This window comes from Tasmannia lanceolata, unplaced genomic scaffold (genome assembly GCF_043159265.1).
Source record: "Tasmannia lanceolata isolate RefF3 unplaced genomic scaffold, GAP_Taslan_0.1 ptg000011l, whole genome shotgun sequence".
Taxonomy (NCBI): domain Eukaryota; kingdom Viridiplantae; phylum Streptophyta; class Magnoliopsida; order Canellales; family Winteraceae; genus Tasmannia; species Tasmannia lanceolata.
In genome coordinates this window covers 18,328,984-18,401,072 of record NW_027518688.1, presented here as the reverse complement: position 1 = coordinate 18,401,072, position 72,089 = coordinate 18,328,984, and the positions used below count along the sequence as shown (strand labels likewise).

The following is a 72,089-nucleotide window of genomic DNA, read 5'->3' as shown; positions in this document are numbered from 1 at the left end:
GGGCTTTGATTTGCTGGTCAACAAGCATCTCGAGAACCCTGGCACATATATTCTAAGTGACCCATAAAGTGAAATCAAGGGTGGTGATGCTTTAGCAGTGGTATTATTGTTTATTTTTTCTTAGTAAACTGAAGATTAGTTGAAGCTTGTTTTCCTGTTTCTTTTTTTTGAGAGTGTAGAGTTACTAGAGTTGAAGATGTACTGTTTTCTTTTTCTTTTTAAATATGCTCTCTTCTTTCTTTCTTCTTCTTGTCTTGTTTGGTTTCATCACCTTGTATATATCTATGAGAAATTAGTAAGTTGATGGATCAGACAATTGTTGAGGGAGATTCGTTAAATGTGATTCGTTGGCTGAAAGGTGGGGTGGCTCCTCCGTGGAGATTTCTTTCTATTTTTTATGAGATTGAGGACTTAACTGCGGGGTCCGCTATCGGCTTTCAGCATGTTAGAAGATCGGCAAATGATTAGGCGGATGCGCTAGCTAAGCGTGGTGTTTCTGGTGGTTCTATTATGTGGTTCGACCACCTTCCTCCCTGAGATTAGGCGGATGCGCTAGCTAAGCCTCTATTATGTGGTTCGACCACCTTCCTCCCTGAGAAGGGGTTTTCTCTGTATTTTGTTTTTTCTTCGTTCCTGTTTCTTTCTTGCTTCCTTTTGTAGATATGGGTGGTCCATCTCGGCCTCCTTAATTTGCTTTGATATATAAGTATTGTCATTTCAACAAAAAAATCACCTTGTATATCTATGAGAAATTAGTCAGTTATCGTTGCTTACTTGTTTGGCTTCATCACATTACACATCTATAAATCTATAATATAAGAAATTAGTTATTTATTGTTGCTTGATTGAAGATTTTTTTTTTCTCTTCTGCTCGTGAATCCATCCTACCTTTTTTTCTCTTCTGCTCGTGAATCCATTCTTTTGAAGCTGGGAGGGGATTCATTCATTCATTCATCTAATACGTCATTCGTGATCTGTTTCATGTCCATATGACAGCCCACAAAATGGACAGTCCAGATCCTTTGAAGACACTTGTGCAATGGTGGTGAGAGATTTACAATGCTTATATCAAATTTCTGCAATGATCTTTTTTTTTTCCGGTGGAAGTCTATAATTAGAGAGGGTTTTACCTCAGTCTGCGAAAAGAGAATAAAATACATGACTTTTAGTGAGATAAAAGTATCAGCCCTTCACAAAAGAATGAACGGCTGGTTTGTGGGAGTTACACTTAGCTGCAACTGTGGTAAAACATCCTCATATAATTATACCACGAATGCTAATTTGAAGGGTACATTTTAAAAAACCCAGCTGCAAATGTGCCCCATTGCATAACATCACTCATCTGCCCTTCCGTTCAGAATTCCTCTAATTATATTACTTAGCAAAATGGGCCTGTTTTTTAATACATATTTAATATAGGGAAATGATAAATGCGCCCCTTTTCATCACATGGGACACCCGGCCGCAGTGTACGTGGCAATCAAATCCGTTGAATCCTTCTGACGTGAAGTACATCAGCCCCTCTGCAGTCATTGATGCACTGCTGCTGGGTGTCCCAACTGATTTAAAAGGGGCGCATTTATCATTTCCCTTAATATAAGAAAAGATGGGCAGGTTTGAATCCGCTAAGATCTCCATATAATTACATCTCCTTTTAATTTTGTAATTGATGTTGGGGCTGCCACAATGATCGTGAATTTTTTAGATAGGTGATTGTGATTTACCAGCTGGGGTCCATCCAGGCAGGCGGTGTGGCCGCACACCAAACTAATGACTCAAAATTCGTGGTAATCAATTTGTCTCTTAGGATTTGATTTCAGCCGATTGAGAAGAAGAAACGAACTCAGTTCTTAATTAGACACTTTATACCTTTTTGGAGAAACAAAAAATTTTAAATTACCAAAATGCAGGCCTAAATGGAGGGATGCAGGAGTGCAAATGGCAACAATAAAACAAATAGCTATTTGGTCAAATACAACAGAGGCATTAACAAGCACTAATGCATTTATATAGAATAGAAAAGTAAAAGAAAATGCTCAGCAGTAAAGATGATTAGATTTCTACTGATGAAGTACATCCCCTTATGATTTGCAAGAGATGGCTCATCCTTGCTGATCCTAGGCATTGGTGCTCAAATCTGACTAAGTGAACAGACGGCTATGATGTTGTAAGTCCCTCCCTTCATCTGGTACTGACAGTAAGAAGTTTAGCTTGACCTGTGAGCATAGTCACAGACAAATGGTTAAGGACCAACCGGAGTTAGAACTCCGGGAGAACCCTCCGGTGCTCAAGTCAGCTTGAGATCAACTGAATGAGAACTTAGCACCAGAAGCCAGTGTGTTACCTCTGGATATATTATAGATTTGTCTTGCTTTTATCAATTGTTCTTTCTATGAATTGAAGAGAGACTTGAACAGAGAGAATGGTGCAAAAGATAGAAGCACCTCCTTCCATTCCCTGGTTTCTTCATGCTAATCTATACGTAACCACTTCAATGTATATCTGTTTTGGAATTGTATTTATGGTATTTTTTAAGGCTTTCGAAGTTGGATATCTTAGCTTGTCTTTCCTGCCAATACAAGTGTCAGGCATTATCATTTGGACCGGGGAGTGTCTATGTTGGTTCTGATACAAGAACAAAGTAGCCGTCATGGAATCAGTCACCAGCTAGAGAACAATGCAGACACAGTAAAATATTACAATTGGCTTTATCTCATTGGAAATTGTTAAAGTAAGATGAGTTGCAAGTGTAGAGTTCAAGGAAGAAGCAAGAGAGAAACTAAACTTTTTAAAATTTCATCTCATGTTGCATGCAAGGGCCATTGCCGATGCCGATGATTCTGTGCTTGATCCGATCCCGAGCATCCTCTTGCCCAAAAATCAAGATCCCTATCTTTTCCAAAATACTAAAAAAAATTACAGATCAAAAATCGTTTCTGACACGCTCTATGTCAATTATTTAATGCAGGAGCATTCCCTAGGCATTTTACGTCAGCCTCCATGTCTCCCTAGTGTATGTTTTATTTTCGTTTTACTAGTATTAGTCATGTCGTGCCATGTTTGTATTTTTCTTATTTTCATTTGTCTTTAGTGGTCATTTTCTTACTAGGGGCTGTTAAGTCATTTCATATTGTAATCTCTAGTATATAAAGCCCTATGATCTCTCATCTTAAGCACTTCTTGATGATTTAGGATTTGAAAAGAAATTTTCTCTTGTATCTTTTGTCTTTTTAGAAGTTGGAATTGCAATATATTGATTGTAGCTTTTTTTTCCCAATGTCTCCTATCTTTTGATCCCTTGTTGCATGCTAGTGTATTGCCGACTATGCACTTAATCCAATCCTGAGTATCCCCACACCCAAAGTAAGATCAAGACCCCCATCTTTTCCAAAATACAAAAAAATGTACAGATAAATTATTGTTTTTGCGTCAAAAAATAATTAGGAAATATTTTTCCTACTTACCAAGCATGCTCTAAAAAGGTTCATTGCTTTCTATTTTTCTAACACTTCAGAGAATACCCCATGTGGCCTATAGTTTGCAACTTTCGATCAATTTTAATTGAACCCACTTATGGAATATAGATTCACTTTCTATATTACCTCAAATAATTGGAAAATGGTAAAGAAAAAGACAATCGTTTGGCCCCACTTGTGACTTGTGATCTGATCCGTTGATCAGACCCGAAGAAAATTCCAACCAAATAATCATTGAGACCACCATAAGGCGACGCGAATGGTCCTGGTCCTATGCTGAATGGAATCCATAAGATGAAGGCCAACAAAAATAAATGGTTACTCTTTTCTGGGCGCTAGGAACGCTAAGCAAGGCCAGATGGATCAAAGGCTATGATCATCCTATCAAGGTGGGGTCGATGGAAATGCGTGGGACATGTAGTCACATCATATCAACGGGGATCTGACCACATCCTTGTGGCACATGTGGGCCCAAAAATGGTTGTTGGGAAAGATCTTAAACATCACTATGTATTTTTAAAATTTTACTTAGTTTTTAATCGAATTTTACTGGATTTCTTGGCCCGATAATCAAGATGAAATCACTGCCGTGGGGGGGAAAAAAACATCCTAATTTCTTCAACTATTTGTTTTCTAATAGAAGTCTTTTTAGTTAAAGATATGCATTATCTAGTTACCTTGTTCTTATCAAATATCCTTTCTTGGATGAGAGAGGAAGAGGAAAGAGAGAGGAAGAGGGAGAGATATACTGCAAAGGAAAGAATCCTAGTTAGATACATATATATGTGTGTGTTAAAGATTTTTCTTGTTTTTATCGATTATTCTGTCTGAATGCATAGATTTCAAGAGAGAGATTTGAATAGAGAGATGGTAGAAAAGATGGGAGCTTCTCCTACCATTCCCTTGTTTTTTCATGCTAGTACATGTTTAACCTCATTCATCTATATATGTTTTGGAATTGGGTTCCTTGTATTTCAAAAGGATTCCAATCATAGACATCTTAGCCATACTATGAGCATATGTTTCCTCATATATGGGGTGTTGGGCATCATTGTCTTGATGAAGGAGTGTATCCCTTGGTTCCCATACAAGAACAAAATAGATGACATGGAATCAGTCCCATTTATAGAGCCTAAGAATGCTGTTGAAACTATAAAGTCTTACCATTGGCTCTATCTCTTTGGAAATTTGTTTTATCCCGTAGGGGCTTTTCTTTTGACGCGAAAATCGTCCTCTCTTTGGAATGTTGGTGGGATTTTTGTGCTTTTGGGTATGATAAGCTCTAACTGCTGTCTTTTGTTGTTCCTGAAGCATCATCCGGAAATTATAAGGATTAGTTAAGCTTCTTTTTTTTTCTTTTTATGTTATGTTAGTGAAGAGATGAAGATGTGACAGGTTTTTCTTAAATTTTTACCTCCTCTCTTCTTTTCTATCTTTCTTCATCTTGTCTTTATTTGTTTGGTTTCATCATCTTGCATTTCTATGAGAAATTAGTTATTTATTGCCTGCTTGATTGAAGATTTCTTTTTTAAGTTCTAGAATCTATCCTACCTTTTTCTCATGCTTGGAAAATAAGAAAGAAAATGATGGAGGCATTTCAGCTTTAATCTTTTGTAGTTCAAAGAAAATAAAGGATCCCATCTCTAATCTGTGCAATCCGAGGTCCTTTAGTTGGTCCCACAACTTGTGGCCCTGTTTGGAATGCAGGAATTTATTTTTTTTTGACAGAAATTATTTTCTCGGGAAAATTATTTCTTACCTCAATCTTGAGGGAAATAATACAATTACGGTTAATTTAGTGAAGGACCCTCTATGTAAAAATTGAATAGGGGGTGCTCAAGTTATCTTTTCTGTGTGCAAAAAATGTAGGCAAATTTAGAAATATTTTCCCTTTCCAAACTTTTCTAGAAAACTCCTGCAATCCAAACAGGATCTAAGATGTAACACTGCCCTGTCTGCCTTTTAGTTGACTCACCTACAATTGTTTGATACTTTCCTTTATTCCTTGAAGTGGGTTGCCTTTAATTTCCTTACAAATTGCCTTCGAGCCCTCCTAATGTTGACAATCAGTAGAAGAGGTTTCCTTCTCTATCGAAGGAAATTGTTTTTCCGGCTTTAGCAGGTTTCCTTTTCCTCCTTGCAAATTGCTAGGACTAGCATTCGTGGGTGCTTTCCATGTCCTTTCCTTTTTTGTGCAAATTAAGTAAGAAGCCTAGTTAGTTTGAGATATATATTATAGACTTGGGGAGCTGATATTCTCCCCCCCCCCCCCCCCCCCCCCATGGTTCACTGCTCGAGGATAAATTCACCCCCTTTAAACAAAAATAATCATCCATATGACGGCCCTATGGGTGCAATGGCGGGAAGATACCGACTATATAACAATGCTTATATTAAATTTCTGCAATGAATTTTTTTTTTTTTTTGGTGGGAGCTTATAATTAGAGAGAGTTTCATCTCAAGTCGCGAAAAGAGAATTAAAAAACATCCTGGTTTTTAGTAAGATTAATCTCAGCCCTTTGTAAAAGCTTTGTTCACACATCCTGATCCCTTGGATCTATAACCAATCAAATCCATGAAAGCATAAACCAAAAGCAATTGTGCCATGGAGCAAAATCTACCCGTAGGGCTATCCTAACAGTCCAATTTGAGGCGAAAAATATAAAAAACAACTGTGCATATCCATCAAGTAAACCTCTAAAAATTGAAGGGTTGGAATATTCCAATGGAGATAGATCTTGCCCAAAAATGGTTTGGATCATCAAGTGAAGCTAAACCGTTGATTTTTGTACTCCCTCATCTTATGCATGAGATGCCTGTTTTAGAATATTACTGTGCCACCTTGTAGGACCCATCAATACCTTTTACTATTGATGATAAAAGCAAGTTTCCGTGGGGTCATTCTATACTTGAACAATGAATAAAGACAAGTTTTGAGTCCTGAAGGAGGGCATAGGGGTCATGTATGTAAAATCAAGACAGTGTTGTAGTTAAGAGGCAACTCACATGGTCTTGTTCACACCCTGGAGACATCTCATGCTTAGATAAATGACTACAAAAATCAATAGTTTGGATTTCTTGCCAAAACGTTAGGATGCTTGATAGATCAAGGGCCAAGGATCATCAGATCAAGGTATTCTTAAACACATTTGGCCAAAATTATGGTCGGATCAATGGATTTGACTATATAAGCCGGAAATAAAGGGTGCCCACTTCGTGTTTCATAAGAAGTAGCTTTAAAGTGAATTTAGCATTTTTCTGTCGGGATATGATATATTCGCCCCCCTATTTTACTTGGGACAGCCCTATCTAGTGTAAAAGAGCAGTCATAAATACAATAGAGGGGGCTGTCCCAATTGAAAAAAGGAGGGTGAATATATCACCTCCCTTTTCTTTATTGAAATACTACCTAAATTCAAAGTATCCTTACAAAGTAAAACTCATCACACACTTAGTGCGTGTTTGGCGTACCGTTTAAAACACTGTTTGGCTTTTGAAACATCGTTTTAGGGCCAAACAGCCGTTTGGAAGTGTTTGGGTGCGCAGCCACCGTTTGAAACACCGTTTGAAACACCGTTTGAAATACCGTTTTGAACCCTCAAAACGGCGTTTTACAAATGGAGGCGGGGAGGTCCGTTTGCAAAACGCCGTTTTGAACGGAGTTTTTGGGCTATAGGTTTTTACGTTTTTGCCGGCACAAAAACCCATTTTTACACTCTTTTTTTTTTTGCCCTCTCTCTCTCTCTCTCTCTCTCTCTCTCTCTCTCTCATTTAAATTACTCATTGTGCCATTTTAAAAATAAAAAAAATTTGTGAACAATAGTATAACTATTTATGGCAATAATGTTTAATTTTAATTGTGTTTGTATGAGATCATAATGACATTTTAATATTGAGCCTAATGAGAGAGTAGTTGAGTTACACTGAGGCCAACCAAACAATGCCCTTTTTGATCATTTTACCACTAAAACTCCTTTTTAGGGCATTTGCAACCAAACACACAATACCTGCGTTTGCCGTTTAAAACACCGTTTTGATCTGGCCAACCAAACATGAAAACTAGGGCTGCAACTCGGGTCAGGCGGGTCGGGTTTTGGAGAACCCAACCCTACCCAAGAAATATCTCGAGTCAGATTCTTTTTCGGAAAACCCACGATTCCCAAACCCGGCCCTACCCATGATAAATCTTGGGTCGGGTTTTTTCACGTTGACGCAATTATTTAAGGAAAATTCTTGTTTTGCAAGGCAACTCAACTCATAGAAGCAGAAATTACACTCACATTACACTTGAATCAAACAATGTTGTAATCAAACAATGTTGTAATTACAATCAAACAATGCTAAATCAAACACTTGAATCAACTCAACTCAACTCATAGAAGCAGAAATTACACTCACATATAATAACAGTGGATGCGTGGGTTTTCACTTTTAACTTTTAACTAACAATAGAAAAAAATGTACACACTATAACTTATGTAACTCGGGTCGGGTCGGGCCCCTTCAAACCTGGCTCGACCCGAGATTCATGCGGGCTTTTGAATGCTCAACCCTGCTTGACTCGAAACCCATGAAACCTAAACCCAACCTAGGCTATTTTCGGGTCGGGTCGATGCGGGTCGGGTAAAAACCGGCTCGAGTTGCAGCCCTAATGAAAACGCCGTTTTGAAACAAAATGCCGTTTTGCAAAACCACGTTTCAAACGCTATTTCAAACGGCACGCCGAACACAATAGACAAGATAGGAATTTAAAATAGAGAAAGAATAGAATCCCCTTCTTCGTGTGAATCCTATTTTATCTACGATTCCATAAAACTTAGGGCACTCATATCTCAACTGAGGCTTTTAACCCAAAACTCTTCTACTTTTTTATTCTAATATAGATCTCCACAATAGTCATTTTCCAAAAAGGCCCTCAGTTTGTACCGAGTTATTTCCAAAATCTTAGGAACTTGATTCTTATTAGCCCCTCATTATGGCAATGTAATTAAGATTAATTAAGGAATTAATCTTATCATGTAATTAAGAGGTTGAGTAGGTGGATAGTCATTGTCAAGATCAATCCTAAGGATCAAGATGGGGGCAATCGAGACCACTAATCTTGGTGGATGGGATACAAAAATCAATGATTTAACTTTTCGTGGTAATATCCTAAATGAGGCTTAATGGATGGGGGGCTAGAATCATCCAATCAAGGTACTCTATGAACGTGGGGTCGATGGCAATTGTTCTGACTTGTAGTATAACAGGTCAGATGAACAGATGTGACCACATTCTTGTGGCACATGTGGGGCCCAAAAATGGCTGTTAGGAAAGACAATAAACATCAGTATATATTTTTAGGGAAATGTTATTGTTATCAGCACTGGCTGATCATGACCCATAACTTCTTGTAGTTGTTTTTTTTGGACTTTTTGAGCCGTCTATTTCACACCCTATTACAATAGTGGTTAGGATCGTAACATAGAGTCGATTTTTGAGACATGGCTCATCGACAATGGAGATCAACAGATGAATGGTTTGGAGTTTTGTATCATTGAAAAAGGGCATGAAGACATTATAAATAAGAAGAATCCTAAGAAGATGTTAAAGTATAAAAGATTAAATACTGCCCTTCTCCAACAGCTTAAGCTTTTGGAGAAGTCGGTAAGTTTCTAAGATGGAATCAGAGCAAATGGTTGGGTTCAAACCTCCTTGATAGCAAAAATCCACATGTAATGGCCAACCGAAAGAAAGGGGGCCACACATTAGAGGGAGTGTTAAAGTATAAAAGATTAATAACGCCTTTCTCCAAAAGCTTAGTTCTACATGGTATCAGAGCCAAAGGTCTCGAGCTCAAACCTCCCCGATGTCAAAAAAAATCCACATGCAATGGTCGGCCCAAGGTGGGACCACATGTGCCACGTGTTTGCGAAGTGGGCCACTCGTGAGGGGGAAACATGGTATCATACCATGTTGACTTACCAACTTCTCCAAAAGCTTAAGCTATTGGAGAAAGGCGTTATTTATCTTTTATACTTTAACACTCCCCCTCACGTTTGGCCTACTTGGCAAACACGTGGCACATGTGGTCCCACTTTGGGCCGACCATCGCATGTGGATTTTTTGCTATCCGGGAGGTTTGATCTCGAGACCTTTGGCTCTGATACTATATTAGCTTACCAACTTCTCTAAAAGCTTAAGCATTTGGAGAAGTTCGTAAGTTTTGTTCCTATAGAACACTAACTGAGCCCCAATTATTTGTCGTTTCTGTGATCATATTCATTGATCCAAATGACAACCATATAGGCGACAAAATGACATTGAGATTACCTTGATCGGATGATCGTAGGCCCTTGATCTATCAAGCCTTGTTTAGGTTTGTGCCAAGTGAAGCTAAACCGTTGATTTTTGTACTCCTTTATCTTATGCATGAGATGCCTGTATGAGATGGGACCAAGACCATGCGGGTCCCCATTATTGTTCTTGAATATTATCAGTCTTGATCTCACATACATGCCCCTTTGCCACCTTGTAGGACCCATCAATACCTTTTACTATTGATGGTAAACGCAAGCTTCGGTATGGCCATTCTATGCTTAAACAATCAACAAAGACAAGTTTTGAGTCCTAAAGGGAGCAAAGGGGTCATGTATGTAAAATCAAGACAGTCTTGTACAATGTTACGAGGCAACTCACATGGTCTTGTTCACACCCTGAAGAGGCATCTCATGGTTAGATAAATGATTACAAAAATTAATAGTTTGGCTTTTCTTGCCAAAACTTTAGGATGCTTGATAGATCAGGGGCCAAGGATAATCAAATCAACGTATTCTTAAACACATTTGGCCAAAATTATGGTGGGATCAATGGATTTGATTATATAAACCGGAAATAAAGGGGGCCACTTAGTGTTTCATAAGAAGTAGCTTAAAATTGAATTTAGCATTTTTCTGTCGGGACTTGATATATTCGGCCCGTTTTTTACTCGGGACAGCCCCCTCTAGTGTAAAAGAGCAGTCATAAATACACTAAGAGGGGCTATCCCAATTAAACAAAGGAGGGCGAATATATCACTTCCCTTTTATTTAATAAAATACTACCTAAAATTCGAAGTATCCTTAGTAAGACTCATCGCATAGTAAATAGACAAGATGAGGAATTTAAAATAGAGAAAGATTAGAATCCCCTTCTTTGTGTGAATTCTATTTTATGTACGATTCCATAAAACTTACGGCCCTAATATCTCAACCGACGCTTTTAACCCAAAACTCTTCTACTTTTTTGTTCTAATATAGGAGAATTTATGTGATGGGTAGCCGTGAAAACACCTGAAGTCTACAAAAGTAGTTACGGCCCACTCCATATGATGATCCAAACCGTTCATCTGTTTGGGCACAACGTAAATAGGTTGTGCCCCAAAAATCATATCCATAGGATGATCCTAACCCTCCGATCTGAATTGATCTGAATATGGAGTGCCCCAAAAATCATTTATGGAATCTTCTACAGATCAGAGGGTTAGGATCATCCTATGGAAATGATTTTTGGGGCACAACCTATTTACGTTGTGCGCAAACAGATGAACGGTTTGGATCATTATACGGAGTGGGCCGTACCTGCTTTTTTGGACTTCACATGTTTTCACGGCCACCCATCATATAAATTCTCCTAATTTAGATCTACACAATTGTCATTTTTCAAAAGGGTTTTTGGCTAAAGGGCACTCGTTAAGGAGCATTTAAAGCACCTTCTTCATGTACCCACGCTTTTATCCTCAAAACACATTTATTATTAGAGAACCGTTTCCCACAATTTCATTTATCTAGGGAAACATTAAATGCTGGAAATACAATTTCAACATAAGAGGTATGTGCATTAGGGGAGGGTCTTGTTTTTACAAAGTTACCCCATTACGAGAAAATAACAAGAATACCCCTATCTCATAAAAGATAATAGCCAGAGTATCTTAACTCATTTCCCATGAGATTGAAATATTTTATTATTTTATATGAGATAAGTTTATTTTTGTCATTTTTATGAGATAGTGTATCTTGTTCATACAATCGATGATCCTACCCTTCCAATCTATGCATTTTTTTACATTGTGGTTTCCATTTTAAACTTCCTCAAATCAAAGGGTTAAGATCATTCTATGGAGAAGATTTTATGGGCCCACACTATCTACATTAGGGCTCAACAAATGAATGGTTGGATCACCCAAACAATGTCGGCACTAGTATTTTTTTCATTTGTTGGGGGTGTGCCTAGAAAATATTTTTCATAAGATGATCCTAACCCCCCGATCTATCTAGTTTTTTCTATATTGCGGTGTCCATTTTAAACCTCCCAAATCAAAGGGTATCATTCTACGGAGAAGATTTTATTAGAGAATAAAATTAGATCTGAATTAGAGAATAAAATTAGATCTGAATAGTTTTTACGGGCCCACAGTATCTATATCAGGGCCCAACAAAATGAATGGTTTGATCACCAAAAAAATGCGGCCACCAGTATTTTTTTCGGGTTGCATGTACATGCAAAGCCGTCCACCATATAAATCCTCTTGCATTAGATAGGGTCTTTTTTATTATTTTCTATGAGATATAAGTATATTGATATTTTTTATGAGTGAGTGGTACTTTGATAATTTTCTATGAGATAGGGTCTTTTTATTTTCCATGATATATGAGTATTTTTTTTTATATTCGAAGAGATAGGTGTATTTAACACTTTCTATGAGATATAAGTATTTTTGTCACTTTTCATGAGATATAAGTAGGGGTATTTTGCTTATCTTTTATGAGATAGGGGTATTCTTGTTATTTTGTCATGGTGGGGGTATTTTTGTAAAAACCAAACCCTCGCCCACTGAAGCCTCTTTTGTTGAAATTGTAATTGTGGAAATAAAGTCTCGATTGCAATCGTTGCTCGAGTAATAAATGTGTTTGAGGATATAAGCGTGGGGGTGCATGAAAATAGGTGCTTTAAATGCTCCTTAGGGCACTCGTTAGCAAAACCCTTTCCAAAAAGGCCCTTAGTTTGTACCTAGTTATTACGTAAATACTAGGAACTTGATTCTTATTAGCTCCTAATTATGGCAATGTAATTAAGATTAATTAAGTAATTACTCTTATCATTTAATTAAGAGATTGTCTAGGTGGATAGTCATTGTCAAGACTCAAGATCAATCGATTCAATCCTAAGGATCAAGACGGGGGGGGGGGGGGGGGGGGGGGGGGGGGCATGTGCCTGATTGAGACCACTAATTTTGGCGAATGTAAGGTGACCTAGATGGTTCGCGTCCCACGACAAACATACAACCCATTCATAAGTTAAAGGAATACAAAAATCAATCCTTTAACTTCTCATGGTAAAATCCTAAATGAGGCTTGATGTGGGGGGCGTGGGCGCGGCCTAGAATCATCCAATCAAGTTGTGGTCAATGTAAATTGTTCTCGATGAGCACATTGGTGATTGTTTTTTTTTTTAACATTATTCGTTAATCAAAGAGCAGTCTATCAAAGTTGAAATCCGTTTTGGAGTAAAAAAAAAGAAAAAAATGAGAAGAAATACACAATGCCACGGCACAACAAGACAGAGAAGAGAGCTCAAATCCCCGTCAAACGCCAGAAACACTTTGAATATGACCAAACCATCAGGCATTTTTACTTCCATCTTTATTTTTTGGATGAAGTTCCATTCTAGAAGTGTTTTCCTTATCAAATATAGGGGGCCATTGCCCGTCAAGGTGGTGGCCAACCGTGAAGTCCTGTCAAGGTGGTACGTGAGCTCACGTACCACCCTTGATATTTGATCCAACGGCCGTTGGATCAAATATCAAGCGTCATTGTATAAAAACTCATGGTTAGCATATTTGAGAACTCAGTACAAGACTTATTATTTTTAAATAAATGACTGGATCCATTTCATCAAAGTTAACACCCTCTGTTGGCTAATAAATGCAAATCATTTCCCACATTACTTTTTTTGACTCCCACCACCAACCTAAGATAGATGAGGACCATTCGATCCCTACATCTTCCGGCAATTGGAGTTCCATGGTAGGACCCACCAAGTGGAGGGTCCCATTTGACTAAAGTGATGGCCACCCACCATCCTTATTGTATTAATTAATTGTGTTAGAGGAATGACTTTCAAAAAGAGGTCTCTCTCGAGACCAAAATGTCCTTTCATAGTGCTTATATTTTTCAACAAATGCCATAGACCTATATGTGATCCCAATTTTGAATCAACTCTTTCTGCCCGGCCAATGACATCAGACCAGAGATCATGAGCTATCATTGTGAAAATACACTCCTTAAGTAAGGGCATTTTAGTCATTTTCATTATATGCAACAAATGTCCTCTCCTACCCATTGAGCTCTATTTTGTTCTTTTGCTCCATGGCCACTATTCAAGACCCCACTTTTCAATGAAAACTCATTCCCTTTAATTCAATGAGCTCCTACACTGCAGAGTTGCGTTTGGATTGCTGGAATCGGGAATTGTTATTATTAACATGATTTTCGGAGAATTCTGATTTCTCGAATGAGAAAAAAATTTAAAAAAATCGAATAAAACATCCATTCCGACATTGGTAGAATCATAAGATCACCTCGTGGGACATGAATCAGATTCCACCATTTTACTACCTCTCGGATTCCACCATTCCTCCCTAGGTCAATTCCATCCTCTCGATTCCATTCATTCTTTTTTTATTTTTTTCAAACCAAAACCGAAATTGGACAAATTGGAATCAGAACCCGATTCCTAGCAATCTAAACACACCATTTATATTAATTAATAATTACTACTAAAAACCACTCTTAGGCTTGTTCCTAATAAACACTAGTTGGTCCCTATACACACACCATTTAACTTTGACCTATCAAACCTTCGTAAAAAGAATCTAAACCGTTGATTTTGTCATTCTTCTTTATCCTATGCATGAGATGTCCATTTGACTCATCAACGGTCTCGATTACTCTATAATAGTCGTTAGTCATCTTTCTAAGCTGGGATATTGAGGGCAGTTGAGTCATTTAAAAATAGAAACCCTCGTGGAAAAAGCGTAAAAAGACCAGCACATTTTTACTCACAAAATTAAGAAAGAAAGAACTTTGAGTCCTTACAGAAAAACAAAACTCAGAAACACAACACAACACAACAATCAGATCCTTAGATTTTATTTCCAAATTTATACATTACTCACCCCCAAATATCTCTTCATTCAACCCCCTTCCGATTTCTCTCCTCATCTTCCTATCATCTCCGATTCTCTTAGATTTTTCTTATCACTCTCTTCTCTCAATCGATTATTACTATTAATACCTAAACATCAACCCTAATTTTTTCCATGGCTACTGTTTCCGATTCTTCTTCCCGTCTCTCCTCGCCATGGTCTCATATCGTCCGACGTGGCGAATCGGATGCCGTAAATTCTCCACCTTCTTCATCGACTCCTTCGCCGGAGAGCACTGTGTCGGATTCTCCGGCAGATAATTCCGGCAATGCCGGGAAAAAGCCGGTTTGGAACAAACTTTCTAATGGTAGTGTTGAGGTCGGACCCGTCATGGGAGCGGATTCGGACTCTTGGCCCGCTTTATCAGAGTCCGCTAAGGCCTCTCCTAAATCATCTTCTGATTCTTTGAAAAATCAAAATCTCCCTGATGGATCATTGCAGGTATAAGAACTTTATTAATACTATAATTCTCTTTCTGTATTTTCTAGGTTTTTTTTTGTTACAATTGATTTGTATGATTTTGTTTCAATAGGGGCCTTTGATTGCATCATCACCAGTTAATAACAACAACAACAACATCATGGACAATACCCACAATAATAACCCCCAAAACAATCATAATGGAAACCCTAATTCAATTCCAAATCATACATACCCCGCCAGATCGAAATCCTTTAAGCGCGGGGGTGGTGGGCCTTCTTCCAATGCTAATTTCATGGTGGAAACACTTAATAATACTTCTGATAAACCCACAACAGCGGGGGGGCCAGTTTCGTCTCCAAAAGATCATCCTCATAAGAACAATAATTGGGAGACTGGATCAAAGGGGGTGTTTGTCTCGCAAGGCCATGTTGGGAATGATCATCCACGCAATAGTTATAAGAGAGGCAATGGAGGGTTTCATCCTCGTGGAGATGGTAATGGACCTTACCATAATAATTATTATGGGAACAGGCGTGATCACGACTCACGTACAAATTTTGAGTGGAATCATCATCGAAATTTTAGCAGTAGAGATCTCCACATGCAGCCGCCGAGAGGTTTTTCTAGGCCTTTTATTAGACCACCACCTAATTCCGCTCCATTTATCAATCCACCTGTTCGGCCGTTCGGGAATCCAATGGGTTTCCCTGGTAAGTCACATTGCCTCATGAAATTTAATTGGCTGTTTGGATGCATTGATTTTATTAACATTGTTTGTAAAATCCTGGATTTTACTAGCTAAAACCTAGATTTTTAAAGCTAAAATCCTGATTTTTCCAGAATGAGTGGTAACCCAACTTATTTACGCATTCAAAATCTAGGTTTTAGCTTAAAAAATCTTAAAATCTAGGCTTTAGATTAAAAAATCTAGGTTTTAGCTTATAAAATCATGGATTTTACAATATCGGATTATAAGATCCTTGGATACATTGATTTTATAAGCATTGATTGTAAAATCGTGGATTTTTACAAGCTAAAACCTAGATTTTTTAAGCTAAAATCCTGATTTTACCAAACTGAATGGTAACACCTTCTTTACGCATTCAAAATCCAGGTTTTAGCTTAAAAAATCTTAAAATCTAGGTTTTAGCTTATAAAATCAAGGATTTTACAATATCGGATTATAAAATCCATGTATCCAAACGGCCAGTAATGGTTTATTATTTTGGTTTCATGCTGACAATTTCTATCTGTTTTAGAAATGTCCTCTCCACTATATTACTTTCCAGCTCCACCTCCTGAGACCCATCAAGGGGTGCCATTCGTTACTCATACGCCCCCCTCAGCAATGTTCTTCCCTACACTGGATCCTCAGTTGCGTCCTAAGTTAGTAAAACAGATAGATTATTATTTCAGGTACATCAACATGGTCAATGTTATTCTGCTTTGTCTTCTTTTCTGTGTGAGTGACTTTATATCTTATCCTCTCTTTTTGTTTGTTGTAGTTCTGAAAATTTATGTAAGGACCCTTTCTTGCGGCGGAACATGGATGAACAGGGCTGGGTTCCTATTTCCTTAATTGCAGGCTTCAAGAAAGTGAGCTTTCTGGCATTAGAATTTTAGTTTCCTATTGATAGAAAATCTTTATTCGCTGCTAATTCATTCTTCTGAACATTGTTAGGCTTCTATGATTTGCATCTATTCCTGGACATTTATAGAGATTGGCACTGTTATAAACATAAAATATATAATCTCCTTATATGTTGTATCACTTGTATGCATTATGCTCAGTCAATTTTTAAATAAATTTTGAATGGTTTGAGCTGTAAGGAAGGCCAAACCTCTTTTTTTTTTTGAAAGTCTTATCCACATATTATTGGGAAATCTGCAGGTAGTGCTTGTGTCTATAAGTTGTAATTATGGTGAAGACGATACAGAACTTTAAGTGGCATGACTATTAACTTTAAATATGTTGTAGAGTGGCAATTGCATTTTTCTTTTCTTTTGTTCTTAATCTTTCATTTCCTAGTAGGCTCATCCTTGATTTCATTTATACGTTAATAGTTAGCTACTTCAGACCTGGATATTTTGTGCAAGACATGATGGTTATAGAAGTCATATGAAAGTGCTCATTCTTCATATGATGATCAAATACCATGTATAATCTAGTGATATGTTTTATTTTAATGATAAAAAATTATTTGAAAAATGTAGTACAAGCCACGACTGAGATAGCCACTACAAGTGACCAGAATAAAATAGTGCTAAAAATTACAAAAGAGACGCAAACGTCAAGGGGGAAGAAAAAAAAACTTCAAACTAGACCTTTCCAACCCCATACAGTCCAAACGGTCCGCGTCCCCATTAGCCAATCTCTTGACATGTGGAAAGCCAACTTGGATCCCCTCCAGTCGATTGTGGATCTCCTCAATAAGATCCACGAACTACCAATGAAAAGAGCTTCTCTCATTCAGCCACCTAATGACGTTTAAGGAGTCCCCTTCCACAATTAGCTTGCTTAAATCACCTCTCGGTTAAATTGTTACCCTAAAGCATTGCTCTTACTTCCATTTCATTAGAGCCCTTAATCCCAATTGACACAGAGAATAACCACCTGGTAACTCCATCCTCATCTCTTAGGAGACCCCCAAATGCATCTGGGCTGGGGTTTCCAATAAACAATAAACGATCAGTCAACATTTAGTTTTAGTTTCCCTCGGTTTGGCGGGGTCCATGAGTAGTTGTCGTGTCTCCTCCATCACTATTGCTTAGCTACAAATCTCCATCCAGCAGTGCCAAAATGCTTGAGAAGAACTTAAAACATGCCTGGAGGTTTACCCAAGAAAATGACTAGTGAGAAACCATGAATATAAAAGTAGGACCTTTGACAAAGCTTTTAAAAATATGAGCGCTCCTTTCCTTCCATATAACCCATACACTAGCCAGCATCACCAGTCTCCAAATAATCCTACCTCTCCGAGACCGTGACACAAAAACCAGCTCTAGTAATTCCGGGAACCAAGATGAGAACACCCAAGCCACATCGTATCTTCTCAATATACGACACCAAATGTCTCTGGAAACCCTGCAATGAAGGAATATATGATCTACTACTTTCCCCGCCTCCGCTCAGAGGGCACAATGGTCCACGATTAAGTTCTTACGGTTCGGCAAGTGATCGACCGTTTGAATCTTATCCTGGCACGCTGTCCATCCGAAGGTGTAGACTCTAGGTAGTGGTGCACTGCTCCAACCCCTAGCATTCTATATACTGTCAATAACTTTTGCCCCGAGTTGATGCTTTTCCTCCCTGAATCTCAACAGTTATTTTCCAAGTAGAGCTTTGCCATTAAGTCTTAGGATTCTGATACCTAATCCTCCTGATGGGCTTGCACCCCTCCTCCCAACTTACAAGGTGAAACTTTCTTTTCTCAACAGAGTTGCCCAAAGAAAATTTCTCTGAATTTGCTCATTACTCTTAATCACCGCAATCAGACATCTGAAGAGACAAAAGAAGTAAATCAAGATGTTTGCTAGGGGCAAGATAACCTAGTGATATATTGTGAAGTTGCATTTTAAATTTGTATTTTTTTACCAAGTGCAAATTTTTTATTGGAAGTGGCAACCATTTACTAAGAGAGGACCCTGTAACAGACTAGGCTCCAGAAATTAAACATCTGATGCATGGACTTCATCAGAAAAAATCCCAATGTTGCCAATTTATCAACCTATCAATTTTTGCTCCATGAATGTGAGAGAATTTCCTTTTAACACACATTAAGAATATGCTCCGTCCGTATGAGTTGCAGACGACATAAACATGAATGGTGGAAGTCCTTATTAAGTCACCAAGCAGTTAACGTCAAAAAAAGAAAAGAAAAAGTCACCAAGCAGTGAGTGAGGAATCTCCGTTAATCCATAGCTTGGAAGGACAGTGCTGTCATAGAAACTTAGTGATAGGGACCTTCCACGACAAGAAAGCAGCCAAGTGAAGCCGTGATGATTCATAGTCAAGTGGAGCCCACATGGCATTCCCACCCCTACAATTGGCCTCAATGTGAAGCCACAAGAGAAAGGAGGGTTACAATTGTCATTGTGACAAGTTTGACTTTGTTAAAAGTGTCAATTTTCCCCTTCTCTTGTGTTTTGTTAGATGATGATGATCATTATGACAAGTTTAGAGTTACCATTCATACATTTTACCATTCGAAAAAAAGAAGATGAGAGAGGCATTTGAGTTGGGTACATTTTCCTTAAGAGTCCATCTTAATTATTTTTGAATAAAAGAAAGTTTCCTAATTGGGTTAGACTTGGTTTAGGAAGTCAAGTCTACTTAGGATTAGTTTCTATTTCAGTTTAGCACTGTTATTAATTAATTGAAGGGTCCTTAGTTTCTATTTCAATTCTAGAGTCCTAATTAGAAGTCTAGGGAAAGTTGAATACTCAAAGTTGGCTTGGAGTTTTGTTTCCAAATTAGGAAGGAAACTCCCTTGGGAGATTTTTTTTTTTGAATGGTATCCATGTGGGAGATTTATATATGTAGGTTGACGGTCTTTCTCTTTACATGGAATATAAATACAATTGTAAACTTGCAAGTGTGCACTTGGATGTGATATCCCCATTGGATCCTTATGTGACACCTTGATAAAACCTAATAGTGTGATGCTCTAGGATACCTCAGTGTGATGTCCTGATAAGTTATCTTTTCTCTTTTCTCCATTAAGAACCTTCTACGTTCTTTAATTTCTGTCATCTTTTGCTTCCAAGCTTTGCTTCTTGCCTTCAAAAGATTCTGTATTCTTTCTCATATGATTGGGACTGTTTCTAAGAATTCCTTTCAATTACATGTGCTTTTAAACTTGCAAGTGTGCACTTGGATGTCATATCCCCATTGGATCTTTGTGTGATACCTTGATATAACCTAATAGTGTGATGCTCTAGGATACCTCAGTGTGATGTCCTGATAAGTTATCTTTTCTCTTTTCTCTTTTCTCCTTTCTCCATTAGGAACCCTTCTCAACTCAACTAAGCCTCTCTGTCCCAAACTAGTTGGGGCCATTAAGAACCTTCTACGTTCTGTAGTTTCTGTCATCTTTTGCTTCCAAGCTTTTCTTCTTGCCTTCAAAAGATTCTGTATTCTTTCTCATATGATTGGGACTGTTTCTAAGAATTCCTTTCAATTTCATGTGCTCAAGCTTGATGTCCAACCTACGGAGAGATCTAGTTAGTTGTCTGCCCTTCTTGGTATATCTTTCAATTTCATAGGGCAGATATTACTTATTTTAAAAAATAAATAAATTAAAGAACAGATCTGACCATTAGATCTTGTTCGAATGTCCTAGGCAGTTAGTGTTGTCATAAAGATTGATATTCACACCCTTAACAATCCTAAGTCATTGCTGTTTTCAAATTTCTCTAGCATTGAAGGCTACACTTGAGCAAATCAAATTGCTCATGTTCTCTTCGTGAATATTGCTGAAGCCGGAGCAACAAGTCAAGGCCAATAGGCATCTTCTTGAAGTAGAGCACTCATTATTGTTATGTATGAATGTTCTAAGAGCATATTGGAATGATGCAGTTGTCACAAGTATTGATTGATCAATTGAATGTCATCATCTGTTCTTCATGGTAAATCTCCATAGCCAGTTTTGTTCCTGACGATCCTCCGTTTTCTTTGCTGCATTTGTTTGAATGTGTACCCTTTGTATTATGTCTTAGTTTAAGTTTGGACAAACTTGATCACCGGGTTATAAAATGTATTTTGTTGGGATATTATCGCACTCATAAGGCTTTATCGTTGCTACAATCCCAAGTAGCACTTTGTTGTCTAGATGTTACATTTTTTTAACATACACTATATTTTCTAATTTCTACTCTGAATAATCAGTTTGTTAATCGAACTTCAACTCTCCGTTGTGTAATTGTATGAGTGCATTTTTTGAAGATACACAGACTAATGTTGTTTTGTAAGAGGCTCAACATTTACCTCCACTTCATATTTGCATGAGGCGAACCAAAGTTGTCTCATAGATACCAGTTACACTATGTCAACACCAATCAACTTTGTACTCTAATGATCCATCTCTTGCTGTTGATACTTTTTCTTTATTTAAACGGGGTTTTGGCTTGTAAACTTTACGATTATGAATTTGAGAAATAAAAATAGAGCTTTGAACCCTACTTTTCTGCATGGATTTAAATTTCCACCTAAATCGACCAGAAACAACCAAAATATTTTTTTTTCCATCCCCACCGAAATGCTTACCAAAATCGAAACCCATACCAAAACCAAATCCATAAGTGTATTAGTGTTATACTATATTAGTATGTGTTACATAATTATTATTTATATGAAATGAATGGGGTCTACGTATTATGGAGGTGAATGAGAGTGCGAGAGATCAAGTTCCCATTCGGGAAAATGTCACTAGGAATAGAGACGTAGAGAGGTGGGATACTGTTTGTTGCCAAGAAGGGAGAAGGTATGAGAAGGCGAAGACTGAAAGAAAGGCCTTAAACCTGATAGATTGGAGGTGTTCAAGCTGTCAATTCTTTAACTTCAAGCGAAAGGTAGCCTGTTGGAGATGTGACAAGGTGTGGTTGTCGCCTATCGCAGTACCCGAATATTCTTTGGCGGCCCTCCCCTTCCCCAATTCTACTTGAGAGGATGTCGCAGCTTGAAAATGTTGTTATTTCTAATCTAGGGGCAGAGCTTGAAGCCCTTGTGCTGGGGATTTCTTGGCAGCCTGATAATGATGTTATACCTAATCCAGGGGGCAGGGGTAGAGCTTGAAGCCCTTGTGTGGGGGATTTCTCAAGGTCACTCCCTTCTAATCGATCCCAGACACACACTACTGTATTTGGGGAAGAATGGCCTCGAGATGGAGGGGCCCATGGAAGTTCGGGATTTGGTTGTCTCGTGCGTGCGGAATCGACACGAGGTTTAATTAGACCTGGCAAACGGGTGGGCCGGGCCAGGGTTGACCCGCCCTGTACGGGTCCGGGTCAAACGGGCCGGGTCGACCCGTGGGTCACCCGCTTTTCTATTTTTTTTTTTCTGTTTTTATGCCCCCTGGCAAACGGGTCACCCATGAATAATTCAGGTCAGCGATGGTTCCATTTCTGAGATCTATGGTTTCATTATTATCTCTTGTAAAAGAAACCCAAATCAGAGAGAGAAAAAACAAAACCCTACTTTCACACTCCAAAAAAAAGGAACCCAAATCAGAGAAACAACTCTAATATGTTCTTAGATTGTAGAAAATGACCCATCTTTTATAAACCCACTAACCAAGATAAAAAAGAAACCCAATTTTGTATGAATCTAATCCAAAATGAAAAAACAAAACCCTACTTTCACACTAAAAAAAAGGGACCCAAATAAGAGAAATAACTCTAATGTGTTCTTAGATTGTAGAAAATGACCCATCTTTTATAAACCCACTAACCCAGATCAGAAAGAAAACCCAATTTTGTATGAATTTAATCAAAAAAGAAAAACAAAACCCTACTTTCACACTCTAAAAAAAAGGACCCAAATAAGAGAAACAACTCTAATATGTAACTCTTCTCTATCACTCTGAGACAAAACCCAGATCAGAGCAAACGAAAAAGGGCTTACCTTTTATAAAAGAGAATAGGTCGAATCTCTAAAATGAAATGGAGAAGATGAACGGTGCCGTCGGCGAGAGGGGGCCACTAGAAAACGGTGCCGGAGGAGGTGGCGTCGGCGAGAGGGGAACCTTGGTCTCTTAGGGTTTGAGACTTTGACTGGAGAGTAGAAACGTCAAACGAAAGAGAAATTTCGCAAACAACATTACGCCTAAAAAAAAAACCAACTTACATGACATTTTTACGAGCACCCACAGGCCAACCCAGACCGGTCCAGTTTTTACGGGCCGGGTGGACCCGCTGGTCAATTTAAAACGGGTCGCAGATGGGTGGGCCTGGTCGACCCGCGGGTCCGGGTCACTTCTTGCCAGGTCTAGGTTTAATCTTTATTCGATTGATGGCTGAGGTTATCATTGTGTCGCATGCGAATGCAAACATGGTGTTTCTAATCCAATAATGGGGAAATTTGTTAGAATCCCTATTTGAGGAGTTTTCACCCCCGTCCATGAGGTATTTTTCGTTATTCTCCTCTTGTTGGTGGGAGGTAGCTGGAGTTCACGCTCATACCTGGTGCGAAGAAGGCTTCATATAGCCTTAGGGGCGATGACCGGCTTGCTGGAATGTGGATCTCTCTTGCTGGCCGAGAAGAGGTTATGAATCTGAAAAACTTCTGATTTAGGCATCCAAATCGGTGCCGGACTCATTAGCCTTACTGTAAACATTGATTAGGCAACCATCTGGGTCATGGTTAAAAAAGTTCAGAGTACCGTGACACCATCCGACGGAGCCGCGACGGCTTGGATCGATTTGTTGGGGCTGTTTCTCCCACTCTTGGGAACCGGGATCATCTTTTTGAGTGTTTGGCGCCCGATAACTTGTAGTTGCCTCTTTCTTTGCCTCTTTCGACGGTTGCTACAGTGGGACATCAATGTGATGGTCTCGGTTTCATGTTGAACCAGCCAAACAAGGCAGGGATATAAAGAACAGCTGGTTCGAGAGGAGGTGGAAGAAACTCTAGCGCATGCTAGCACATGCTGTAATTCAATTTTGAATTGCCTATGCTATAAAGCAAATGTGCGTGTTTGGTGAAAGTTCTGAAGGAGGTCGATTCATGGCTTCTTTTTTGGAAGGTTTGCATCTTGGAAGGTAAGACGATAGCTTGTCTCTTCCGTCGCAGAGGGAGGCGTGCTCCCTTGTAAATAGGGCTGCAAATGAGCCGAGCCGAGCTGAGCCGAGCCGAGCTTTGGGGTGTTCGGGCCCGGCTCGTTTAGTTTTTATGAAGGCTCGTGTTCGGCTCGGCTCGTTTAGTTTTCGAAAAAGCTCAGCTCGGTTCGACTCATAAAATATTTGAGAAAGCTCGGCTCGGCTTGTCTCAAGAATGATAAAAACATACATCTGTGGGATTTGAACCCAAGCCCCCTCTAAATCCAGCGCCTTAACCACTTGGCCAAACTTTCATTGTGATAAACAACCCACATTCTTTTGTTTTATATATAAAAAGCAAACATAATCCAAGCTTTAAAGCTCGGCTCGTTTATGAACCGAGCCTAAAAAGCTCGCGAGCTTTTCCGAGCCAAACTATACAAAGCTCAAGTTCGGCTCATTTATTTGGCGAGCCTAATTTTTGGGCTCGGGTTCGGCTCGTTTAGTAAACGAACGAGCCCGAGCCGAGCTTTTAACGAGCCGAACCCAAACATGTTCGCGAGCCGGCTCGGTTCATTTGCAGCCCTACTTGTAAATAAAGTCTTCGTCATCCAGAAAAATTGAGCGAAAAATAATTAGGACGACGCCATTCAAAATTAATAAATAAATAATAATAATAATAATAATAATAATAATTATGACCATTGCTAACTCACAAGGAATATCTTCAAGATGATTTGCTATGTTTTCATACCCAAATGGAGCAAGATAATGAGATGTTGAGGAAACCATTTGATTGTGCCGATCCAATGCTGCATTCAAATAAAATAATCTATTAAGAGAGGTAAATTTGAAACTTAGAGGTAAGTGTGTTTAATTCCGAGTTTGCAAGTACCTTTAATTATTTAGCAAAAAGGGATTCATTTAATTGTATAAACAAGTTGATTCTTCAACGTCAAAATTTCCTTGGTTTGCTTACATCATCTCATTTGGTTTGGTACATTACCTCCCCCACCTTTTTGGATTTAGAAATTTCTTTGGATTTTGTTGCACCTATTTGAAATCATGAATGACTTTGTAAACATAAACAAAATATATGTACAAATTTGGGAGAGTGACTTAGACTATGTGATCTTGCCATTTCAAAGTGAAGTTAGCTTTCTTGTAACACAAGACTTTCTTATGAATGCAAATAATGAAATCTTATGCTTGATGGACTTCTCATCACTAACAAAGGACATTGGTCAAGACCTAAAAGCCTTATGTCACACATTGATTTTGTAAAATTTCTTCTTTGTTCTATTACTTCACTGGTATGCAACCATATTTCTTTGAAAAGATTGGGATATATAAAGAGAATAGAAGAACTTGATTGGTTCTTGCACCCAAGGATTGAAATTTCGGTTTCGGCCTCAGCAAAAAACGAAATTTCAGTGGAAATTTTGGCAGAAATTTCTGTTGAAATTTTGGCAGAAATTTCTGTGGAAATTTTGGCAGAAATTTCTGTTTCGGTGGAAATTTCGGTGAAAACCTTATAATATCGACCGAAATTTAAATTTCGGTCCCGGCTGAAATCCGAAACATCAATTGTGTTGTTGTCATGGTGCATGCGAGAAGCACACCAAGAGTCTTGTATATGTATGGATTCCTAAATTTGATAAATATGAAATGAAATATTACATGGAAGCCTTTCCTTGAACATGTACTGTTTATGACTTTTTCTGGATGTACCTGGCATAAGTTTCGTCGTGGTAACCTGGCATAACTTTCATTGTGAGTGTGCCAAATCTCTTTTTGGACAAATGCTGGCATAGTAACTTATTTTTGGTGCAATGGATACATGTAGCTTATGTAGAGACCTCTATTTGCTTTTGTGATACAAAGTACACACTGGCGTCAACACTAGATGGGTTCCCTTTCTCCACGGCTCATGCCACTAATGGTTTAACATAGTGTTATGCCTCATAGTTTCGTAATTTCTGTCCACATGCACAACATGATGTAATCTAGAATAGAATTTGACTTGACATGGCTTCAAGGTGTTATTTGATCCTCAAAATATGAGGGTAATTTCTTCTCAGTGTGCTGAGTCATTAAGTATATCAAGTTGTCTGGTGATTTTATTGAGTTAAAGAGGCATCTAATTAGAGGCAATGGGGATTGAAGTGCAGATATTGGTTATATTTGGAGCTAAGATCGGGCTTTGACATATGCACCCAATACATGACTACAAATAAGCATTGGACTTGAATTGCGAGTTTGAATGAGATGACATGAAGGTATTGGAAGTAGTTTTTGAAAACCTGGACTCGAACAAGAATGCGCCAGGGCAGAACCAAGTTGACCCGTGTCAATGATCGTCACAATCAATTTTTCGTTGACTCGGGATGATTCAAAGGAGTTTTTGATGACTCGCTAGGCGAAACTTGAACATAAACTCGCTGTTTTAAAGCTGAGTCGAGTCGCATGAGTCAATGATTGACTCAAGTTTCTAAATAATGTTTGGAAGCAAGGTCATCCTTTGTTGAGTTTTTTTTTTCTACAGCTTATTTCCTTTATGGAATCAGCAATTGAAAATCAAAATGATGAAACAATGAAGTATTTCTTTAGCTATTTACTTCTCTCTATTAATCACTATTAAAAGATAGTGATTAAAAGTGGAGTCTGGGTAGATCTGTGGCTAGGAGAGTCTTTGTTGTGCCACGTAATTTCGAGCCTATACCTCCTAGTGACCAATAGAGTGGCTAGAGTATGTGACTAAATGGAGAGGGGGGTGATCGGAGGGTGGTTTGGTCTCTTAGGTTTAGGCGTAACGAAAAAGAGAGTGAGATTTCTAGCCTATCATTCCTTCTTTCCTGTCTCTATTCCTGTTATTGCTCACCTAATGAATCGGACTGTAGATTCTGGATAACAAATCTGAACGGATTATTCTCGATTCGCTCTTTCTTCTTCAGGTTGGCCTCTTTAAATAGAGAAGCATCTTGTAGTGCTCGGATCTGGAAGTCATTGGCACTGCCCAGAGTGGTGACTTTTCCCAAGATGGAATCATTTCGGTTTCGGTTGTAAATTTCGGTGGAAATCCTGTAAAATGAAGGAAACATATGCAAATGGTAGAATTTAAAGATGAAACTTCAGGAAATGTTAGAATAAGCACAAATATACATTTAGAAACCATCACATAGGCAAGACTACCATCCATAATGGTTTAAAAATATCGAACACCTAGTAAGATGCACTGTCGCACGTCTGGTAATTTAGTACATACAAAATTTCACATGTAATGCATATAAATATTGGTACATAATACATGCACCACATTTTGCACGCAATTCATATACATATAATTATGTAATGCATAGTAATATAGTATGTTACTATTACACTTACGATTTTGGTTTATGCATTTCAGTCATTTCGGTTTCCGTTTTGGTGGGGATGGAAATGGAAACATTTCGGCCATTTCGTGTCGGTTTTGGTGGAAATTTAAAACCTTGTTTAAGTATCGTGCATCACAACCATCTGATTTAGGTCACCATAGACAACTCTGACAAATCTTTTTATCTGAAATCAACCTGATTTTAAAAAAAAGGTAGAAATCACCTTGATGCTTAATCTTTTTGCCAAGATACTTTGGAAATCTACAATTGTGGATGGACAATGGTACTCATGAAAAGCCATGGCCCAATCACTAGTTAATTTAGTAAAAATATTACTAGTAAGTTGATAAAAAAACCATGGCCCAATCACTACTTAATTTCGTAAAAATATCACTATTAAGTTGATCAAAAAGCATTCTGTTAGGTACATCTGCCTTTTCAATGAATTAGAATGTATCATTATCTACCATTTAACTAGAAGATTCCAAGTTGTGTTTCTTCCATGGAAGCAGATCGTATTGCCTTCTACATCTTACACTAATGTGGAAGATCCAAATTTGTGACGGACCCAAAATTTAAAGGCCATTCTGATGCATAAAGCTGCTTTGGTATGGATGCGCATAAAATTCTCCACAATATAACCTCTCAAGTAGCATCTTTATTTAGAGAAACAATACCATTTTTTGTTTAATACTCCACAATAAGGATTGAGCGGCTATATAACTGATGTCCCAATGAGAGAGTCCATGGTTCTGCATGTGCTCTCTACTTTGATGCAAAATATTTATGCAACATAGATTGTACGTTGGCTAGAGATGTTTGGTACTTCGTGCTGAATCTATTCAAAGCTTACTGGGATTTCCCAAAGCACATTGCGGATCTATTTGAGGGGTGGACCTATGCCCCCTGGCCTAGGAGAGGCCAAATTTTGTGGATCTTGGCTGTGTTGGATTTGCTTTGGGCTATTTGGAAAGAAAGAAATAGTCGGGCCTGGTGCACCTAGGAGTTGCTGCACCATTCAACAACAAATTTTTTTTTCTTAGTTGTGCAGTGGGCTAGAGGGCGAGCCTTGGCGCAACGGTAAGGTTGCTCCATTGTGACCTGGTGGTCACGGGTTCGAGTCACGGAAACAACCTCTCTGCAAAGCAGGGGTAAGGCTGCGTACATCTAGCCCTCCCCAGACCCCGCAATGGCGGGAGCCTCGTGCACTGGGCCGCCCTTTTTTTAAAGTTGTGTAGTGGGCTATAGTCTTCCCTAACTTTGGAGCTGTTTCTAAATTATCCTTGGGAAGATATTGATTTGAGGTGCGATCGAGCAAGTTTATTCCTAGCAAGCCGCCCCCAGAAGTCTATCTCTCAGATTTGTGAAACTGAACTTTGACGTGTCTAGTATTGGGAACCCAAGCCAACAGGCATGGGAGTCTTTTTGGAGAGGTAGATGATGAGACTAAGTGGGCTTACTCTGGCCCTTTTTGGTAAGACAGATGCAATTGACACGGAAATGCAAGCCCTGCTTGCTGACATCCATTGATTGTGGAAGGTGAGTCACTAAACCTAATATGGTCGGTGAACCAGGGAGCGAGCTATCTGCGGAGGTTTGTTGATGCAATCTAAAGAGGTTCTAGACCGAGTCGAGGGACTTCCTGTGAAGTTTCAACATATTTGGTGCTCCACCAATAGTGAGGTTGATTGTTTGGATCGTTCTGGAATTGTTAGACCCGCCATAGGGTTTTTCTTTTAACTTTCTTGCCGCCTAATTCTTGTTTGCAGTGTTTCTTTTTTTTTTGGTTTGGTTTGTATCTGACTTTCTTGGTCCCTGTCGTTTAATAAATCATTGCCATTCAAAAAAAAATTCTGTAAGTCATCCAAGAAGATCAACAATCAATAGTTTTGTCCTTAATCATTTCCAACTAGAAGACACATCCTCTCATCTTCATCTTTTGATGGATGTTTTTAAAATGTTATGAGAATTATGTACTCTAACTTGTCTGTGAAGAAGGCTTCAAAGCTCCTCTTTGTTGTTGAGAGATGTCTTCACTATTGATGAGCACAGGTCAATACAGGTAGACAAGGTTTCCACCACCACTAGCCAAGAAAAGCAAGAGCTTTTATCCTATTCAGTAGGCCATTGTCTTGTAACATTTGATGCCCTCTTGAGTCGCTGTGTGAAAGCACTTCTGTTCTAAACCCCAAGGAAAACCATGTCTTCCTTGTGCATGCACACATACCAACCCAGTTTGCCTGCCTTATGGGGCTGTGCTATTCTAAAGGAACTTATCTCACTTTTATGATCCACAAAGGAGGCTGGAGTGGAATTATTATGTGTTCGGGAAGAGAGGTTATCCATTTTATTCTTTGTACCAAGTTACCTAGCTGAGTGTGCTTTTATTTATCTAAATACATTTTCGATGACTTTATGCTTTTTGAACGAATATTTATTTGATAACGTTTTATTTTTAATATCGTACGATTCTATAGAGATTTCATCAGTGTTGGTTTTTCAACGGTCCCTGTCTTTGGGATTGGAATGGTTATGCACAGGGACCCTGCTGTACTGCTTTTATTGTTGGTTGGTCTTGGGTCTAGCCAAATGGAGTCCTAGGGTATGTTGATCTCATAAAGTTAGGTCTGCAGATCTGACATTGAACTAAGGAGGCAACTTTGGGTCTACTCTTTAGGTCATCTTTGGATTCAATTGGGTCTGACGGTTTCATTTCATAATTTTCATGGGCTTACTTTGTTGGATTCTTAGTGCCACGTGGGCGTGGTGCCCTCCGTACCCAGAAATCGCATCTTTGTGAGTTGTAAGATATAGGGAGCACCCGACTAAGAGAAGACAGACTTGTATTGTACCCCGATGGGAACCACGATCGGATGGTTCATTCAAGCTTAACTTCGATGGAAGCTCTTTTGGAAATCCTGGGAGGGCGGGTATTGGGGGTGTTGTTTGGGATCACAATCAAGGTTACCTGGAACGCGGTTCGTTCCGGTACGCGGTACAGGAACAGGAACGGCGTACGATGAGGGTAGGTTAAGTCAGTTGGCTATTTTAGTTCGCGGGTCGATTTGGAGTGCAAATCTGGGTCGCTTTGGTACTCTATATACATAATTTCATATATTTTTACAAGAATATCATTCTATAGTCCACACTACATACATTTAATAAACAAAACCAAAAACCTTGTGGATGCCATTCATATTTATTCAAAATGAAAATTCCAGTTCCACTCCAATCCATAATATATAAAATTTGAAGATCTCTAAATATCACTAAATTAAGTAACAACATATATTGCATTCTCAATCTTAAATGAAAGCAAACGGAAAATAACTACTCAGGTTTGAAATAAGAACATAAAAATATGAACAAACTAATAAATTATGCATCTCTCCCTTTCGTGCGGGTCGCTATTTTTGGTGATCCAGGTTACAAACGACCCACCTTTCGGGTCGGCGACCCTGGATCGCGGGTCGGAGGGTGAGAGGGCGATCCTTGATCACAATTCCCGAGTTATCATGTTGTATTCAGGACCAGCCGGAATATGCGATGCGAATGAAGCGGAGACAACGGCATTACTTTTTGGATTAAAATGGTATGCTGCCCACAATTTAGGTCCTTTAATCGTGGAAGTATAGTCATCGAATATTATCCCGTGGGCTGCAAATCGAGGGTGTAGGCCTTGGCGTTTGGCGAACAAGATTGATGAGATTAGGGATCTTGTTCGTCTGATTAGACCCCAGCTTGTTCATAGAAGGAGATCAGCGAATTCAATGGCTGATGGGTTGGAGAAAGCCGGTGTAAATCGTGCCGTGACACTTATAGTGGAAGACCTTAATGATCTGTTGTACTTTTAAGGTTTCTTGCTATGGGGTTGGGTCATGATGTATGCTGTTGTTGGGGACTACTTGTCCCCTTGTATTTGGTCTTATGATTAATAATATATGTTAGCTTTTCAAAAACAAGAAAAAGAAGATATAGCGAGCATCATCTGATCATCTCTTGTTTACCATGTGCAGCGGGAGTTGGAGATCTCTATCCTATAGCCTGTGGCTTACTTTGAGACTTCTTTAGGGGAATTAATGTGTTTAGGGTCAATGTTTTGAAAATCGAAATCGAATCGTAAATCGTGATAGGGATCGAATCGTATCGGATATATATCGTATCGTAAATCGTAAGATTCATTCAGAAATTTATACATACATACATGCACACACACATACACACACACACATATATATATATATAATAATAATAAAAAAAAAAATTATAAACAAATTAAAGAATACAAAATAGCTAGTTATTTAATTTTCATCCAAATTCATTAATTCAAATAGAAACTACCATGACTAGCCATTCAATATCGTAATACAATTGTTTGCTAACAAATTTGACACATACAAATCAGCTATTTTTCATCTAAACCCATGCATATTGGTTAATAATCTTCAAAAAAAAAGAAGACACAAGATCATATCAATTCTCAAGGCCTCAAATTTCAAATGACAAATGTCAATCATAATAGACTGGCGTCATTGGTGTTGTCCTCATCATAGTCGTCTCCCACCTCGATGTAAGTAATGCGCTCAAGCACATGCACTGTGCTTGACTAATTCGATTCGTTTGAACTCCTACTCTTCTTCCTTGTGACGTATTCTTCCTTCTGATAAGAGGGATTTCGAAGGGTTCCTTTAGTGTAGAAAGATAATGAGGTCTTTCGAAAGACAGTCCTATTTTCTTTTATACGAAACTTAATTTGGATAGATCGCATGAGTCATATGAATTGTAAGATTTACGATCGAAGCGTATGATTCACACAAATTAAGATTCAATCATGGGATTCAAATCGTTGTGCATAAGATTTGATTTGACTCATAAAATCGAATCGTAAATCATGAGATTTTCAAAACAATGTTTAGGGTCTCTGACAAATGTTTTTTGTTAGTGCAATTTTAGATGTTGTTTTGGATCATGAAGTTTTTCACCCCTAGGGATTTGACAGCAGTTGCAAAGGGGATTATTCCAAATTTCCAACTTTATCAAAATCTATATTGAAGTAGCTGGAGTAACCCAAGGTGTGCAAAATTTGGGCTAATGTTTTGTAATGCAGAGACGACATGACACTGCCTGAGGTTCTAAGCCTGTGGCGGATGCCATTTTTTTTTTTTTTTTGGTATTGTATTGAAGATATTGCTGAGTATTGGAAGGTCTTAGGGATCTTCCGCAATTGCCCTTGATAAGTTTAATTATTAATAGAGATTAATATAGAAGGCACCCCTTCCCTGGAGACTGCTTTAATTTTATTTGTTGATATCAAAGATTGGCTTATTATAGCTGAATGCTATTCAGGCTTTTGACATCAATCTGAAACATACTAAATCAGAAGCTTTACTAACCTCCATATATTTATATTTATACATATATGGTATTTCCTTTTGGAATTACTGTAGTTTTGAAAATAGCTTGGGAACTCTTATCATTTAAAATTTCCTCAGCACTGCGATTATGAAAAGGAAAAATCGGGTTTTCCATTTCCAAATTTTGATGGGAGTTTCTATGCCGAATGTGGCAGTTGATCAAGCCCTTACTCCACTCTAATTGCTTTTTATAATCGATTTTCAAAGAAGTGACTTCTGACAGAATCCATATATTTTATCCAACTTTAACACATCTAGGTAACTTGATAGCCAGTCTATGTAATTGAGGAAACAAGTTCTGTTGTAACATGTGCTAGACATCTATTGTTTTCTGTTCCATTGCATTTAGACTAATTCCGGTTTGTATTTTTCTGTACTTTCAAAAATTATACGTATGTTCCATTGCATATACACATACTGGTGCGTGTATTTTCTGCACTTACAGAAAATATACGGCCATGCATAGAAGGAATTGCTCTTTTTGGTGCATTGTGCAAGTTAAGATTATCAGGTCATCCACTTTATATTGGATAAGATTGATTGCATTTTTCTTTGTATTTATTTGTGCAAAGGAGAAATGGTTCTTTGGTATTTGTTGCAGGTGATGCTGTTAACAAACGGCCTCCAGTTGACAAACATTATCCAGTTCATATTGGATACAATACGAACATCAACTGTAGTAGAAGTGCAGGTAATCTTCTTTCTTTTCTTTAGGCCCGGTTTGGATTGCAAGAAAGCATTTCTGATGGAAAAATTTTGTTGGGAAATTTTTCTCTTTCCACAATTTAGAAGGAAATGATATGGTTATGGTTAATTTGGATTTTGGTCAGATATTATCATAAATTGTAAGTCCCTCTAATTAGAATTTGAATAGGATTGGTTCTAATTATCTTTTTCATGTGTTCGAAAAGTAGGAAATTTTAGAAATATTTTTCCTTTTCAAACTTTTCCACAAAATTCCTGCCATCCAAACAGAGCCTTAGTTCAATCTGATCCAAGGTGCTTTTATTTTCAAGATTTCCTTCTAAATGCTGTACACATCACGTGTCCTTTTTTTCAGGGTGACAAAATAAGGAAGCGCAATGATTGGATGCATTGGCTGCTGCCACCACCTTATCAGTTTGCTACTGTGTCTGGCCCACCATCCCCAGCAACATCAGACTCTGATATGTTGGCGAATCGCATCCAAAATGTCGGGTTACACGACGGATCAGGTAACCATGAAAGTATGAGGAGTTCTGTATATGCTCATATTGAAGGGGGGGTCTTAAGTAGATCAACATCAGGGGAGTCAAATGGAATATCTAATGGGGAAGGAACTGGCTTCCTCTCTGTTCCAACTGATAATGATCAATCCATGTCTGCAAGAAGTTTAGGCAATAGCGATTCGAGCTAAGCCGCATTTTCACTGTTAAAAAAGGGGGATGGTTTCTGGGCGGAGAGGGGAGGAGGGCTTTTTCGGTTTTGTAAAATACTGGTCTATGCCTAACTTTGAGCATGGCACAATCAATGGGTGAATATCTAAGGTAAAAGGAGCGAAACAAACCAAAATCAATGCTAAAGAAAAATTATTAAAAAAAAAAAAAAAGGACAAAAGAGACCAAAAGGAAATTCTAGTTTCTATGGGCTACTTTGAGGTTGTTGGGTTTTGTATAGCTGGGTTTGGTTTGGATGAAGGGTGCTTATTTATGATGATTTTCTCATTGCATGGTTGAGGTCTTTGGGGAGGGGAACCAAGTTTTGAGGTAATTTCCCTAGCCATCCCCTCAGCTTTGCTGGGTTAAATTAGCTCAATTTTGTGGATGATTTGAAGGTATTTGGAGACTTGGAAGAATAAAGGGTGTGAATCTGCTGGATGCTGCTCTCTATTCCCTGAGTCCCTTATTTTACTCTCTTTTGTTACGGATAATTATATATCTATAATACCTTTGCTTCAAGAGTCATTGAAGGTTTTTTACTGCATAAAATGCCCTGAGAAAAGGGATAAACATTTGCTGGGTTTTTATATAACATAAACATGCTCTGGATTAATGTGACTTGACTTTGAACTAGTTCTTGGGTTCTGACCCCTGCTTTTGGTGTTATGTTTTCACATTAGCTAGAATTTAATTAATTAGTTTCTAGTAGAAATTTGACATTTAAAAGATTTTTGCTGAGTTATGCCTTGTTTTAAGGGAATGGAGTTGTAGCGGTTCCCTTTCAGGCCATCAACCTTGCCGGAATTGGGGGCACTTCCGATTTTGCTTGATTCTGGCATTTGGTTGAAAAATAACTGAACAGAATCAGGAGACAGAAATGACATTGGAATGGGTCAAAGGGGGGGGGAGGATAATGCCAGTATCTGTTTCTTCCCCTAAGAGATGGTATTCTGATTCTGCCTTAGCAGGATTGAAATTATTATTATTATTTTTATATTAATTTTTTCATTCTATGTGTGGGGGAATCAGAATAGGATGTTTATTCGGATTCCTGATCCAAACACATTAGTGTGGCTTGTTGTTTGCTTGGATCTACTCTCGACTCTATAATTTGCCACAGTTTTACCTTTCAAAAAAAAAATTGGTACAGTTTTATTCAGCTTTTATTTCAGAATTTGTAGCAGAAGCTGTACCATTTGTCAGAATTCTAAGCTGTGTATAGCACAATACTGTCTTGTTCAACAGCCATTGTGTTGGCATTCTTTATATCATCTTTTCTGACGTTTCTAGCTTTACCTGAGAAATCTCTTATATTCAAACATGCCTGTAGGGAGCTCTTGTGGGTAGAGCTTCTGGTGACCAAAAGCATGGTAGGAATGTTTCATGCAATATACATAAGGAGGACTGATCTCCAAACTGCTAGGAAGAACTGAGGAACTTGGAAATCACTTTAAGTAATTTCAAGTCTAGTCAAACAGAGTCCCTATCATTCAAAGCACCTTGCCTTGCCTTTTCCCTGCCACATGATTCCAACTTTCCCCGTCACTGCAAGTGGAAGAGACCGGAAGGCCATGTCTGTTTTGGATTTTGAGAACTGATGTTAGTCCAAAACTAACTATTGGACTCAAATTTAAGTTTAATTTTGAGTCCAATAATCAGTTTTGGATTCACAATCGATTCTGGAAATCCAAAAACAAACAGGCCCGGTCCACTGCCAATTACATTTGATATTGGGACAATGATGTTCAGTACATGCTCGTTCCAGGATTGAGCGTGGAGACGGGGAGTTACACCAGCTTTTGGGTTCGGCTTGAATCCCAAGAACGATGAAGGATTTTGTTAAAAAATCAATAGAAAAGTCTTAAATAAGATGTAATTAAGCTAAGTAAGAAGTGTGGAGATTCGAAAACTAATGTCAAAGACATAAATCAAAGCATAACTTATAACGACATGCAAAATAAGAAAAACAAAAATGCCTAGAACTGAAAGAAGGATCTTGAGGTTGTGCATTACTTAGTTCCTATACTTGGCAGAAGCTCTAGAACTCGTACTTAAATATTGGAGAGTTGTGAAGATTTTTCTTGAGTTCATCCTCAGGATCTGTTTGGTGGCACAATAGGCTGGGTTTACTAGGTGTTTTGATCAGTTTTGGGGGTGCCGTCTTCTACTATCAATGCTTGGTTGCATGTTATTCAAGCTACTAGTAGACTACTTGGCTTGTCTCCTCAATGTCTATGCATGTCGGGTGCACCCCAACAAACTGCTAGCAACCTATTAGCAAACCAGTGGTATTTTTCTAGTAGTCTTGGGATTTATGCTTCTCCATGTTTTTGTCTCTTTTATCTTACTATACTAATAATAACACCCCTTACTGCCCTCTTATTTTGGCAATGACACTTTGCACCAGTTCATCGGTAAGGAATGTGCTATACACATCATCAAAGCTAAAAGAATCATCTTTGGAACAACTAAAAGTTGTGGCCTAAGCTGTTGTAACTATCCAACAATGTACACGAGGATGTAAAGGTCTTATCTTCATCATATGTCTTCACATCAACACTTTCAAGTTGGCAAATGATGTTGTTGAACATATTCAATTGCTATGGCATATTTGTCTCTTCATTCTTAAAGAATGTAGTTCCTCTACAAACAAGGGAGATATTTTCTTTGATACAAACTTTCTAACTTTGCTCATAAATTGGTGGCCATCTTTTCTTCCACCATAATGAATAAAACTTCATTTGCCAGACATAAGCGAATAGTAAACCTTGTCTTGCCAAAATTATATATGGGCTGTAATCGAGCTAAACAGCAATTTCCGTTCATCATGTTGGCCTGTTAATTGTGATTTTTTTATTTTATACATCCGAAGTTTTAACTCTTTGCCAACAATGATCTAACCATCAGATTTCACTAAAATTTATGGATAGTATCCTTGAAGACCCTTGATCATGGTTTCAAATTTCAGTTTCGAAATGCGTTTCGGCCCTCACCGAAACCAAAATTTCGGCGAAATCCGACGAAACGAATAAAAATAATATTTTATTTCAACCGAAATTTCAGTAATTGTCGAAAATTACCAAAATTTCAGTAATTTCAGTTGCAATTTCTGGAAAATATTAAATAATTAACAAAATCGAGATTTTTGGATTGAAATTCCTTAAATTTCGGACGAAATTTCGTTATTTCGGTCGAAATTTTGTAATGTTTCGTGTATTGTGGATTTCAATGTCGGTCTCAACCGAAATCTGAAATTTCGGTAGAAATTTAAAACCATGCCCTTGATGACGACCGTGTTATCCGATCACCAATTCCGACCACAGATCACTAGCGATAGCCATTTTATGGTGAATTCAAAAGGTGATAAAAATGTGGATTTTTCATGATTTTGTACAAATGATATGTTCTTAGGCCCTACTATAAAATGTAAATCACAAGCATACCCTAAACATGAAACGGGAAACAATATCTAAGCATCGTTTGGTATGAAAATCGCATAAATTGGTATATAAATGGATACCTATCTCCATGAACGGTTCGAGTTTTCTTGCAGCACTACGACGATGCTAGGGTTTTGTTCATCCTTCTCACGTCTTAAAACATGAGCATCATGAACCTTGATTGCTCTCTCTCTCTCTCTCTCTCTCTCTCTCTCTCTCTCTCTCTCTCTCTCTCTCTCGTTATCATCTTGGTGGTGGAAAACCATGCTCTTCCGTAGAACAATAGAGCTCATTATGGAGTTCTGAATCCTCACATATCACTGAGAGTGGAGACCTTGAGGCTGTTAAATTGCCTTGCGATGTCTCCTTTCTAGACAGGGAGGAGACTCCCTCTACATCTCAGACACGTCATGGGTGCCAGATCGATGCAGGAGCATCTTGCCAGATCAACGGTCCTCGTCAATTCTTGCCAAGGTTTCAAGTTTGGAAAAGGTTTCTAATCAGGTTTACCATGTTTCTAAATTTTGGTTTAGAAATGCTTCCTAAATCAATTAGAAATTTCCTATTTAAAATCTCATGGAAATTAGGAATATTCCAATTAAACCAAAGTGAATTTAGCTAATGCCAATTATAAATTACCCAACAAGGCATCTCTTGCCTTTTTACTTGGTTGTCATTTAAAAATTGGCAAGTAGCTAAAATTGTTAGGAGGATTGGGAAGAATTCATTTCTTTTATTCTAGTTTCTACTTTTATATAGTTGAGAATAAGAAGTTTCTTTGTTTAGCTATTACAGACTTACAGTATAGACATTTCTTTAGCTACCATAGAAACTAACTAAGTTATATTACCAAGATTCCTTTCTTTATGTTTTGTTTCCATGTAGCACTAGTGGTGGACAAGCACTTGTTTATTTTGTCTTTCTTTTCTATTTACAATTTAAATTGTAATAGGAACCAATTCTTATATATACAAGAATGTAATAGAAAAGGAGTTGGTTTTTGACAATTAAAGTATTGAATGAAAAATGTTCTTTTCTTGTGGAGAAAAGGTGTTTTTTACACTTCTTTCTTGAAGTTTCCCTCCAACGTGGGTTGGCTTTTGAGCACCACAATTATCTTTTGTTATTTTTTTTTCGGATCGTCATCACCGTTATCGATCGCACATTCCATCCGGCGTCAAGATCTCATCCATTTGGTTGATGAAATGCGATCTCAAGGGTTTTCTTGAAAACTCGTGAATAAGCTTATATCTTCTTGAGATTCTAGAAACTCTTTAATCTTTCTTGAGGAGTATACATGCAATTTCAAAGTTGAGAGAGAAAATAACACCACAAATCTAATGTTAAAGTCTTCTCATAATCTCTTTACTATCTAGAAAGATAAAACCATCAAGAAATTACCTTTCAATCCTAGAAAGGCAGAAAATGCGTAATTCTACTTCCGCTAATTATATAGTATGTGGGGAAGGAACATGAAGAATCTATTAATAAAGAAGCGAAGAAAATCAACAACAGGAAAAAGAAAGAGGGAGATATACTCCTCATTCTAAAATCTACGTCTCAATGCATGGTGCCTGGAGATCTTCTTCTTCTTCTTCAATCCCTCAAGTTGTGTATCGTCTGAGTGCCTTATTTGACATGCATGCCCCCTACTTATAATAGTAGAGGATTCCCTTCAATCCCTTTTTGCGTACTTACTAAAAATATTAAGTTTGCGTACTCACTAAAATTAGTAAGTTTCCTAAATTAGTAAAAGTCAACTTTATATAAATAGTACAATTCGAATCCATCCAAACTCACCAAAAAATACTAATTAATTTCTAATCTAATGGAGCATTCTAATGCCATCTAAGATAATTTTGTTAGTACTCCTAAGGTAACCCTATTAAGACTTTTAATTGATGTATAACTATAACTTATCTAACTTCCAAAATAGGATTCTAATTCTACTACAACTCTTTAATTAGGAATAGAATTCGCCCTGCATCACATGTACACATGCCAAATAATTTTTCATACATATCTTACATCCATGCATGCCATATGATCTGAATATGCCATGTGTAAATGATCTATAGGGCTCCTACTTAGGCCCGCAAAGCCACTTATGATACTGCTAGGTACTGCTAGGTATAGACCCTTGATATGAGCTCACGCTTTGAAATCCACCTGGATCAGAGTGGTCCAAGCCCAACTATCAATTCGAAGATGTAAGGCCACCAACTGAGAGATAAAACTTATGGATCAACCTCATGTCGAGATGTATTACACATGTTCTCATTTCTCATATAATAATAAGGGATATTAAATTTGCACCCCCTTTCTAGAATTTAAATGCCTTTTATCTCTTCCTAAAAATGACATTATTTCCACCTAAGTTTTTTATATGGTGCACGAATGTGAAGTCCCGTGCAGGCGGTACGTCAAAAGTACTACCCTTGATATTTGATCCAGTAACAGTCTCTTAAAAAGTGGGTCGCTGTTGGATCAAATATCAAAGGTGGTGCCCTATGCATTGGACTTCGCACTTGGGCACCATATAATTTCTCTCCCACCCTTTATATTTGTCTTTTCTCGAAAAAGATATCATTTTTAAGAAAAGAGAAAGAAGTGGGAGTGGAAATGTTAGTAGAGGAGTAGGGTGGAGATGTCATAAAAACTAGGAAAAATTGTCAATGGGGGACATCAAAATAAGAGAATTGCCAACAGGGGACACACTTTTGAAGAATTGTTGGGTTACCAAGTCTCTAAAAGGGGGTTATCAACCCTCTAAATCGGATTATCAAACTCTCAAAAGGGGGTTGATAACCCCCTTTAACAATTTTTCAATAGTGTGTCCCCCGTTAGCAATTCTGGTATTTTGATCTCCCCACTTGACAATTTTTCCTTTAGACACTTGCCACACGTGTAATGCTCAGATGATCTTAAACTTTCAGATTTTGGCTCGTAAATCCATGTCTACTAAGAAAATGAGAAAAAGACAAGATCCAATGGCCCATAAATTACGAGACAAGATCCAATGGCCCACAAATTACGCTGTTGAAAAAAAAAGGAACACACTTCATTCTCTTGTAGGAATATAAGAACTAGAGAATGGAGAAAAAGTTCATGGGTAAATATAGCATCTCATTTTTCTTGCACTGTGAATGAGAAGAGAAAAAAGGAGCCTACGCGCATGAGCCACTGAGTGGACCCGGTGGGCTTTTAGCTGCACCACACACAAGCGTTGCTGGCTTGGCATGACCTGCCGTGCGTGTGGCCCAAAGCTTTTTCTCTTCAGTTTATTTAATTTATTTTCTTTTATGTCAAAGTCCGTCAAACTTCACCATTTTCGTTGTAAAGAAAAAATTTCCTTCATTAAGCAGGTTTGCGCATGTGCATTTTAAAGAAGGTTTATGTCGTAAAGAAAGTTTTCACCTTCAAGAGAAAATTTCCACGCCAAAATATTTTCTAGCGAAAGAGGTTTTGCACGGTAAAGTCGTGACCATTCAAGTTCCAACCGTTCGCCTTGATATTTTCCACATTAAAGAAAAAGTTTCTGCTGGAAATTTTCGGTAAGATCCAAAAAACAAATTTTCTCTTAAGTTTCAAAGTGGTGTCTTTACTAATCGAAGCGGTGTTTCTGAATGGACTCTTTTCTCTTATAAAGTTCATAATCTAGCTAGGTTTTTCAAATAGGAAAATACGTGAGAGAAGCTCTAAGTTTTCTTTTGGTTTAGGTTACTTTTAACTTCTTTTTCATTCTCGATTTTTCTAGGCAATCAAAGTGTTCCCGCCGGTGGTTTGAATCTCTTCAAACGTGCAGTTTGATAGAGATCAACAGTGTGCCGAGATTTTGTATCCCGAGGGTGATTGTGCTTGGATCTGCTGTACCAGAATTAGTTTTTACAGAGGTGCAAATTTATCTTAAAGAGAGCGACCTAGTCCGTGCTTCATCTCGCCACACCGAAGAAAAGGTTTTTACTATCATTGTTACATTTTGTTTCTTAATAGAAATAAGGTGAGCCATATTAACAATTTTTTATTTTCTATTTACAATTTTTGAAGAAAAACTACAACATTACACTTGAGGTATAATGAGGTAATAGTTCTAGTTTATGAAACAGCCAATCACAATCTAAAAAGAACAAGGTCGTTATCAATTCCTTTTGGCACCCGACGTTGTGCCGGGAACTTAGGGAGTGACCTAGCAACATAGCGCGCACTCTCAAGGTATGTTGTGTACTTGTGCTCCGTGCCCCCACCTCTATTATGGATCTGGCCGAAAGGCGAAGAGGGTGAGTCATAGTGAGTGTGGTAACCTCCACCATGAGCCCGGTTATCGATCTTACTCATGGGCGTTGTGGGTGGGTTTTGGTGGTTACGATAGCCTCCGCCGAGTGAGTGGATGCCGCCTAGTTTCAAGCTATTGGGTGCCAATGATCGTGCTTCCCCGACTGTCTCCTTGAGTGCGTTCTTACGGAATGTCCAATCACCCGTCTTCCAGTTGAAATGGTAGAGAGGGAGGAAACGTTGGCCGTAGACAGCTATAAACTCGATGGTGGCGAGGATGAACTCGAATTCGGTGAGGGACGTGTAGTACGAGAAGCTTATCCTTGTCCATCCGGGTTTAAGCCCACTGTATCCCTGCAAATTGTTGATGTGTTAACCGGGATTAAGCTATAGAAAAAGCCACGTTTGTCTGTGTACGTAATTAAGTGTTATCTATCTATCTGTCTATCTATAATTAATCTATCTAAAGTATGAGGAATGCTAAACTGAGGGGCGCCGTTGCAAAAATAGGGTGAAAGGGCGCCACCATTGGTCCACGTTGTCATAGAGCATTTAACATCCTTTTGACTTTTACGTTACTATAAATGTATTATGGTGATGTGGATACAATGGGGATGCCCTTTCTTTTATAAAATAAATATGAGCAAATCTGTAATTTAGGATCTGAGAATACCTTGTAATGAATTAACCTCACAACTTGAAATCAGAAATCAATAGTACTATTTTCTGCAAGAATAAACTGTAAACAACAGGAGAAATCGTTAGACCACTTATCGAGTTGAGGCACGAAGAATATTCGCTGTCCTTAAGGCAAATCTCGCCCCCATTATGACGAATCAACGGTGCAGATGGGCATCTCGGCGTATGCCTTAAAGATATAACAACTCTCGCTCTAGGGGTGTGCACTCACGCAGCCCGGATACCTAAGAACTCGCTTGTATTTGCCAAAAGCCTCGATCAGAAAACTTGGGGAAAATAGCAGAAAAGGCAGAGAGAAAACCAGAGAAGAAAAAGAGCAGAAGAAGAATCCGTTAAGGATACCTTTCTGTTTTCTCTAAAACTGATTTAATAGAAATGTAATCGACACGTTAGGGTGAAACGTCGCATTCTTTTAGTGTGTGAGAGACGTTTCCCAAACGGTCACTAAACCACAAGTAAGAAATCTTAAACGGTAAAAAGAGTTAAAACAAAATAAATAAACTTTTGACCGTTAAAAGAAGAAAAAGAAAAAGAAAAAATAGAAAAAGAAAAGCCTTAGGTCCACGTGCGCGGCCGGCCGCGCCGGGTGGTGCGCGTGTGTGGTAAGACCAAAAGCCCGCCGGACCCAAGTGGGCGATCCGTGCGTGTAGGATCCCCTTGACTTCTAGGTTATTCACAAGGCTAAGAGAGTTAAAGTATATATATGGCCGCTCTCACCCTCTCACACTTCCCAACTAGGACTAAAGTTTTCTCATGACTTTAGTCCTTTTGGAGGGAAGCCCAAAAGCATAAAGCAAGTCTCAAAGAAGGACAAACACATATGACTAAAAACACCCGATTGAAAGTTTGAATTACAAAAAGACTTTTTCCACATAAAAAGTCAACACTTTCACCCCATTTTTCAAAGGGCGCCCCTCCGTTTAGCATTCCTCCTATCCTATGATATATTATAAGCATGTTTCTTTCCATTGTCATTCGCTTTTTTTTAAAAAAAAATTTCATTTGAAATCATTTTCTCCATCAAAAACAGCTATTTCAATAATTGAAGGTATTTACAATTAATGCACTAAAATCTATCAACAGCCGATCAAAAAGGTGTTTAGAGGGTTGCTAGCAAAATGGGAATCCAGTTTTGGAAAAATAGACGAGAGCCTCCTCAGTGATACGTGCCCAAGAAGACAAAGACGGGGCATAAAGCCCCACAAACACCAAAAATCAATTGGAATTGCCCAAATCAATCCCAAATTCTCTGTCAATTTCAGCATCTTCTTTATTTTCTAAATGGGATCCCGTTTTAGAAGTGTTTTCCAAGTGTTTATTAAAGAGAAGGGTGCTATTGTTAATTAGAAGGGGAATGTGGATATAAAATCTCTCTCTCACACACACATAATGATACTCTTTATTTTGTGGAGATTTTATATGCCTGAGCCATTGCAGGACTTCATGCCCTTGATATAAGTGGCTGCTGTTGGATCAAATATCAAGAGCGGTACTTTTGTCCATTGCAGGACTTCATGCCCTTGATATAAGTGGCTGCTGTTGGATCAAATATCAAGAGCGGTACTTTTGTCCTACTGCCTGTGCCGGACTTCACAGCTCGGACATCATATAATTTCTCTATTTTGTGACCCTATTAATATGGGTTTTTGAGAGCTTTTTTCATAATCATAACCTTCAACAACGAATATAGAAAATGTAAAATGCAGAAAGGAGTACCATTATTTAAAAAAAGGGAGTTTAAATTTCAGTCCTATATTTATGTGGGAAATGACATTTACGCACCCTTATGTTATCTTTTCTTGATTTTCAAGAAAAGACAATAAAAAGGAGGTGCACACATTCTTACTTTTAGGGAAAAAAAAATTAAAAATTAAAGGGGGTAGACATATCATTCCCCTATGAGATTTTATATGATGCCCGACCGTCAAAGTAACAAGGGCTAGGCCACCTAGCCCTTGTAAATCTCACGGTCGGGCATCATATAAACACTCTTCCCCTATATATATATATATATATATATATATATATATATATATATATACACACACACACGAACACATGTACATATGCTGTGAACACGAATGTGCAAGTCTAATGAAAGAACATGAGCAATTACAAGCTTAGGAACGCTAAGGCTCTGTTTGGATTGCAAAAAAAACATTTTTTCTTTCTACAATTTAGTTGGAAATGATAAGAATATGGTTAATTTAGAGAGATATTATCATAAATTGAAGATCCCTAAGTTAAAAATAATAGGGGGTTTCAATTTATCTTTTTTTCATGCATAAAATTAGTAGAGAATTTTAGAAATATTTTTCGTTTCCATACTTTTCTAGAAAATTCCTGCAATCCAACAAAGTATCCATTTTACCTTGTGAATTGCAGAGCGGAATGACAAGGATTGTTCCACTTCGACGCCAAGAAGATGATGGCCATAAGGACCGGCGCAGGCACAACCTCCACGTGCCTGGATGCCGAAGAGATCGTTGAGGAGCTTCGTTACAAAGCGGCCATGAAGAGGCTTGTCCTTCTTCATAGCCCTCTCCCTCCACATGAACACTCCTTTCTCTCCAGACTCCGGCGCCACTCGATCTACTGTGGTGGTGTTAATGAGGAAGGAGATAATTGGCTGCCGCTTGGCCGAAGTGTTCCCAAGAACATGAACATTCGCATTAGGCAAGAGTCTTTGGAGTGCCCTATCAATCCAAAGGGTCTCCTGTGTGTCAATGAGGTGGTAGCCCATGTATTCCTTCACCCAGAATGCCAGTGCCGCTCGGATCTTTTGAATGATCGCAGGTGTTCCGGCGTCCTCTCGCTCTTCGATCTCGTCATAGTAAAGCGTGTCCTGTGAAGCTCATGTTAGTTATGTTATACTGCATTTATGCATAACTAACATAGCATATATGGGGCTTGAATAACGCAAACATTGGTGAGAATCCAATGCCCAAAGAACATAAGGGTTCCTCCATAAGGTTTGTCCGTTAGGGTGAGTTAGGTCTTAAGATCAGGCCGAAAGGCATAGTTGCGAGAGAACATGTGAATATTCTTGTACTACCCTTGTTGGTTCCGAATTGTAATAAATGACTTAAGTATATGATTTAAGAGAAATGATCTAGTATGAATAAATAACATTGAATTTCGGTGTTGGATGAATCATCACCATCCAATTAGGTGGGTAGCCCCCACGTAGCATCTGCTTTATGAGGCTTGGGTGGTTTTGATTATGGTTGCAGCTTCGGTAACTCGTTTCTTTTTTTCAAAGTCCATGATATTGGCACTACTATGTTTTGATAACTGCACCAACTCATACGCCAATTAAATAAGAAAAAGACAAGATGAGCTAGTGCAATTATCAAAACATGGTAGTGCCATATCAGTAGCCTTTTCAAATATTATAAGGGTTGGTGATTTAAAAAGCCATAGAAAACCTTTTCATCGAAACCGTTGACAAAGGCAACCGTTCCACCTCCACAGGTAGAAGGAGGTGCTGATCTCAAGTAGTATAGAGTCTTGCTCATGAGCAAGATCCCTGGAGTTCCTGGCCCTCCGATGAACTTGTGGGGGCTAAGGAAGACAGCATCGTAGCCCTCCAATTCTCCCGATCTCAGGTCGATCTGCACGTATGGGCCACTACAAAAAAAAGGGGTGTAAATATCACTTCCCTAATTTTAGAAACAATGTAGTTAATGGCTTCAAAGTGGATCAATCTCAGATAAGATTAATTTAAATTAACTTTATTTCAAATAAGGACCAATTTTGGTGGCATCCAAAGAGTCCCTAGCAATTCTCCTTACCTCGCCGCAAAGTCGAAGCAAGCAAATGCGCCATGCTCGTGTAAAAGACGTGCTAGAGCTCTGGTATCCGTAAAAATCCCGGTCACATTACTACATGCAGAGAAGGAGCCCAACATAGGGCGATCGGTGTATTTCGAAGACTTTAACTCTCTTCGAAGCATATCAAGGTCGATGAGCCCCTCCTCATTGACCCCAATCTCCACTACCTCAACCAGGCTCTGGCGCCATGACAAGAGATTCGAATGGTGCTCATAGGGGCCAACGAAAACCACCCATCTCTCCTCGGGCCTGAGGTTCTTCACCAACCTCGACCTCATGGTGGAGGGAACTGCAATCCCCATTACCTGTTAGTAGATAAAAGATTAAATAACGTCATCTCCAACAGCTTAAGCTTTTAGAGTAATTTGTTGTTTCACATGGTATCAGAGCAAAGGTCCCGTGTTCAAAGCTACTTGATATTAAAAATCTACATGTATAAGGGCCAATCGTGAGGGGGAGTGGTAAAGCATAAAAGATTAAATAACGCCATCTCCTTTAGGAGTGATTGCTTGTTTCACATTACCTCTTGGAGCCTCTTGATGGCCGCAGTTGTACCAGACCCACAGAACATAAGGGCATCATCTGGGCCCCCACCCATGCAACGTTTAATGTACCTAGAGGCTTCGTGGGCCATTTTTGTGGTTCTATGCCCTACGAAGCTATCGTTGGTGTGCGTGTTACCATAGAAAGGTAGGACATTTTCGATTATGTAATTTTCTATATGGTGCAAACACCTTCCGGAGGCCGTGTGATCGGCATACAGCAAGTGGCGTTTGCCGAATGGGGTATCAAATTCGACATCGTGGCCAACAAGTTGAGATCGAAGCCACGCACACTTCTCTTCTATGGTTTCGGTATCAACGGCAAGGCCATCGTCCGGCAGCCGAAAGGACACTGTCCTAAAATCGAAGTCTTCGCTCGATGACACCTTATCTTCTTCATTCCCATCCATCAAACCCACTGAGTATGGGGAAGAAGGAGCCCTCGGCCGGTTCCTCCCACCTGAACGTTGATCTTCGCCGTTGATCTTTCTAATAGGCAACACTATGGACGACTCATTTTCTGTGAAGAACATGGTGGGACTAGTCATGGCTCACACTTCACCTCTCTCTCTCTCTCTCTCTGTCTCTGAGGTGATACACCAAGAAGAGGGAGATGTATGTTGCTATGCTCTCTTCACAAACGTGGAACCAAGCTCTACTTGTAAGATCACATGACAAGAGTGGAAAAAACATGTGGTCCTCCTTAGTGACCATTGGAAGCTCGTTCCCTTATAATTTAATTATAATTAGAATTTAATTAGGGAAATGATTTCAACACTCGAATGTTTGATAAAGATGCGCGAAGCATGTTTAAAGGGCTCATGTAGTGTTTAAAGGGCTTGTAAAAGATTCTTGAGGACCGTAATATTCCTCTCGTAGCCGTTTAAATACTACACGACAAGATGCTGCGCGCATCTTTATCTAAACATTGGAGCGTTAAAATCATTTCTCTTTAATTATAATTAAAATGTAAATGATCAATTTTTGAGGACCACATTGGCACAAGTATGGGCAATTTTGACCATTGAATTGTAGAACATCATGAGACAGCCCACATGATGTTTGTCGCCTTGCAGCCGTATGTAAACCTGGCAAACGGGTGGGCCGGGCTGGGTTTGACCCGACCCATACGGGTCCAGGTCAAACGGGCTGGGTAAAAAATGACCCGTAGAATTTACGGGTCACTAATCATGGACCCGGACCCCACCCGTTTTTTTTTCTTTGTTCTTTGCTGTTTTTTTCCCACACTATAATAGGATGATCCAAACCGTCCATGTGATGGGCAATAACGTAAATAGGTTGAGCCCAAAAAATCATTTCCATCGGATGATCTAGCCCTTTGATCTATGTAGGAATCACATATTATTATTATGGAAACTTCTATAGATCGGAGGGCTAGGTTCATCCTAAGGAAATGATTTTTGGGGCACAACCTATTTAAGTTGTGTTCCATCACATGAACGGTTTAGATCATCCTAAGATGTAGTCCATACAGTACAATCTAAAAAATACGGGATTATAAGGGATTACACCATATAAAATCTAAATTATTTGGTTTTTACGAGCACCCGCGGCCCGGTCCAGTTTTGACGTGACCCGTACAGGCTGGGTCAAATTTCAAATGGGTCACTAACTAGTGACCCAGACCCGTAAATTACGGGTGGGCCGGGTGGACCCGGAGGTCCGGGCCACTTTTTGCCATGTCTAGCCGTATGAGAATCCTGTGTGTAAAATAAACAACTTCAATAATCAACGGCTTAGTTTTTATCGGCGGAAGCTTAAACTTGGCTTGATGGATCGAGTGCTTAGAATCATGAGATCAAGTTTTTCTCAATGGGATTTGGCTGGACTTGAGATGATCACCGGTGGGATCAACAGTTCAGATTGCATAAAGGTAGCATAAGTAGGAACCAAAAAGGCCTGTTAGGAATGAGCCTAACCATCACCGTCGTTGTAGCATTTTTCTAAGGGGCCAGAAATGATATAATCGCTCCCATTTCTTCCTTGGACACCTCTTCTAGTTGAAAAAGAGTAGTCATAAATTCACTAAAAGCCAAGGGGTGTAACTCGGGTCGGGTTGGGGTTGGATCGGGTTGGCCTCAACCCGGAGGCTACCCGAGGACACATTTACTCAACCCGAACCCGAGTTCCAACCCGATGAGGTTCAACCCGTCCCGACCCGAGGGACCCTGTTTTCCAACCCAAACCTGACCCAACTCGACCAAACCTGATTTTTTAAGTTTACTAAAAATTAAATGATAAAAAAAATGCCAGGTTTCACTTGGGTCGGGTTGCCCAAACCCTCAACCCAAACCCGATCCAAACTCAAACCGGTTTGGGAAAACTCAAACCGGACCCGACCTGGCTTTTATTTATTTATTATTATTCTGGTCTGACCCAACCCGAGTTGCACCCCTACTAAAAGGAGTGGCTGGGGGAAGAAACGGAGGTGAATATATCACTACCCTTTTCTAAAATAACATATACTGAATATTTCGAGTCCTGGGTTCCACTCGTAGCTTATACATAGGGCTGGCAACGGGGTGGGTCGGGGCCGGATGTTGGGGTCCCCTACCCCTTCCCCTCTACGGGGAATTTCCCCCTTCCCCTTCCCCTCCCCTCTGCGGGGATGGTGGGGAATCCCCCTCCCCTCCCCGCGGGGAATATCTAATCCCCTTCCCCTCCCCTTCCCCTCCCCGCATCCTTCGGGGACAAAATCCCCGCCCCAACATCACCCCCTCTTTAGTCATTGATACACTAATGCTGGGTGTCCCTAATCAACTTGATGCAATTTCAATATATAAAAATGTTATAAACTAACAATCGATAGGCTAGCTGTTAATTAAATTAGCAAGAGATTGGTATAAGGAGTTTGTCTTCTCTTCTTTATATATTGATTGAAATGCTGGGCAGCAACGAACGTCCAGATTTCACTTGTTTGCAGTGTTTTTTTACTTGAAGATTTAATAAGAGAGGGCAGATCCATATTCGGTATTTGTGTGTGGACGATGGATGGATGGACCCATTGGACCGACAGTAGCTGTTGTTGGATGATGGGATTTCCGCACATTGCTAATTGGATTCGATCCAACTTCAATTTTAGATCAAGTGGTATCATAGCCTGCCACTTAGAGTACCCAACATCCAAACCCCATTTTGGATCATTAATTTTGGAAAATGTTATGAGCACTACTGTATTCTGATGATCGCACTCCTGACTTTATTAAAAGTAAGGTATGGCCCGCACCATAGGATGATCCAAACCGTCCATTAGATGGTGCACACCCTAAATAGGTTGCGCCCAAAAAATCATTTCCTTAGGTTGATCCTAACCCTCCGATCTGTAGAGGTACTGAATGATCCTATTCCTCTATAGATCGGAGGGTTAGGATCAACCTATGGAAATGATTTTTGGGGCACAACCTATTTAGGGTGTGCCCCATCTAATGGACGGTTTGGATCATCGTATGGTGCGGGCCATACCATACTTTTAATAATAAAATGCAATTTATTTTGGCTACCGATGTTGGCACTACGATTTTTTGATAATTGCATACACTCACTCACTCAGCTTGTCTTTATTATTTCAACATCTGTCAAAAGGCTATTATAGTTCCCAAAATGCTCTCAGAAGCTAATTAAAAGGAAAAGACAAGTTAAGTCTATGTTTGGGGGAATCTGGTAGCCGATCCACAGAGTTTCTAGTAGTTTCTACAAAAAATGGCATTGATTAACGGGGCGGGGCGGGTCGGGGAGGGGACAAGTCCATCCCCTTCCCCTTCCCCTCCCTGCACCGGGGAATTTTTAAAATCCCCTTCCCCTTACCCTTCCCCTCTCAAATCAGGGAATCCCCTCCCCAAACGGGGCGGGGCGGGGCGGATCCCCGCTTTTTCGGGTGAAATTGCCAGCCCTACTTATACACCCATCGTTGAGATATTGACAAGGCAATGTGGGCCCCTGACAGCTATAGACGGCCAGCCAGGTAAAAAATAACGAGAAAGGATCTGCTAACTAGCTGTCGTGGTGTTATCAAATGAGTTTCATGCTTGCATTTTTAGATATGATCCATTCAACAAGCTTTATATGCGTTCTAGACTTCTAGTGTATGTCGTTTTCCCTTATTATCGTGGTCTACCTCGTGGTCTCATATCTATTAACCGATATTTGTTATATCATGTGCTGAGCTAGTCTTATGATATCTGAATTTGTTTGGTCTTGTAGGACATATACGGCATCCAAGAAAGATTTTCCCTTAGAATAGTAGTTTATTAGTTGGGATTTGCTAGTGTCCATCATAAAAGGCATTTCACAGATAGTCTGTTGCAGGTAGGCTTGCAACAGGGTCGGGTTTTTCAAAACCCTAGCCCAATCCTGGATCCCATTATCTCGGCCCTGACCCTGAGTCAGGGCCGGAAAACCTCAACCCAAAACCTCAACCCATTACCTGCCCTACAGGGTATTGTGCTTGAAATAAACAAGAGGGGGGTGAATTGAATTTATCTCAATATTAGGCATTTTGAATATTTCCTATGAATCCTAATTGGAATTTTTCTTCACTTAATTAAATATTTGGTTAGTGCAAATATAATTGAAAAAACAAAAACAAATGCCAAACCAAACAATAATGGAAATGCAAGAGTGAGAAATGACACACCGATATATAGTGGTTCGGCCAACGGCCTACTCTACTCTACTCAAGGTCGCACTTGAGGGATTCCACTATTGGAGACCTCCACGATGCCCGGCTCCGAGGCGGTTACAATTCCAAGGGATATTAAACAAGGATGCCCTTACACCTTTACAAAGACTCTCCTTCTCCGCCGAGTTCTAAGCGGTTGCTCTCTAGGGAATTAAAAACGGAATGCCCTGCCACCTATACAAGATATGAAAGATTGATAGCTTGGCTTCTTCTTGAAAGCTTGATGCCCTTTGTAGTTCCTTGATTGCTCTTCAACAAGGATTTGCAAGTGATAGCTCTAAAATATCCAAACTCAATAGGTTCACAAGTGAAAGGCAAGTTTGGGAAAAACCAAAAATCTTAAGCTTAAAAGGGTTGCAAGTTTGCTTGAGTGCTTAAGAGGGTTTTTCAAAAATCAAGAGAGAGGAAATAATCCTCTAGATGTTGTATAAATAGTCTCTCCTCAAAATATGACCGTTTGGGGGTGTAGATAACAAAAATCAACTTTTAAATCAAAACCCAACGGCTCTTTTTTGAGCTGTCGCAAGGTTCTCGGAGTTCCGAGACAATGGCCAGAAGAAATAAAATTTCTACTGGACAATTTCTCGGAGTTCCGAGAAAATGTCCAGACGCTACTGGACCTTTTCTCGGAGTTCCGAGGGAACTCTCGGAGTTCCGAGCTCCAGTCTCGGAGCTCCGAGAAAAATCTCGGAGTTCCGAGAAGCCTAAAAAATCTGATATTTTGATGTGTGATTTTTGGCTTTTGGAACTTGACTCCTATGATAATTTTGGAATGTTTATGAGGGTCCCAACATGTTGGTCCACCACATAAGCATTCACTAAACCGTTGAAGTTCTTTAAGTGTTATTTGAAAAACAATTTTGAAAACACTTTGAAAATACTTTGCCTTGACTTGAAACTCTAAAGAGAAAGGATGTACAATGATACCTATGCAATCTTCGATCCCTTTTTAGCTTTGGTCTTCAAATGATCTTCCATCTTTGGATGCTTGCTTGAGTGATGATGTGAGCTACACTTAGCTCCTTTGGCTCTTGTTTGGTACATCTTCAAGCATGACCAAGTTGAGTGTTGGTTTCTTCAACGATCAATCCTATCTTAAACACAACACTTCAAAGCAAATTGATTAGTATTCAAAAAATACAATCAATTATGTTTAGAATCATCAAAACAAGATTGGAGAGTAGACCCTTGGGCTTACAATCTCCCCCTTTTTGATGATGACAAACAAAATTGATTATGAGGTGTGTGTGGAGTGACATAGTAGGCAAGTGAATACTAGAACTCCCCCTCAATATATGCACACATATAAATGATACAAGTTATAAGCATGTGGTGCATATAGTAAATTTGAATAGATAATCAATTTCAAACCTTCTCCCCCTTTTGTCATCGACAGAAAGGGTGTAAAAACAAATTTAGGAGTAGATAACTCCCCCTAAATCAATGCTTATGGTAAAAAAATATATAACCAAGTAATGCACATATACCTGTTCATGATCGAGATGTTGACATATGTCAAAATGTTAGGTATTTTAATTAAAGTGAAGATACCTCTCCAACTTAGAAAACTAAGAAGGCTAAGAATATCAATTGAGTGATTTTTAAGATTAAAAATTTGACATCTCATTCATGCAGATACTACCAAACAAAGATTATATATATAAATACTATATAGATAAGCTGGTTAAAGGCACAAAGTATTTATTTGGCAATTTCTTTAATTTGATCCGCACTCCAAATGTTTAAGGCACTTCGGATATAACAAATTCTATCATCACTAAGGGGTTTTGTAAAGATATCCGCTAATTGATCTTCAGTGTTGATATATTTTAAGCAAATATCCCCTTTTTGTGAGTGATCTCTGATGAAGTGGTGCCTAATCTCAATGTGTTTTGTTCTTGAGTGTTGTATGTGGTTCTTTGTTAAGCTTATAGCACTAGTATTGTCACATTGGATGAGAATATTTTCCATTTTGATTGCATAGTCCATCAATGTGCTTTTCATCCATAGGACTTGAGCACAGCAAGCTCCAGCTGCCACATATTCTGCTTTTGTTGTGGACAGAGCTACTGAATTTTGCTTCTTGCTAAACCATGAAACAAGTGATTTACCTAAGAATTGGCAAGTCCCACTAGTGCTTTTCCTATCTACTCTACATCCAGCAAAGTCTGCATCTGAATATCCGATGAGAGTGAAGGAAGATGATCTTTCATACCACAGTCCTAGACTTTGGGTTCCTCTTAAGTACTTGAAGATCTTCTTAACTGCTGATAGGTGAGATTCTTTAGGATCCGATTGAAATCGAGCACAAAGACAGACAATAAACATAATGTTTGGTCTGCTGGCTGTCAAATAGAGCAAACTACTTATCATACCCCTATACAATTTCTGATCCACAGATTTGCCAAATTCATCTTTTTCTAGCTTAGCAGTAGTACTCATGGGAATTTTTGATGTCTTACTGCTATCCATGCCATACTTCTTTAATAACTCATTTGTATATTTTTCTTGATTTAAAAATATTCCATTTTTGTATTGTTTAATTTGGAGTCCTAAGAAGTAGATTAACTCTCCCATCATGCTCATTTCAAATTCATTTTTCATTAAGGTTGCAAATTCATCACACAATTTTTGATTAGTTGAGCCACAGATGGTATCATCCACATAGATTTGGACAAGGAGGATATCATGATTTTCTCTTTTGATAAACAAGGTTTTATCCACCTTTCCCATCTCGAATCCTTTTTCAACTAAGAAAGTGCAAAGCCTCTCATACCAAGCTCTAGGAGCTTGCTTTAATCCATATAAAGCTTTATCAAGCCTGAAGACATGATTTGGATGTTTGAAGTCTTCAAAACCTGGAGGTTGCTCAACATACACTTCCTCTTGGATATAGCCATTTAGGAAGACACTTTTGACATCCATTTGATATAGTTTAAATCCTTTATGAGATGCATATGCCAAAAGTATCCTAATAGCCTCCATACGGGCAACAGGAGCAAATGTCTCATCATAATCTATCCCTTCCTCCTGATTATACCCTTGGGCTACAAGCCTAGCTTTATTCCTAGTGATAATTCTATTTTCATCCAATTTATTTCTATACACCCATCTCGTGCCAATGACTGGATGATCACTAGGTCTAGGCACTAGCCTCCACACTTTGTTCCTTTCGAATTGACTTAGCTCTTCTTGCATGGCCATCAACCAATATTCATCCTTTTCAGCTTCCTTGATGGATTTTGGTTCTAATTCGGATAGGAACGCCAAATTGTTACTCACACTACGATAGTATGATCTAGTTCTTACTGGCAATGTGGCATCACCTAAAATTTGGGATTCAGGATGGTCTACCAATGTTCTCCTATCCCTAGGCAATGAGTCATCATTTTCATTTTCTACTTCCTCACTAGGTAATGTATGACTTGTTGATGCATGAGGAGGAGCACTCAATTTTGGAAAAAGATGTTCAATGGGTTCATCCTCATCATGTGGCATTTCTTGTGGTGTTGGCTCTCTTTCATCAAATGTCACATGCATGGATTCTTCTACAACTAGGGTTCTCCTATTAAATACTCTATATGCCTTGCTATGAGAAGAATACCCTAAGAATATTCCATCATCCGATTTCCTATCAAATTTGTGTAGATTATCTTTGATGTTTAAAATAAAGCATTTACATCCAAACACTCTAAAATAGCTTATATTTGGTTTCAAGTTTTTCAAAAGCTCATAAGGTGTTTTCTTATAAATTGGCCTTAAATATACCCTGTTTATAATATAGCAAGCGGTGCTAACCGCTTCCGCCCAAAAATATCTAGGGAGATCATTTTCATGCAACATAGTTCTAGCCATTTCTTGGAGAGTTCGATTCTTTCTTTCAACTACTCCATTTTGTTGAGGTGTTCTAGGTGCGGAAAAATTATGTTTTATGCCATGTTCATTACAATAAGTGTCAAAATGTACATTTTCAAATTCCGTTCCATGATCACTTCTAATGTGGGAGATGGCAATACCTTTTTCATTTTGAATTTGATTGCACAATGTAAGAAAGTTTTCATAAGTTTCATCTTTATGTCCTAGAAATATGACCCATGTGAATCGTGAGTAGTCATCCACAACTACAAACACGTACCTCTTTCCACCTAGGCTACTAGTCTTCATTGGTCCAAAAAGATCCATATGAAGTAGCTCCAAGGGGTAGGAAGTTGAAATCATATTTTTAGGTGCAAATGAGATTTTCAATTGTTTTCCTAATTGACAAGTTCTACAAATGTGATCCTTGATGAATTTGAACTTAGGCAATCCTCTAACACTTTCTTTTGAGGAGAGGGTCGAAATGAGATCCATTCCGGCATGACCCAACCTCCTATGCCATAGCCAAGAATCCTCACTAATGGCATTAAGACAAGTCACATTTTGGAGTCTAAGATCATCTAATCCAATTGTGTAAATGTTATTGTCTCTAGAACCTATGAATTTGACTACTCTATCTATCTTATTTTTAACAATGCATTTATCGGGATTGAAGACAACTTCAAAACCATTATCACATAATTGACTAATGCTAATAAGATTATGGGACAAACCATCAACAAAGAGTACATCATGTATGGGAGAGGTAGAGTTACCTATGGTGCCTTCACCTTTGACTTTTCCTTTCTTGTCATCTCCAAAGGTAACTTCTCCACCATCCTTGAGTGATAGTGATGCGAATTGAGTGAGGTCTCCAGTCATGTGTCTAGAGCATCCACTATCAAGGTACCATGTGTTCCTCTTGTTATGGCTTTTAAGGCATACCTACATATGAATAGGCAAGTGAGGTCCCTTAGGTACCCAAATCCTCCTAATCTTGCTATGTTCATTTGTTTTTACTTTAGAGTTCAATTTGATTTTATCTTGTTTAGCATGTAAGCAAGCAACCTTGTAATGACCTTCTAGACCACAATAAAAACAAATTTTGGTACCACTAGAAGAAGCCTTTTCAAGTTTGTTTTTATAGTTAGATATGGTAGTATTCCATTTGTGTCCAAGTCCACTTTTATCACTTGACATTCTTTGAATATTAACAAGCCTATCCAATTTTAATGAACTATTTTCAAATTTTTCAAAGAGTTTCTTGAGTTCATCATACTCAAAAGATAGTTTACCGTTTTCATGCTTTAGTTTGTTATTTTCAATAGAAAGATTTTGTCGATTTTCATTCAAAGTCTTAATGGTAGCATTTAGCTCATGAATTTTTACTTTGCATTTTTCATTTTCATCATCTAAAAATTCATGATCATTTTTTAACCAACCAAATTCTTTTGTCATGTTAGCAAGAGAATTTTCAAGTGATGCAATTTTATCAAATTGAATTTCAAGTTCATCATTTGCATTTTGTAAGGAATCTAGAACTTCTTTTAAGACAATAACATCATTTAAAGTGTTTACCTCATTGTTGTCGTTTGTTGAGGCCATGAAGCATACGTTCCTTGCTATCAAGCAATCTTCGCCATCATTTTGTTCGCCTTCGCTTTCAATTTCTTCATCCCAAGTGGCGGTCATTCCTTTCTTGCCTTCTCTTCTCTTGAAGCGGTTGTTTGAAGTGGGTTCATTGTTGAGTGGACAATCCGGGCGAATGTGTCCAAGCTTCTTGCAACCGTAACATTGTGGTTGAGAAGATCCATCACCGAGTTCTTCTTTCTTCTTGAATGGAGGGTTTGTCCTTCTATTTCTCATCCCTCCCATGTTCCTTTGCAAGAATTTGATCCTTCTTGTTAGGAGGGCAACTTCATCTTCCATGTCTTCTTTTGCATCTTCATTTTCACCTACATTACAAGCAAAAGCAATTTCTTTTTCTTTTTCGATTTTAGTTTCGATTTCGGGTGCTTTTGTTTTGAAAATCATTTCATGGGTGATCAAGGACCCTATTAGTTCATCTAGGTTCAATGTGTTCATGTCCTTGGCTTCGGTGATTGCGGAGGTTTTGGATTCCCAAGACAAAGGTAAGGACCTAAGGATTTTAGTCACTAAATCTCTATTGGAAAATTGTTTTCCAAGACCCCTTAATCCATTTACAAGATTGGTGAATCTAGTGTACATGTCGGCAATTGTTTCATCGGATGTCATTTGAAAGAGTTCGTATTGCCGAAAAAGATGGTTCATTTTAGATTCTTTTACTTGATTGGTTCCCTCATGGGTGACTTCTAAAGTGTCCCAAATTTCCTTAGCCGAATTCAAATTTGATACTCTATTGAATTCTCCGGGAGATAGAGCACTGTGGACCCCGATCCTGAGGATTGGACGAGTGCGGCGAGGGACGCGAGGTCCCCACAGCAATCCTCTAAGATCTCCACAATGTGAAGGAGAGCTCTGCCAAGGAACTCTCAAAACGGATGCCACCCTCACAGCATAGCACGAGTGGCGATACAAAACGAATGAGATACATCCTGATCAGGAGCCAGGGCTCGAAACCGAGATGTACCTAAAAAGAACTCAGAGTCGCCATCCATGGATAGGCCATGGAACCCTAAAATCAAATCCTCTGTGCAATGGATAACCAGAAATATATATGGGTTCGTGCCTGGTTACGAATGGGGAAGGTCTGAGAGCACCCCCAATTCGCCCGAGTGCAAGCACTTGGTCTCTTATGCCATTTTCATTAATTCCAAAGAAGTTTGAGTAAAAATCATGTGAAATGGGAACAATCCTCAGGAATCGTCTACCTAAGCATGCATTTCCTGAGAATGGAGAAATAAACACGTAAAATGAAATGAAAAATGTGTCACCTAAGCAAAGCTAGGTTATGAGTGACATACCTAATGGGTGTCTAAGTTTCTGGTGGACACGCACATGCAAGCTACAACCAAAGGTATAGTATCAGTACAAGAAAGTAAGAAAACATATCAAAACATGAGACACAAATCTATGATATGTATGACGGGACAAGACAAGTCCTAACTCTAATGCAGGACTGGACTCGGACCAGAATGGCCATCCATCCTAGCTGCGCTACGTATCCCGGCCTCGGGAAGAATCGGAGCCCACGTAGTTCGATGCCCTATTCTAAATTATGATGCCTAAGACATCTAGCCCTCTATCCTAGACTCGATCTAAAAGACCGAACCAGTTATTAAAGCTTCTTGTATGATTATTAAAATTCCAGTGAATTGTGGATTTTAGGACACCCTATATGCCCTAACTAATGCAAGTTGATTAGCCTTAGGCTAATGCAGGTGGTTCCTACAATCCTATGTGTAACTAGGCTGTGCAACCTAATGAAAACCACGGGCTGACTATATGCCTAGTCTAGCCATCGGTTCGACTAAATGTCTAACCGATCGACTCGAGGCCTCCTAACTCTAGGGACACTCACACGACAGGACATACCATATCAATACAAATCAAGACAAACTCCTAACTCTAGAACACAACCTAAACAGCTAGGACATACTCCTAACTCTAGAGGAAGATCTTTTTGAAAATGGTTTGAATATTTTTGTAACTTTGAAAGATTTAAAATTTTTATTTTTAAAGGTTTGGCTGGACTTGGGATGTGGATCCCAAGCTGCACTACGTACCTCGTGGAAGAGGATCAAGCCAACGTAGTTCGGAACGAACTCTCTACCTATCAAACACTTACGGCAAATCAACTATGCTCTAATAATACTATTATAAGAGCAAATGAGTCAAAGACTCTCTAATGACAGTAACTGGAGAATAAATGAGTCAAAGACTCTCTAATAAAAGCGACTAAAGGATAAACGAGTCAAAGACTCTCTAATAAGAGCAACTGATAACACTGAAATGAGATAACGAAGTCAAAGACTCTCTAATAATACTGCAAATAAAACAGATGAGTCAAAGACTCTCTAAAAACGGAAACACGAGTCAAAGACTCCAATGACACCAACTAAAAGATAAATGAGTCAAAGACTCTCTAAAGGAAAAGAAACACGAGTCAAAGACTCCACTAACATTAACTAAAGGATTAATGAGTAAAGACTCTCTAAAAGAGATGAAAAACACGAGTCAAAGACTCCACTAACACCAACTAAAGGATATATGAGTCAAAGACTCTCTAAAGGAAAAGAAATACGAGTCAAAGACTCCACTAACACTAACTAAAGGATAAATGAGTCAAAGACTCTCTAAAAGAGATGAAAATACGAGTCAAAGACTCCACTAACACCAACTAAAGGATATATGAGTCAAAGACTCTCTAAAGGAAAAGAAATACGAGTCAAAGACTCCACTAACACCAACTAAAGGATAAATGAGTCAAAGACTCTCTAAAAGAGATGAAAATACGAGTCAAAGACTCCACTAACACCAACTAAAGGATATATGAGTCAAAGACTCTCTAAAGGAAAAGAAACACGAGTCAAAGACTCTACTAACACCAACTAAAGGCTAAATGAGTCAAAGACTCTCTAAAGGAAAAGAAACATGAGTCAAAGACTCTACTAACACCAACTAAAGGATAAATGAGTCAAAGACTCTCTAAAAGAGATGAAAACACGAGTCAAAGACTCTACTAACACCAACTAAAGGATATATGAGTCAAAGACTCTCTAAAGGAAAAGAAACACGAGTCAAAGACTCCACTAACACCAACTAAAGGATAAATGAGTCAAAGACTCTCTAAAAGAGATGAAAACACGAGTCAAATCAGATAATATAAGATTGAAAATCTGTGATCAAGATGAGATGAGATAGCATAAGATTGCTTTCAACGGATGGATCATGAATGACTAATCCTATGAGATCTTTGGAAATGAATGGGATTTACATCCTAACCCCAAAGGAAAAGTTTTTTAATCTTCGCACATTTTATCAGTGTTACCTGAAGGCATCAACCCTAACCATAATCTAGCGGAGTGGAGAAAGGATCTCGACTCATGACTTTGTTTGTGTACCTAGGACCGATCGTAGCCATTGGAAGATGGACTACGGCCTAATCTAGACACAAATGGGTAGGATATCCTAAACTAGGCTCACACACGTGATGCACATGTGTTCGTATACTACATGCATGTGTGGGTTAATCTAGGGGTAAGGCCAAGAGTTCCCTTAGCGCGAATCCATGTTCGATATACTGTACCAGTGTCCGGCGTATCAGTACGTGAACAAGAGATCCGTTTACGTACCATAAAGGTACTAGGCTAAGGGTGGAATGCTTCTCTAGCACAGAGGCACCAGGTGATGAAATCCCAGTCAACCATGCTAGATAACACTCCGGGTTCCTAAAATAGGACGTGTGTGCATGTGAGATGCAGGGGTTTAGATGCAAGTGATGTAAGTGTGTGCAATAAGTTCGCGCAATCTATGATGCCTTCAGGTTTTGTTAGATTAAGTTTGAGTAAATGTGATGAGAAAATAAAACATACAAACTAATCACAGCATCAGGATTTTACAAAGGAAATCAGTGATTCCTAAGGTTTCTATTTTGATAATTTAATGATTGAATATGTGATGGAATATTATGATCTGGAAATTTTTAAAACAATTTGATTTTAATTCAATTTACTCAAGGATTTTAAAAGGTTTCAATTCAGATTGTAGATTTACACATCAACATATAACAAATCTTTTCAGAACAAGATGAAATTTTTACAGTAACTTCTCCTTAATTATATAATATTATAATAAAAATTTCATAGATTTTAAATGTGGTTTGCTATTAGTTTTTCAATGTTGAAAGTTTCTGTCCAGATTGTGAATTAACACAGTAACGTATAGCAAATCAATTCAAAACAATATGAAATTTCTATAGTATGTGTATTACAATAAGAAAGGATTACTGTAAAAGTTTCATAAATTTTAAAAATGATTTACTATTAATTTACGATTTTACAAATATCCATCCAGATTATGAATTAACAAAGAAACACATAGTAAATCAAATCCAAATCAGTTTAAACTTTATGAAAACATGTAATTCCAGTAGTAATTATCAAACAAATATTTTCAGAAGTTTTCATTGCAATTTACTATTTTTATCAGATTTAATACAGCATGCATGATTTTACGTAAAAAATCATAAACAAATATCCAACAGCAACCAAAAATCTTGCAAAATTCACGGGAGATTAGATTAGATTTAATTTGCATCTCATCCAAATTTCACTTTTGAAAACATTATAGAGTTTTTGAAAATTGGTTTTTTCCAAAAATACCCCTAGAGTTAAATGAATTTTTAAACCCTTTAAATCAAATCAAGAATTCATAAAGAAATTCGTACTAATTCAAAATCTTACAATTATGTTATGTTTAAATTTTCATTGATTTTGGATCTATGTTGACATCTTCTTAAATTCAATCTTTAGAATTTTACCCCTTTGAGGGTAAAGTTCAAAAGGTCAAATTACGGTCAAAACGAAGTCAAAATTCTTCGAAATTCCAGATTTCTACACTTCTTAATGTTCAAAACACTCAGAGATTGAAAAAAACATATTTTGAATAACAATAAGAAAAAATAAAAATAAATCACAAATTCAATCCTAGCATGCTTCTAGTTTAAGATATATGAAAGAGGGTTTTGGAATACCAACCTTGCTAGCTCTCCTTGTCTCTAGGGTAAGTAATCCTCGGATATACGCTTTGTCTTACCCTTTCAATTAGCAAAGAAAACCCCCAAAAAAAATGTTGCCGCCGATCCGTTCCGCCGTCTTCACTTTCTCTTAGAGGGAAGGATTGGGAGGTGATTGGGAGAGATAATGGAAGAAGAATATAGGGAAAGGGATTGGAGGGAGTGATTGGAAGAGATAATGGAAGAGAAAAGATAATGGAAGATAAATCTCTCCTTTTTCTCCTCTTTTCTTATGGATGGGAAGGAAGATATATATAGGGAGAGAAAGAGAGAGAGAGAGATGTGTTGGTGGAGAGCTCATCATGTTGTCCCTCTTAGTGGAGAATCCATCATCATTCTTCTTAGTGGAGGGCCCATCATGTTTCTTAGTGGAGAATCCATCATCATTCTTCTTAGTGGAGGGCCCATCATGTTTCTTAGTGGAGAATCCATCATCATTCTTCTTAGTGGAGGGCCCATCATGTTTCTTAGTGGAGAATCCATCATCATTCTTCTTAGTGGAGGGCCCATCATGTTTCTTAGTGGAGAATCCATCATCATTCTTCTTAGTGGAGGGCCCATCATGTTTCTTTAGTGGAGAATCAATCATTATTGTTCTTCATAAGAGGCCTCACAAGAGGCCCTACTGAGGCCCCACAATGTGGGCCCCACAACGCGGGCCCCACAACGTGGGCCCCACAATGTGGGCCCTCGGTTGATTCGAATTTTAAACAAATGTTCAATGCGGGCCCACCAAACGGGTCCAAATTCTCCCTCGCTTGGATTCTTATGAATAATCTCTCTCAACCTCTCACGGAAAAATGCGAAACATGGCGGAAATGATCGGATGGGGTTTCTCCCAAGCATAGCGAACTTGGGTCCGGTCAAAATGGGGTGTCTACAGATGCCCCTCTTTGGCAGAGCGTGTGTAACACGCGAATGGCAAAGCTGAACAGACGACACATTTTGACTGACCCGAAACCAAAACAAAGCAAATTTTTGGGTTTTCAGTTTTAAAACGATATTCACAAAGATAAAACTCTACTAACAATAGGGAGATAGTCTCTCACCGACTCTTAACTCGGCAACTAAGACATCTCAAAGAGATAGTCTCTCCCTAATACTCATGACTCGACTAATTAATAAAAAACGAACGAACGATTACAAAAACACAAACATTTTTTCTTTTTCTTTTTTTTATATATCAGGCTAAGCCAAAGTACACATAACAATTGCTCAAAGAGCACAAACCAAACAAACAAACCAATCACTTCAATTACTCAAAGAGCTTTCATTTTTTTTTCTTAGAAACCACGTTGCAATTTGTCTAAGACAAGCACAAACTCAAACACTTAAAGAGTTTTTCCTTTTTAGAAACCTGCAAAAATAGGCCAAAGACCAATGTATTGAAACTCGTCCAAAACAAGTTCAAAACCAAACACTGAAAGAGTTTTTCCTTTTTAGAAACCTGCAAAAATAGGCCAAAGACCAATGTATTGAAACTCGTCCAAAACAAGTTCAAAACCAAACACTCAAAGAGTTTTTCCTTTTTAGAAACCTGCAAAAATAGGCCAAAGACCAATGTATTGAAACTCGTCCAAAACAAGTTCAAAACCAAACACTCAAAGAGTTTTTTTTCTTTTTAGAAACCTACAAAAATAGGCCAAAGACCAATGTATTGAAACTCGTCCAAAACAAGTTCAAAACCAAACACTCAAAGAGTTTTTTTTTTTTTTTTTTTAAATCATGCCGATCAGTCAAAGACTCGACCAATTATTAGGGTAATCGAATATTCAAGCTAAACTCAAACTTCTAATACCCGAGGCGAGACTAAGTCTCAAGCCCAGCGATAGTTATACAGATCATTGCTGAAAATAAATCTGTGTAACTATCCGAGTAACTCTGACTCCTCTCTTTCAAGGTAGCGAATCACTCCGGATCATGCGGTTCTGCTAAACAGTTCCACGTAAATCCAAATTCGTAGGTCCTGCTAAACAGTCCCCTACAAACCTCTTCGCAGATACACATGACTCCTAACACGTTAGGAAGCTGCACATTGCGGGACGATGATTAGGTAAGTCACCACTTGACATTACACTACTAATCATCTGGGTACTAAGTACCAGAGGCGAGACTAAGTCTCAAGCCTAGCGATAGTTATACAGATCATTACTGAAAATAAATCTGTTTAACTATCCGAGTAACTCTGACTCCTCTCTTTCAAGGTAGCGAATCACTCTGGATCACGCGGTTCTGCTAAACAGTTCCACATAAACCCAAATTCGTAGGTCCTGCTAAACAGTCCCCTACAAACCTCTTCGCAGATACACATGACTCCTAACTCGTTAAGAAGCTGCACATTGCGGAACGATGATTAGGTAAGTCACTATTTGACATTACACTACTAATCATCGGGGTACTAAATACCCGGGAGAAGGAAGAAAAGACCAATCCGTGTAACACAGGATCGGAAATACTTTCCTTATTAAAACATTTCAAAAAGACCAAACCGTGTAACACAGGTTCGATAATTTCCATCTCTATTAAAATCTTTCAAAAGGACCAAACCGTGTAACACAGGTTCGGTAATTCCTATCTCTGTTAAAAACTTTCAAAACGACCAAACTGTGTAACACAGGTTCGGTAATTTCAAACTCTGTTAAAATCTTTCAAAAAGACCAAACCGCGTAACGCAAGTTCGGTAATTTCAAACTCTGTTAAAATCTTTCAAAAGGAATGAAGAATTTACCATCTTTGATCGATTTCACTAATGGGCCAGTCATCTCTTACCAAGAATAACTAGGAGCGCATGATCTTTGCTGAAAGCAAAACTCAAATAGATTGATGAGATTTTCAGGTGCTGACTCTCTTTAACAGGTGAGAAGCATTTTGATGAGGTTTGAAGGATGCAGGAGTAGATTTTATACTCCGCTGGGAATTAAAGTTTCTGAAACTGACTCCAAAAGAAACAATTGGATCAAGGAATTCAACTCAAAGAGCATGTTCAAGCTTCTCTGCTTTCTATTTGCTAAGAATAGATATCCCAGTTATCATTGTGTAATATCTTTTATGACGTAAGTCATAAAAGATGCCCCTAGTATGATGTGCTTCCATGACAAAGTCTTAAGAAGGCAAAAGCAAGGTAAGTAGAAAAAATTTGAGTTTGCATGGGTTCTTTCTTTGGTATAGTGGTAAAACCATCTCCACAAAGGCTGAATGTAAGAATTCTTCATTTTGCTCAGTGCTTGAGGCTTTGATGTTTCAGGCAGGTCTGAATAACAAATCTCTTGCCCTTCTTTGATTCTTAAACCAGGATCTACTTTGAATTTTCTTTTCACTTTGGAAGGTATACACCCATTCTCTCCAGTGCCAAACACTTTTGATTCTAAAAGAAAAACAATGATAAACCAGAAACAGACTTCTGATGACTCTTTCAAAGAAGACTTACAATATTCAAGGGACTTGACTAAATTTTGATTCACCCTTAGATAAAATGTGTTATTTTGTTATGGTAAGGTTAGCCACTCTTAGAGCACTCTCAAAAACTATGTCAAGATGACCTAATTTCCTCCATCGGGATCTCCGTCATGGTTGTTACCACCTTCGGATTGCTCGGTTTCAATGCCCCTAGTTTAAAAAGATATTAAAGTAAGTCTTGTTGACACTACTCGGATTCCAGGATCTTACCCTATGTAGAGGTTGCTTCTCCGCCTCCTTGATTTCTCTTTTCGGAAGAAGTCAAAATTAATGTCTTCCAAGTTTTCAGTCTAAAAGACCACTTATCTCAACTTTTGCTTTCCAAGCTTTCAGTCTAAAAGACTACTTATCTCAACTTTTGCTTGTACTCAAACTTGGGAATTCTACGTAACTGATGAACTCCTTCTGCTTCTATTCAACTCAACTGTTCATGGGAAGTCTTTGCCCTTGACTGGATTACCTCTTCAAGTTTTCAATCCAGCAGACCACTACCCTGACTTTTTGCATAAGCTAACTCTTTTGGCTGTTAACTTAGCAAATGTATATCTCTAGGCTGCCCTTTCGGGTTTTCAACCTAGTGGGTCTTCAGACTCTCATTCTTTTCTTTCTGTTTTTCTTTTCATTCGCCTCGAACCTTTGCTTGTTTCACCAGAAGGACTTTCTAGGTGGGCTTGGGTTCGAAAGGGTTGAATACCTAAGGTTCTAAAGATTTGAACCGAATCTGGTCTAGCCAGACTACCTACGTACCCCAAAGATGGAGGATCAGATCCGCGTAGTTCGCTTTGGGATTTTTCAAAGAATGGTTTAGCATTTAGCTTCAAAATTTTCAAAGGGGATTTTATCCCAAGGTTTGACCGAACTTGAATTAATCAAGTTGCCTACGTACCCCTGAAGAGGTGGGGATCAGGTCCGACGTAGTTCGGGTGCATAAATGCCCCGGGTTTATAATGTGTTTGAAAAGAAGTTGTTTTAATTTTGCTTTTGGCCCAAAGGGTTTACAAATGGATTTTAAAACATTAGGATTTTGGCTATAAAAGCTCAAACGATCAAGGATGGCCTCCTGATGTATTTGATGTACAAGCCCTTTTGTTTAAGGTTCAAAGCCTTTGAATTTTTTTTTTTTTTTTTGAGGAGTCTGGTGGTTTTCTGGCAAAACTTCAACCACTGTGCTCCACTCCCGTCTCAAAGATCTTGAATTTATGCTCAAGATTCCACAACTCTGTCTAAAAATCTTCTCTCAATATCTCATCAGCTCCACAGGATGCCTGACGCTTATCTCTTTAAAATTTTATTCCTCAACTGGATGTCTAAAGCAGATGAAGTCTTGCTTTGATCAACGACAGGGCATTCCCCTGGTTTATCCTTATAGGATCAAGCAAAACTACCTCAAACCCCTCTAAACAGGTTTATCAATTCTTTGCGCTCCTTAGGAGATAAAGTTTTTCCAATCCATCCATCCCGAGTTTCGGATTTCGATACCACTATCAATGGCTTTGATTTCTTCTTTAAGTGGCTATGCTCGACGCTCTTCCTCTCGTTCGACCATCTTTCAGATCTCGAGGTGAATTTCGTCTGCATTCTCATCCGAGAAGGGGGTCTTTAGTTGTTTAAACATTAGATCTAAGAGTGAATCATAGAGTATCAGAGATACGAAATCAACAATTTTATTGAATTGAAGACTGTAAGTACATTGATGATTTTTGACACACCTCGAAGGGCTCTTCATCAGTCCTGATAGAAAACAGAACATTGACTCTATATAAGAAAGACTGACAGACATGACACTCTCTCTTCTTCTTTTTTCTTTTAACATCTACATAACTGAACCTTTTCAACTTAGAGAGAAGAAAGCTGATGTACACTCAATGAAAGACAAATCTAAAGATACAGGACACTTCTTCAAAGGTAGTGAACTAACACTGAAAGCTTATAGGTGATACACCTTTCCTCATGATAATGATAACTATAAAGTTCAATCCCGGAGTAGAAATCCCAGAAAAAGCAACTCCACCAGGTCTAGGTTAAATGGGGCAACAAAAGGCTTATGTTGACAATGTGGGTAAAACAATAGACTGCCTGGATCAAGTATGATTAGAAATAGTCAGTCTTTAGAAAAAATGGTCTTTCGCTAAACATAGACTCTTGACTTGGAAGCACACACACTAGATCAATAGTCATGGGATAAAGATTCTGAACAAACAGAGAAAAGAGTAATCTTGAAATACACCAAAGGGTATTTTATTCTAAAAATCAAAGAAATATTGTCTATGAAGGTCAAAGCGAAATAGACAGTGATATTATGACCTACATCAACAGGGTTTCAATGAATTCTCAATCCACACCTTGAAGTCTCATTTGAGTATAACTGCTCTTCTTTTTGGGAATGAAAGAGTCAGGAACGATAAACATCCATAATCAAAATAAATTTCGATCTCAGCAATGATCATGCACTCAAAGAATACAGGTAAGATCAAACTTTTCCATTAATGATTTCGATATGATCCAAGGGTAAAAGGATACATGATAGATGAACATGGATCAAATGGAAAATCAATGGTTCAGATAATAGACCATGGCCATAAGAATGACAAAAGTAGGGTCAAAGACCAGATCTAAAATCTGAATGATGGATATCAACAACTGTACGATCAATATGATCAGAAATGATAGACCATGGTCATAAGGACAGCAAAAGAGCCATCGGCCAGGTCTCAAGATAAAACAGGTAGACAAAGACAAGGATCTAATCCCACTGAGTGATGTATATATGAGAATCAAGATAAGGCAGACTGACTCCAAAGGATAGCAATCATGCTTAACATGCTTTTGGATAAAATCCAGCAGCATAACGGCTATACGAGGAGGTCAAGGTCCAGACTAAGTAAACTGACTCTAAAGAGTAGCCGTCATGCTCAAAATGTTCTGGATAAAATCCGGCAGCATAACGACTATACAAGGGATCACCCTAGCTCAATCGAAAGGTATGAATAACGGTTACTAGAGAAGGGTGATCAACAGATGGACTAACCAAAGGTGAGAATATACAACAATGGGTCAAACCCTATAATCAACAGATCAAGGGCTAAACCCGGCCAAGGTAATGACGGTCAAAATCCACTGACTAGATCTAGATCTAAATTCGGAATGGATATAACCGACTGAAAGGAATAAGGAATCTCTGACTAAGAGGAGAACCATAATATACATAATCAGTATATATAAGTAAATACACATACACACAAATCCTAACCAGGGGCACCAGCCCTAATTCTAATCTAGCGGAGTCGAGAAAATCTCGACTCAAGACAGACTAATGAGTGTACTAGGACCGTACTGTAGTCATGTAAAATGAACTACCCTAGTCTACAAATGGGGCAAAGCTCCTAACTCTAGGCTTCACATGTGTAAGCAACACATGTTCGACCCTATATGAATGCAATATACACACGGGTACTCCCTAGTTGGGCTTCACTAGGTCAGTAAGTATATATATATATAAAACAAAGTAGGGCTCCGGACTCAATCTAATGGGTGCTATGCATATGAAACATACTTAATATGTAGCGCTGGCGCATAGCTTGGAAATAGATTCAACAGTACCATCAGGATGTAATAACATCCCAGTCAGGCACGCATTGAATCTATCCCATGGAGCCAATAATGAAAAACAATGAAAAACAATAAAAGAAATAAAAAAATATGACAATGCATGATGTGCAGTGTGTGAATCCTTTGTTTTAATTACGCACCTACCTGGTGCCCCTGGATTCTAACGATAGAGTTCCCATTTAAAATGATTTTAGCTCAAATTTCTCCAAAGTTAATAAAAATGGCATTTTTAAAGAGTTAGGCAATGTTTCAAGAACTCCCCAGCAGAGTCGCCAGCCTGTGGACCCCGATCCTGAGGATTGGACGAGTGCGGCGAGGGACGCGAGGTCCCCACAGCAATCCTCTAAGATCTCCACAATGTGAAGGAGAGCTCTGCCAAGGAACTCTCAAAACGGATGCCACCCTCACAGCATAGCACGAGTGGCGATACAAAACGAATGAGATACATCCTGATCAGGAGCCAGGGCTCGAAACCGAGATGTACCTAAAAAGAACTCAGAGTCGCCATCCATGGATAGGCCATGGAACCCTAAAATCAAATCCTCTGTGCAATGGATAACCAGAAATATATATGGGTTCGTGCCTGGTTACGAATGGGGAAGGTCTGAGAGCACCCCCAATTCGCCCGAGTGCAAGCACTTGGTCTCTTATGCCATTTTCATTAATTCCAAAGAAGTTTGAGTAAAAATCATGTGAAATGGGAACAATCCTCAGGAATCGTCTACCTAAGCATGCATTTCCTGAGAATGGAGAAATAAACACGTAAAATGAAATGAAAAATGTGTCACCTAAGCAAAGCTAGGTTATGAGTGACATGCCTAATGGGTGTCTAAGTTTCTGGTGGACACGCACATGCAAGCTACAACCAAAGGTATAGTATCAGTACAAGAAAGTAAGAAAACATATCAAAACATGAGACACAAATCTATGATATGTATGACGGGACAAGACAAGTCCTAACTCTAATGCAGGACTGGACTCGGACCAGAATGGCCATCCATCCTAGCTGCGCTACGTATCCCGGCCTCGGGAAGAATCGGAGCCCACGTAGTTCGATGCCCTATTCTAAATTATGATGCCTAAGACATCTAGCCCTCTATCCTAGACTCGATCTAAAAGACCGAACCAGTTATTAAAGCTTCTTGTATGATTATTAAAATTCCAGTGAATTGTGGATTTTAGGACACCCTATATGCCCTAACTAATGCAAGTTGATTAGCCTTAGGCTAATGCAGGTGGTTCCTACAATCCTATGTGTAACTAGGCTGTGCAACCTAATGAAAACCACGGGCTGACTATATGCCTAGTCTAGCCATCGGTTCGACTAAATGTCTAACCGATCGACTCGAGGCCTCCTAACTCTAGGGACACTCACACGACAGGACATACCATATCAATACAAATCAAGACAAACTCCTAACTCTAGAACACAACCTAAACAGCTAGGACATACTCCTAACTCTAGAGGAAGATCTTTTTGAAAATGGTTTGAATATTTTTGTAACTTTGAAAGATTTAAAATTTTTATTTTTAAAGGTTTGGCTGGACTTGGGATGTGGATCCCAAGCTGCACTACGTACCTCGTGGAAGAGGATCAAGCCAACGTAGTTCGGAACGAACTCTCTACCTATCAAACACTTACGGCAAATCAACTATGCTCTAATAATACTATTATAAGAGCAAATGAGTCAAAGACTCTCTAATGACAGTAACTGGAGAATAAATGAGTCAAAGACTCTCTAATAAAAGCGACTAAAGGATAAACGAGTCAAAGACTCTCTAATAAGAGCAACTGATAACACTGAAATGAGATAACGAAGTCAAAGACTCTCTAATAATACTGCAAATAAAACAGATGAGTCAAAGACTCTCTAAAAACGGAAACACGAGTCAAAGACTCCAATGACACCAACTAAAAGATAAATGAGTCAAAGACTCTCTAAAGGAAAAGAAACACGAGTCAAAGACTCCACTAACATTAACTAAAGGATTAATGAGTAAAGACTCTCTAAAAGAGATGAAAAACACGAGTCAAAGACTCCACTAACACCAACTAAAGGATATATGAGTCAAAGACTCTCTAAAGGAAAAGAAATACGAGTCAAAGACTCCACTAACACTAACTAAAGGATAAATGAGTCAAAGACTCTCTAAAAGAGATGAAAATACGAGTCAAAGACTCCACTAACACCAACTAAAGGATATATGAGTCAAAGACTCTCTAAAGGAAAAGAAATACGAGTCAAAGACTCCACTAACACCAACTAAAGGATAAATGAGTCAAAGACTCTCTAAAAGAGATGAAAATACGAGTCAAAGACTCCACTAACACCAACTAAAGGATATATGAGTCAAAGACTCTCTAAAGGAAAAGAAACACGAGTCAAAGACTCTACTAACACCAACTAAAGGCTAAATGAGTCAAAGACTCTCTAAAGGAAAAGAAACATGAGTCAAAGACTCTACTAACACCAACTAAAGGATAAATGAGTCAAAGACTCTCTAAAAGAGATGAAAACACGAGTCAAAGACTCTACTAACACCAACTAAAGGATATATGAGTCAAAGACTCTCTAAAGGAAAAGAAACACGAGTCAAAGACTCCACTAACACCAACTAAAGGATAAATGAGTCAAAGACTCTCTAAAAGAGATGAAAACACGAGTCAAATCAGATAATATAAGATTGAAAATCTGTGATCAAGATGAGATGAGATAGCATAAGATTGCTTTCAACGGATGGATCATGAATGACTAATCCTATGAGATCTTTGGAAATGAATGGGATTTACATCCTAACCCCAAAGGAAAAGTTTTTTAATCTTCGCACATTTTATCAGTGTTACCTGAAGGCATCAACCCTAACCATAATCTAGCGGAG

At 38.6% G+C, this 72,089-nt stretch overlaps 2 protein-coding genes across 2 annotated transcripts; one reads left to right on the top strand and one right to left on the bottom strand.

Moving 5' to 3' along the window:
* The first annotated feature begins 14,557 nt into the window (after positions 1–14,557).
* On the top strand, positions 14,558–34,716 carry LOC143886531 (la-related protein 1C-like). The gene is made up of 6 exons (XM_077390542.1): positions 14,558–15,141; positions 15,233–15,833; positions 16,383–16,539; positions 16,629–16,719; positions 33,270–33,359; positions 33,729–34,716. Exons 1-6 carry the CDS (start codon positions 14,815–14,817, stop codon positions 34,062–34,064), a joined length of 1,602 nt encoding a protein of 533 aa, XP_077246657.1. The 5' UTR covers positions 14,558–14,814; the 3' UTR covers positions 34,065–34,716.
* A 6,811-nt stretch (positions 34,717–41,527) lies between these two features.
* On the bottom strand, positions 41,528–47,539 carry LOC143886530 (uncharacterized). Its single transcript, XM_077390541.1, has 5 exons — positions 46,854–47,539; positions 46,292–46,635; positions 45,926–46,127; positions 44,869–45,342; positions 41,528–42,152 (listed from the first exon to the last, which is right to left on the bottom strand). Exons 1-5 carry the CDS (start codon positions 47,418–47,420, stop codon positions 41,637–41,639), a joined length of 2,103 nt encoding a protein of 700 aa, XP_077246656.1. The 5' UTR covers positions 47,421–47,539; the 3' UTR covers positions 41,528–41,636.
* Positions 47,540–72,089: the final 24,550 nt, after the last annotated feature.

Bases quoted from the DNA above. Each gene is read 5' to 3' on its own strand.
- LOC143886530 (XM_077390541.1), bottom strand. From the start codon at position 47,420: ATGACTAGTCCCACCATGTTCTTCACAGAAAATGAGTCGTCCATAGTG. The intron at 46,128-46,291 runs GTAAGGAGAATT...TTTTTTTTGTAG, and splicing joins TGCTTCGACTTTGCGGCGAG to TGGCCCATACGTGCAGATCG. The intron at 45,343-45,925 runs GTTTTCTATGGC...TGAGCTTCACAG, and splicing joins TCAACGGTTTCGATGAAAAG to GACACGCTTTACTATGACGA.
- LOC143886531 (XM_077390542.1), top strand. From the start codon at position 14,815: ATGGCTACTGTTTCCGATTCTTCTTCCCGTCTCTCCTCGCCATGGTCT. The intron at 15,834-16,382 runs GTAAGTCACATT...TATCTGTTTTAG, and splicing joins GAATCCAATGGGTTTCCCTG to AAATGTCCTCTCCACTATAT. The intron at 33,360-33,728 runs GTAATCTTCTTT...CCTTTTTTTCAG, and splicing joins CAACTGTAGTAGAAGTGCAG to GGTGACAAAATAAGGAAGCG.